General features: G+C 44.8%; 1 long non-coding RNA gene across 1 annotated transcript; it reads right to left on the bottom strand.

Moving 5' to 3' along the window:
* Positions 1 to 51,323: 51,323 nt before the first annotated feature.
* On the bottom strand, positions 51,324 to 54,014 carry LOC144753735 (uncharacterized). The gene is made up of 4 exons (XR_013594503.1): positions 53,920 to 54,014; positions 53,698 to 53,794; positions 53,498 to 53,601; positions 51,324 to 51,524 (listed from the first exon to the last, which is right to left on the bottom strand). It is a non-coding gene; the product is annotated as an uncharacterized LOC144753735 (long non-coding RNA).
* Positions 54,015 to 72,089: the final 18,075 nt, after the last annotated feature.

Raw genomic sequence — 72,089 nt, 5'->3', positions numbered from 1 at the left:
GGGAGGCAGTCAGATTCTCTGTGTGCATCCTCTAAGGAAGGAGGCAATACAGTTGAGGGCACCTTGCTGTATTCCTATGTTGGAGAGTTTGTTGATGAGATTGTTGTGGGAGACAGTGTTGAACGCCAAGGAGAGGTCAAGGAGGATCAGGGTCACTGTTTCTCCATGGTCGAAGAGTGTTCTGATGTTATCTGTGGCCAATCTGCACAGACTCATGCTGTGGTTCGCATAAAATCTTTATTGTGTGGTGTCCAGTAGGTGGTTTTGTTCCAGGAATTTGGTGAGCTGCTGGTTGATGGCTTTCTCAAGTACTTTTACTGGGTAGAGGAGCAGGGAGAAGGACGAGAATATTTGAGATTTTGAGATCGCTGATGTCTGTTGAGTCTTTCTTTAGGACGGTTCGGACATCTGAGTGTTTCCATCTGTACAGGAAGGTTCCGGTGGAGATGGAGGTGCTGAGAATGCTGGTGAGTTGTGTGCTGATTGGCTTTGTTCTGAGGTAGTAGATGTGGTGGGGGCTGGGGTTGGTGGGTACCCTGGAGTGGAAAGAAGACATGATGGCTGAGGTGGTCAGGGCGGTTAGCAGAGATTAGCTGGTAATGGTTTGGCTGATGCTAGCTGGCTGATTGAGGTAATTGGGTTGAGGGCAGCAAGTTGGAAGCTGAAATTGCTGTAGAAGTTGGTGCTTGTGCTGTGGAAGTAGTCTTAGAGGGTGTCACAAAGTCCTTGGGAGGGGTGGATGGTGTTTTCTATGGCTGTCGGGTTGGAGAATTCTTTGACTATTTTGAAGAGTTCCTGTGTGGTCAGCAGCAGAGTCGATGCAGGAGGTGAAGGCTTCTTTCTTGGCTTCTTTTATATGTCGATGATAGTTGCTGAGGCCTGTTTTGTGAGCTGCTCTGTCAGTGTGGTTCTTGGTGATGTGCCTTCGTTTCTCCATTTGGTGGTAGTTGTGCTTGGTGGACCTGAGTTCAGGGGTGCACCAGCTGGCATGGTTGGAGGTCTTTTGGGATTTTGTGGGTTTAAGTTGGGTGACTCTTTTGGCACTGTTGGTGCTCCAGGAGGCAGAAATCTGGATGACCTGGTTGAGGTCTTTTGAGGCCTCGGGTTGGGAGATAGTGAGGGCCTGAGACCACTGATTTTCTGTGACCTTGCTCCAGCTGCGGTGGGAGGAGATCTGATGCCTGGTGATGGTGTGCTGGGCATTGGTGATGGTGAAGTGTACAATGGTCAGTCCCAGTGAGTTCTGCGGAGTGGCTGTGTTTGATTCTGTAGTTGGGGGTGAAAATGGTTTTGAGTGTGTGTCTGGCTTTGTGCATGGTTTTGGAGGGTTCAGTTTGTATGTTGTTGTCTCCTAATACCCATTCTGCTTGTTGACATCATATGCTTAATCCGCTAACTCCATACACACCTGATTTAATGTTACTATTTTACCTGCCCTTCCACTTGGGAGTATTACCTCACTTACACTCTCACACTTGATCCAATATCTCTCTTTTCACTACTTCTCCCGACTCTATGAGAATGTACATTATGTAGGGATTATTCAATATCAGCCTAGAATGAGTCTTCCTGCACTTGCTGTTGAGAGACTTAGTATGTCACACTTGCTATTTGAATAGTGTTAGAACTGGGAATCTCTTGTTGGCAGAGGTAGGTACCACTGTCCAAATAGGGACCCTTGCTTCTAGTCAGGGCAAGGAGATAACCCTCTGAGATAACCCCTGCTCACCCTCTAGGTAGCTTGGCACGAGCAGTCTAGGCTAACCAGAGGCAATGCGTAAAGTATTTGAACCAACACTCACAGTAACACAGTGAAAACACCACAAACTGACTCCACAACTGTTTAGAAAAATAAAGATATTTAATCTAAACTACACAAGACCAAAACGACAAAAATCCAACATACACAGTACAAGAATATGGTTTCGAAAAGAGTTCTTAAGGTTGCGTTAAAATTCTTTAGGTTGCGACAGAATTCTCTATGTTGCGATAGAATTCTCTACAGATGCGTGAAAAGTTCACAGTTGCGTCACTTTTACTCACAGTACCTTTTAGTTGCAACAAAGTTCCAAAAGCAGAAGCTGATGCGGTGGAAAACAAGCGATGCATTGCTCCTGAGACCCTGGGGAGGCGTTTGCGACAGCCCCGCTGCAGCAGCTGGCGTGTTGCGACGAATCCGGTCTGTATGGGGAGGAAGGCCACTTGTATGGATTCCGGTGCGTAGGTTCCTTGGGAAGTCTGTTCTCACAAAGGCACGATGCGACGATCTCGTAGGGGCTGCGACGATCTCCGGGGCGACGATGCGCGGTCCAGTGGTGATCCTCTCTCTCTCGCAGCTCCTCGATGCGATGATTCTGAGACGATGCTCGCAGCGACGTGATGCGGTCCACAAGCAAGCGGTGCGGCGATCTCACCCAGCGACGACAGGCTCTGCAACGACACTCGCAGCGATGTTCGGCTTTCCCGCACCGGTCTGGTACGTCCCACAAATGAAGGCTGCGATGGCTCTGGCAGCTGCGTCAGGCGCTGCGACGATCTCGACCTTCGTAGCGGCGGGAAACTTCTCGCACTGTCGGGGATGCGCTCCGCAAGCGAGCGATGCAACACTTTTCAGTTTCAAAAATCTCTCAAGCTTAGTTTCAAGCTTCCCAGCACAGGTACAACCTCCAGAGGCCCCACAACTGGATCAAGCACTCTAGGAGGGACATAACTCTCTCAGCAGAGTTCAGGGAAGCTGGGGGTGAAGTCCTTTTGTTCCTGGGACTTCAAAACAGGGAGCCAGCTCTTCTCAGGCCCTTGGAGATTCCTTTCAAGACAGGGGACACAGCACACAGCAAAGTCCTTCCCCTCTCCTTGGCAGCAAAGCAACAGCAGGTCAGTCCAGCAGAGCAACAGCAGGACAATCTTCCTTCTTCAGTTTCAGCTTTCTCCTTGGCAGAGGTTCCTTCTTGATTCCAGGATGATATAATTTTCTGTTGTCAGGGGTCCTGTACTTATACCCCTAAAGTCTTTGTTCTCTCTGTGCATGTGGGCCCTGAGCCCAGTCTGAACCAGTTCTGGGTGTTTCCTGAGTACTTTGTTTTTCTGGCTGCTTCTTTCCTTTCAGAGTGAGGGGCAGGGTCCTCAGCCGCCCAGCAGGGGGGTGGAGCCAGCATTGTGGAAGGCAGTCACAGCCCTATTCAGCCCAGGTGCTAACTCCTCCCACCACTCCAGTTGCAAATGCAGTCATTCAGCCTAGGGCTGACTCAGCCAGCCTCCTGGGGATTTCCCCAGCCCCTGTCACTCTCAAACCAGACAGTCAATACACAAACAGGCCCAGGCACACAGAAGGGTCAGACAAGAGAACAGCAACTTTCTAAAAGTGCTGTTCTCAAACACAGGATTTAAAAACAACCTTTCCTAAAAGATGTGGTATTAAATTCTGAGTTCAGGGATACTAGATACTTATGTCCCATCTTGTTCCTATGGGAAGAAATGCTGTTAACCACTGTAGCCAGCATCCCCCATGTTAATCTATGGAGCAAGATAGCCTTACAATAGTGAAAAACGAAAATGGCTGTAATTCACTACCAGAACATGTTACCTGCACCAGTAAATGTTCTACCTTTCACATACACTGCACCCTGCACAGGGGGGTACCTTGGGCCTTCCATAGGGGTGACTGATGTGCACAAAAAGGGAAGGGTTAGGCCTGGTCAGTGGGGACACTGACCAGGAGGACATGGCAGTTCTAAACTGCACACAGGCACTGCAGTGGCAGGCCTGAGACACCATTTTAGGGCTACTCATGTGGGTGGCACAATCAGTGCTGCAGGCCCACTAGTAGCATTTGTCATCACCAGCCCTGGCACACCCAGTGCACTTTACTAGGGACTTCATGGTGATACAAATATGCCAAACATGTATATCCAATCAGAATAACAATTTACATAGGGAGCACTTACACTCTGGCACTGATCAGCAGTGGCAGAGTGTCCAAAGCATCTAAACCAGAAAAAACGAAATCCAGCACAGCATCAAAAATACAAGAGGTAGAGGCAAAAAGATAGGGGAAAACCACGCCAAAGATGCCAGGTCTAACACGTGTCCCCTCCAGCTGAAAGTGGGGAGAACTGCCCACCCTCTTGGGAGTTCTCTTCACTAAGGCGGAAAAATCTGGACAGACCATCAGCGTTGGCGTGTTCTGTACCAGGGCGGTATTCCACCGTAAAGTCCATTCCCTGTAGGGAGATGGACCACCTCAACAGCTTTGGGTTCTCACCCCTCATTTGCATTAACTATCTGAAGGGCCTGTGGTCGGTCTGAACTCGGAAGTGAGTCCCAAACAGGTAGGGCCTCAACTTTTTCAGAGCCCAGACCACAGCAAATGCTTCTCTCTCAATCGCACTCCACCTCTGTTCCCTGGGGAGTAGCCTCCTACTAATGAAAGCTACTGGCTGGTCTCCATTCTCATCAGTGACTTGTGAGAGTACTTCTCCCACACCATGCTCTGAAGCGTCTGTCTTTACTATGAACTCACTGGAAAAGTCAGGTGCTTTGAGCACCGGTGCTGTGCACATTGCAGTTTTCAGGGCATCAAAAGCAGTTTGGCAGGCGTCAGTCCAGTCAACTCTTTTGGGCAACTTCTTGGAAGTGAGTTCTGTCAAGGAGGCGACAATGGTGCCATATCCCTTGACAAACGTCTGTAATACCCAGTGAGTCTAAAAAGGCTCTCACCTCTGTCTGGGTCTTGGGGGGCTCCCAAGCCAGAATGGTATCAATCTTGGCCTGTAGGGGTGCCACCGGGCCGCTCCCCACCTGGTGTCCCAAATACACCACAGATCCCTGCCCTATCTGTCACTTGCTGGCCTTGATAGTGAGGCCTGCCCTTTGCAGAGCCTTCAACACTTCGCAGAGGTGTTGCAGGTGTTCCTCCCACGTGGAGCTGAACACAGCAATGTCATCCAGGTATGCGGTGCTGAATTCCTCCAGCCCGGTCAGTACCTGGTTAACCAGTCTCTGGAATTTGGCTGGGGCATTCTTCAACCCAAAGGGCATGACACGGAACTGGAAGTGCCCCTCTGGCATTGAAAATGCTGACCTCTCTTTGGCCCCATCAGTTTAGGCAATCTTCCAGTACCCCGAAGTCAAATCAAATGTACTGAGGTACTGGGCAGCTCCCATCCGATCTACGAGCCCATCAGCTCTGGGGATGGGGTGTGCGTCAGTCTTCGTGACCGCATTGAGCCCACGGTAGTCCACGCAAAACCAGAGTTCTGGAGGGCCACCGGGGGTAGCAGCTTTCTTGGGCACCAAGACCACTGGGCTAGCCCAGGGGCTGCTGGAGGGCTCAATCCCCCTAGCGCCAACATCTTGGAAACTTCTTCCTTGATGCTGGCCCTGACCTTGTCAGCTACCCTGTAAAACTTTTGTTTCACAGGCAGACTGTCTCCAGTGTCCACATCATGGACGCACCAGTTGGTGACTCCTGGGGTCAGGGAGAACAGGGAGGAGAACTGACCCAACACTTGTCAACAGTCACTCTGCTGTTCTGGGGTCAGGGTGGGCGAGAGGACCACACCATCCACTGACCCATCTTGCTCCTTAACTGCGAGGAGGTCGGGGAGAGGATCACTATCCTCTTCCATTCCTGCATCTGTAGCCATGAGCATGGTTACTTCAGACCTCTCAAAGTGTGGTTTGAGGGGGTTCACATGCAAGACTCTCGGGGCTGCCTGGGAGTCTTCAGGTTAACCAGGTAGGTTACCTCACTCTCCTTTCCACCACCTCATATGGCATAGTCCACTTGTCTTGGAGCGCACAAGGCTCCACTGGCGCCATCACCCACACTTTCTGCCCAGGTTGAAATTCGACCAGAGTGGTATTCTGGTCGTACCATCTTTTCATTTCTTCCTGGCTTGCTTCCAGGTTCGCCTCAGCGAGCTTCCTGAAGCGTTGTATCTGGTTGCGGATGGCCAGCACATAGCTGTACACTTCCTGGGGGGTTTTCCCACTGGACTTTTCCCAAACCTCCTTCACCAGTGAGAGAGGTCCTCTAACAGGGTGGCCCTACAGGAGCTCAAAGGGACTGAACCCTAAGGACTTCTGAGGCACCTCCCTGTAGGCAATCAACAGGCATGGTAACAAGACCTCCCACTTCCGTCTCATGGGCTCCGCTAGGCCCATAATCATACCTTTTAGGGTCCCGTTGAACCTTTCAACCAGCCCATTTCCTTGAGGGTGGTAAGGAGTGGTGAACTTATAAGTTACCCCACACTCCTCCCACTGAGACTTCATGTACCTAGATATGAAGTTGGTACCCCGGTTGGAGACCACCTCTCTGGGGAACCCCACACGGGAAAAGATCCCCATCAATGCACGGCCCACCACGGGTGCTGTGATTGTCCTGAGAGGTACTGCTTCCGGGTACCGGGTGGCATGGTCCACCAAGACCAGGATAAACCTGTTGCCTAAGGCTGTCTTCGGGTCCAGGGGCCATACGATATCTATGCCCACCCGCTCGAAAGGGGTGCTCACCACTGGGAAGGGCTGAACGGGTGCCTTCAACTTCATTCCAGTCTTGCCACTGGCTTGACAGGTTTGGCAAGATCTGCAAAAGGAACCAACGTGCTTTCTCATCTGGGGCCAGTGAAAGTGGGTGACAAGCCAGTTTAGGGTCTTGTCTTGCCCCAGATGTCCTGCAAGAGGCACGTCATGAGCCAGACCCATTAGGAAGTTTCTGAAGCGCTCGGGTACCACCAGCACACGGGCCGCACCGGGCTCAGCAAACTTAGGCTCGCTATAAAGTAGGTCATCTTCCCAGTAGATAAAGTGATCTCTGTCTGCTCCACCTGCTGCCTGTTGCCGCAGACCATCGAGGGAAGGGCATTCCTTCTGCGCCTGGCAGAACTCCTCCCTGGAGGGACCACCTTCCTGCTGCCAATGGGTCAGCTCAGGTAGGTCTCCCAGTTCGGCCACCTGTTCCCCTGTAGGTTCCAGGGCATCCCCCTCAGGTTCTGCTTCCTCCTGGACCGTGGGAAAGGCTGGGGCTGGTTTCCCGCGCCCTCTGCCTCTTCCTCTCCTGGCAGGTCTCTGGGCCACTGTTTCAGGCTCCAGTTCTGCTGAATCACCCTTACTGGCTGCCATAGCACGCGTGGTCACGCAGATCCACGCAGGCAGACCCAACATTTCCAAATGAGTCCTGTGCTCCACATCCTTCCATGGAGAACTCTCCAGGTCATTGCCTAACAGACAGTCTACAGGCAAGGCATCACTGAAAACTACTTCCAAAAGACAAGAGACTCCCCCCCATTCAAAGGGAACCCGTGCCAGCTTGCAGAAGCGCACTGACCTGTCAGCTGCCACTACAGGGCGGAGTACACCAGGGATGATTTGCTCTTCAGACACCCACTGACACCTCACGGATGTCACGCTGGCTCCTGTGTCTCTCAGAGCCTCAATCTCCCTCCCATTGATGGTCACCTTCTGCCCATATTTCTTAGTGTTAGAGGGCAGTAAGGTTTCCTGGACCATCTCTTGGTCTCCTAGAGAGACAAGGGTCATGACTGCTAGCTCCCCCCAGTCACTAGAAACCAAATCCCCTCCCAAAGCTACACTAGCTAACGCTGGGGCGGGAGCACCAGTGGCTGCGGGTTTCTTCTTGGGACATTTTGGAGCTATGTGGCCCACCTCGTTGCAGTGAAAGCAGGTAGGTGGACCCCTCTTGTCTTTATTGTCCCGCCTGCCCTTAGAGGGCCATGGCTGTTTAGGTTTGAGGGGTTGGGATTCCTTTCCCTGGGAACTATTTTGGGGCCCTTCTGAGAACTCCTTTTGGTTACCCTTGTCCCCCCACTCTTCTGCTGGGGACCCTGCCCAACTTTGGCTGTGGTACCCACAATTCCTCTGTGGACCCTGGTACTGGCCCAGCGGTCCGCCTCCTTAGCAAGCTCAATGGGGTCTGTCAGCTTGCTGTCTAAAAGATGCTGGCGCAGCTCTGGAACACAAAGACTACTCAAGTGCTCCCAACTGATTAAATGCAACAACCCCTTAAAATCAATTACTTTACTGCCCTTCATCCAACCTTCCAGTGCACGCGAGTACAAATTCACACACTCCATCCAAGTCTCAGACTCTCTCTTCTTGGAGTTTCTAAACTGCAGTCTATACTGCTCTGGAGTAAGGCCATACCTGAGACATAAGGCCTCCTTCATATCGGTGTAGGTCATGGCACCTGCCAACTCTAAGGGCTCTAGAGCACTCCTCCCAGAAGCCTCAAAATGTTTCCACAGGCCCGCCCCCCAATGCTGTTCAGGCACACCATTCATCCTCAATGCAATCTCATACGAAGTGAACCAGGCATAAATATCCTCCCTCCTATGGTAATTCTGCACCAGGTCCTTGGGAATGTATACTTTACCCTCCTGCACTGGCTGCGCGCTGCCACCATTAGAACTGGCATCCACCTCCTTGGCTTTCAGATCCAGTTCTCTCATGCTCAACTCATGAGCCAGAAGCAATTTCTTCTCCTCCAAGGCGCGGGCACTTTTGCTCTCCTCCGCCACCTTTTCTCTTTCTTTATCCATTTCCAATTGCTTCATTTTCATTTTCATGACTTCGAACTCACATTCTCTCACTCTTTGATTTTCTTGTAACTCTTCTGGGGAGAGGCCCCTGCTGGAATGATTGCTGCCAGCTCCTGCACCTACTCTGCCCACTGGCAGATCTGTGGCTTGAAAACTGTTTTCTACATTCACCTCATCATTTCCCTCTTGTGCCTCCCAATGGGCCTTCAAGATTCTCTGCAGCTCCTCCTTTCTGTAGGCGCTTTTTATGGGGCACTCAAATTCAAGGCAGAATTTCCTAAGATGCTCAACTTTGTATGAATACAAATCTCCAATGACAAACTCCATCTCTACGTCTGCCCCTTCACTGAGTGCCTTTCCTTTCGCAGACATGATGCTTTGAAGAGTTACTCAAAAATAGAAAAAAATCAAAAACCAGTAGTATGCGGTGGCGTAGTGGTCTGCACTCACTAGTGATGTACACCAATTACTGTGGGTCAAGTACAAATACAAGTTCAAATCCCACCGCCTGACCACCAATGTTAGAACTGGGGGTCTCTAGTTGGCAGAGGTAGGTACCACTGTCCAAATAGGGACCCTTGCTTCTAGCCAGGGTAAGGAGATAACCCTCTGAGATAACCCCTGTTCACCCTCTAGGTAGCTTGGCACGAGCAGTCTAGGCTAACCAGAGGCAATGCGTAAAGTATTTGTACCAACACTCACAGTAACACAGTGAAAACACCACAAACTGACTCCACAATTGTCTAGAAAAATTAAGGTGTTTAATCTAAACTACACAAAACCAAAACGACAAAAATCCAACATACACATTTCAAGAATATGGTTTCAAAAAGAGTTCTTAAGGTTGCGTTAAAATTCTTTAGGATGCGACAGAATTCTCTACGTTGCGATAGAATTCTCTACGGATGCGTGAAAAGTTCACAGTTGCGTCACTTTTACTCACAGTACCTTTTAGTTGCAACAAAGTTCCAAAAGCAGAAGCTGATGCGGTGGAAAACAAGCGATGCGTTGCTCCTGAGACCCTGGGGAGGCGTTTGCGACAGCCCCGCTGCAGCAGCCGGCGTGTTGCGACGAATCCGGTCTGTATGGGGAGGAAGGCCAATTGTATGGATTCCGGTGCGTAGGTTCCTTGGGAAGTCTGTTCTCACAAAGGCACGATGCGACGATCTCGTAGGGGCTGCGACGATCTCCGGGGCGACGATGCGCGGTCCAGCGGTGATCCTCTCTCTCGCAGCTCCTCGATGCGATGATTCTGCGACGCTGCTCGCAGCGACGTGATGCGATCCACAAGCAAGCGGTGCGGCGTCTCACCCAGCGACGACAGACTCTGCAACGACACTCGCAGCGATGTTCGGCTTTCCCGCACCGGTCTGGTACGTCCCACAAACGAAGGCTGCGATGGCTCTGGCAGCGGCGTCAGGCGCTGCGACGATCTCGACCTTCGTAGCGGCGGGAAACTTCTCGCACTGTCGGGGATGCGCTCCGCAAGCGAGCGATGCAACACTTTTCAGTTTCAAAAATCTCTCAAGCTTAGTTTCAAGCTTCCCAGCACAGGTACAACCTCCAGAGGCCCCACAACTGGATCAAGCACTCTAGGAGGGACAGAACTCTCCCAGCATAGTTCAGGGAAGCTGGGGGTGAAGTCCTTTTGTTCCTGGGACTTCAAAACAGGGCGCCAGCTCTTCTCATGCCCTTGGAGATTCCTTTCAAGACAGGGGACACAGCACACAGCAAAGTCCTTCCCCTCTCCTTGGCAGCAAAGCAACAGCAGGTCAGTCCAGCAGAGCAACAGCAGGACAATCTTCCTTCTTCAGTTTCAGCTTTCTCCTTGGCAGAGGTTCCTTCTTGATTCCAGGATGATCTAATTTTCTGTTGTCAGGGGTCCTGTACTTATACCCCTAAAGTCTTTGTTCTCTCTGTGCATGTGGGCCCTGAGCCCGGTCTGAACGAGTTCTGGGTGTTTCCTGAGTACTTTGTTTTGCTGGCTGCTTCTTTCCTTTCAGAGTGAGGGACAGGGTCCTCAGCCGCCCAGCAGGGGGGTGGAGCCAGCATTGTGAAAGGCCGGAACAGCCCTTTTCAGCCCAGGTGCTAACTCCTCCCACCACTCCAGTTGCAAATGCCTAGGGCTGACTCAGCCAGCCTCCTGGGGATTTCCCCAGCCCCTGTCACTCTCAAACCAGACAGTCAATACACAAACAGGCCCAGGCACACAGAAGGGTCAGACAAGAGAACAGCAACTTTCTAAAAGTGCTGTTCTCAAACACAGGATTTAAAAACAACCTTTCCTAAAAGATGTTTTATTAAATTCTGAGTTCAGGGATAATAGATACGTATGTCCTATCTTGTTCCTATGGGAAGAAATGCTGTTAACCACTGTAGCCAGCATCCCCCATGTTAATCTATGGAGCAAGATAGCCTTACAATAGTGAAAAACGAAAATGGCTGTAATTCACTACCAGAACATGTTACCTGCACCAGTACATGTTCTACCTTTCACATACACTGCACCCTGCCCAGGGGGGTAACTTTGGCCTTCCATAGGGGTGACTGATGTGCACAAAAAGGGAAGGGTTAGGCCTGGTCAGTGGGGACACTGACCAGGAGGACATGGCAGTTCTAAACTGCACTCAGGCACTGCAGTGGCAGGCCTGAGACACCATTTTAGGGCTACTCATGTGGGTGGCACAATTAGTGCTGCAGGCCCACTAGTAGCATTTGTCATCACCAGCCCTGGCACACCCAGTGCACTTTACTAGGGACTTCATGGTGATACAAATATGCCAAACATGTATATCCAATCAGAATAACAATTTACATAGGGAGCACTTACACTCTGGCACTGATCAGCAGTGGCAGAGTGTCCAAAGCATCTAAACCAGCAAAAACGAAATCCAGCACAGCATCAAAAATACAAGAGGTAGAGGCAAAAAGATAGGGGGAAACCACACCAAAGATGCCAGGTCTAACAAATAGAGTGCAGTTACTGAACCACATTTACTTGAGCATGCTTTTTGGAATGTTTTCAAATGTTCTGTCCCATCATCTACAGTCTTAACTCGATGACATTTCATGAACACATCATTCTGTCATACACAAGCACTATGTGTATTTCCTTCTTATAATTGTTGCTTCAAAGGTGTGGGGATCCTGTGGTGTGCCACACTGGGGTGAATAGAGGACTCCTTTCACTAGACCTTTTCCTCCCTCCTCTTATCCTTCCCATCAAACTGTTCTTGATTACATTCTCTGTCTCCCTGTATTGGCATACAGCACTGCAATTTGGGGGTACCGTAACTGCAGGGTGATACAGCAGGAAGACAATCGATTTTGTAGAAAACTACTGGACCTGGGTATAAAAAGTGCATCGTTTTTATTTATGAAGAACTGGGATTGGATTATGTGGAGAATCAGTTTAATTTGTCCCCATTGTTACTTTGGATTTTGGTATGGTGAACCGAATTTTAACAAGCATTTTCTTAAAAAAGGGAATTAGAGGCTCCTTAGGGAACGATTCTTAAACCAACTGAAGGGTGAGAGGACAGCCAGCGTGCTGGAGAAATACTAACAGATCTTTTTTGCTCCTGAAAACTGTAACAGGCATTGAACCATATCTTGCAGCCGTTAGACATCCTTGGGACAGATCATTGCTTTCAAAATTTCATCTGGGTTCTATCCACACACTGATCTGTTTCCCCCGATTAGCTGGATCCACATGCATTTTTATGTTGTCACTGTGACCGTTGCTCACCTCAAACCCTGATACATCTGATTTTATTCTATAAATTATATGATTTCTTGAGCAAAAAGTATTTAGCACCACTTTTAAATTCCAGTTTATTTTTTCAATTTCGGCTTATTTTATCACATTTACAGCTATTACCTGATCATGCCGTGATCACTTCCTAATTAAAAGGAGCACTATATTGCCGCTAATTTACAATGATCTGCTTACAGAATGGGTGATCTGAGCTCAATATGGTGGCCTGTATGTTTTAATGTTTTTAATATATTTATTATTCTACCTTACCAGTGGCTAAGATTAATCTAAGCATTCTATCCATCACTTTTTTGAAAACTTTACTGTATTTCCCTAAGTGGGACGGGTATTGCCTAGATGTGGGTCCTGTGCACACTGTGTTACTGGAACCAAGCAGTACCCAGCTGATAATCCCATAACTAGGGAGAAACTGGGCCTGTGTTGCAAGTGTTCCAGTTCAGGAAGGTCCTGTCTTGGCGGTTTGGGCTGGACTGCTCTGCATGTAGCAGGATCAAGACTGATTTGGATATAGCTGGGTCCATACTAACATGACGTGGTGTATAAAATAATGATGGATTGGGATCCCTAAGTAACTACCAGTGGCTTGGATTAATTCAGCAATTCCATCCATTGTTAATTTGTATACTTTAAGTTTCTAAATGCGGCATTTCTAAAATAATAGTTTAAAAGCTGACCTCACCATAACCAAGTGCTTTAAATTACACTTTAAATGAGCGTAAGATATATTTTTTTAGTGGCTACCAATGTGAATTTAACATTTATTAAATGTAATAATGTAGTACAACGATTATATGGGGTAGCCAGCTTTGATTTTCCACTCTAAGGACATGTTTAACTTTTGTTTCTATGTTCCCTAGTTTTTAACACCTACACCCTGCCTTTAAAGGCAATGTGGTCTACATATGGGTTTCTAATTCATATTAAAGAAATTGGGTTGCTGGTGGAGGGGCTGAAATCCTACTCAATCATCAACCAATTTTTGTCCGGGTGGTGTCACAGGCAAATCACAAATTAACCTGTGCTCTACCCTTTTGTAGCTGGGGACAGAGCAGTGAGGCTTAACTTAGAGGCGAAAGGTATTAAGTACTGATGCAGCACCTCAAACAGTAATAAAGTGAAGGCACAACACATGAGAAATCCCACATTAATTTAGAAAAATGTTATGAATAATGTGACACAGAAACAACAACAGGCCAATCAGTAGAACTAGATATATGAAATTTTAGGTGAAAATAGCAGTAAAAAACACAAAGAGCCACTCGTGGCTATCTGGTCATATGGGACCGGGTGCAAGTCACAACTACAGGCCAACCTTGATGGCATGTGGGTGGGATTTAGGGACCAGGTTAGTCCTGCTGAAAGACTTACATTCAAAGTCCAGAACAACAAATTCCGTGGAAGAAGCCACAAGAAGCAAGGAGAGAATCATTGATAATTGTCTAGGGAAGCGTGAAAAGCAGGCTGGGTGTCACGGAGGGTCATCGCTGTAACACGAGCTTCCTGTTGAAGTTGTATACAGTACCGGCAGGAGCTTTGTATTGGCGGTCACCATAAGCTGTCAATGCTGTGACACAAAGTGCAGATCTCGCATTGCTGGACATCATTGACTGTCGCTGTAGCCCGAAGAGACGGGTCCATCGGCACTTCTCATTGGTGGGTGACGTGGGTGTCAAGACCTTGAAGTGAATGGGCCCTTTTGTGAAGAGCTTAAAAACTTCAGGAAAGCTCCACCGATGCCCCACCAAGGGTCCAGAACCTGGGAGGCCCCACTTGAGGGTTAAGAACTCACTCCAGCAGAAGCCAACAAGGCTCAGGCAGGTTCATTTGCAGGTCCAGGTAGCAGGTCAGCGGAGCAGTTGCAGGAAGCCTCTAGAGCTTCTTCTGTCCTTGTGGATCAACGCTTAGAGTCACTTCAGCGTGGGATGAAGGGTGCAGGTCTAATCTTTCTTCTCAGCAAGCAGGACAGCAGAATAGCAGGGCAGCAGAGTGGAAGTTCTACTGGCAGCACGGCAGCACAGCAGTACTTCTTTAGTATTCACAGATCTGGGAGTCTACTGAAGAGGTGGTGCCTGAGGTCCAATATATGTATACCTGATGCCGTGTTTGAAGTGGGACATACTTCTGGAGTAATCCCTTTGAAGTGCTCAGGTTTCCTGCCTCCCTTGCCCTGGCTCAAGACTAACTTCAGGGGGGTTGCAATCCTTTGTGTGAAGGCAGGACACGGCCTATTCTGGTGTAAGTGGGGTTGTGCCTAGCTCTGCCCTCTCATCCTGCTAGTAATGGCATTTGGATTCCCAGAGATCATTTGTTTACAAGCTGGCTTGTTTGTTGGTTCTTCTTCGACTGTTGTTTTTGAAGGGCATGAGGGAGTCTGCACAGTTCTTGATCCATTTGTTGAAGATGGCGATGTCCTTGTCTAGGTTTATAGTGGCGTAGGGTGGGTCTTTATTGAGGGCTTCATGCCAGTCAGCCTCTTATACTTAGTTACGGCTCTGGCTAGTTTGGTCGATACTGATTGGTATTTTGACTTGTGGCGTGGTGATTTGGAAATGTATGATGGAGTGGTTTATCCATATGAGTGATGAGGCAGCGTTGTACATGAACGTTTTGCAAGTGGGGGAGATTGGATCAGACTATATCCTGATATGCATGTAGCGTCTGTAACAAGCTGGGTGAGTCTGCTGTTGTTCAGGTTTTCAAGGGAGTGTTAGGAGCAGTGGTCCTTGAGGTTCTCCAGTTGGAAGGGAGCGAGGAAGTCAGTGATGAGGTTGTTCAAACTCATTCATGGTCCAAGTGATCATCATTCAAGGATTCCTTTCAGGGTAACCTGTTGTTTATAGGCCAAAGTTTCATGATGTGGGTGTCGGTGTCTGTGGATGTAGCGCATGCAATGGTGTGCCTGTGCATATTTGTGCGTCCTCCTCTTGGCATGTACAGGTGGTCCTGGCATGCAATCTTGTAGCCCATTGTGATGGAAATGATAATATCGGGGCTGACAGGGGAAGAGACAGGTTTTCATGAGGGAGACAATGTCTGGCATGCTGTTACTGAGAAGAACCCATGTTTCAGTGGCATGCTTGCTGAGCCAGCAGGTAGCAAGAAGCATGCATGTGAGTAGCTACTGAGGTGTTGATATGATGTGGTTGTGAGGCATGTGTGCATGTGAGGGTGTGATTTGTAAGGTGAAGCAGCAATGGGTGCATGTGAATGGTCCTATCATGGTGTGTGAATGACAAGACAGCAATTGGTGGCTTGTCAGCTAGGTTTCAGTGAATGAAGGATTGCTGAGGTGTAGTGGTGTGGGCTGATCAGACCAGGGTCCATGGCACTGGGTGCACTCCAGGCTTGGACAGATGCAAATTGGCCTGCCCTTGGCACACCTTCGATTAAGCTCAGGCAGTGAAGTCTGCTCTGTTCGCATAGTGTGCTGAGTTTTCCGCATTTTGCGCTTTGCAGAGCACGCAGAGTTCCAAAAAACACAAAGTGGAGTTTTTTACTCGCTCCTGCTCCCCCACATCAAGTTGGCAAAGGCAAGCGAGATAAATTCACCTCCCATTGAGATTTCTCTATGCGGGCGGTTGGACTTCTCAATGCAGGCGGTCGCATCTTTGCATTGAGAAAGTTGCTGCTCGAGTAGAAAATGTACTTGAGCTGCAAAAAAAAAAAGAAGCGCCCTTTTGCACTGCACATGGTGCCATTCGCAGTTATTTCAAGTAGAGGCCAAACACCCAGCACTGAAAATCAATGTGAACAGGTATGGCCAAGCACACTGCGCACTTGCGGAACTCTGGGTAGAGCGGCTGGAGTTTTCTGGTCACATTGCCCAGTCTTACCTTTAATGCGCCAATGGAACAGTCTCTGTAAGTAGGTCCTCGGAGGGGTAAGGAACATGGTGGGTGGGCTAATGTAAGTGAGAAGAAGATGCAGGAAGAAGACGCTGGAAGAAGGTAAGGAATGGAGGATGCAGGAAGGTGAAAAGCCCTGTTGAGGCAGGAGGGTGCTGAGGGGGACTGAGGCTGGGAAATAGCAGGCAAGGAAAGTGGCACGCACAGCAAAAAGAGGTTGAAGTGAGAAGATGCAAGCCCTGAGGCGCAAGGTCACAGCCAGATAAGTGGGTTAGAGTCTGGGTTTAGGCACCTGCCCAATGAGGTCACCCAGCAGCCACAATTCCTCCATTAAGTAGGTTCTGGGAGGGGCGCAGTGGCTAGGGCTCCCCTGAGTGGGAAAAAGAGGCAGTAAGCAGGTATGGAGTGGGGTTAGGTGGGGGAAATCATGGGATGGGGTAGGAGGATTTAGCGTGCATTATGTAGAGCTGGCAAGAGAAAGCAGAGCAAAGAATGTAAAGAGACTGAGGAGAGAAAATGCACAAAAAGAAAGGGGCCACAAGAGGGAAAAGGCACAAAGAGAGCCTGCAGAGAAATGAAGAGAGGCCAAGGGGAGAATGAATCAAAAAAAGCGAGATGGGTATTGGCAAAAAATAGTGAAAGGTTTAGTGAGAAGGGTATAAAAGAGGAAAAAAAGAACAGATAGCACAACATAGGCCAAAATAAAAATAGAAACACTAAGTGAGAAGCGTATAAAAGAGAGCAGAAAGCACAAAAGGTGCAAAAGAGGAAAAAAGTGAGATATGTCCTCAAGAGAGAAACAGACAAAAGTGAAGAGAAGCAGAAAACAGGCACAAGAGAGAGAATGAGATGAGATGAGAGAAAGAGGTCGGAGGTGACTACAGTTTGGGTGAGGTGAGTGCCCAAGGTGCAAGGCTGAGTCTGAAAGGGCCAAGACTATTCTGAGGCCCAGTCGAAGGTAAGTGGATGGGAGGTTGGGTCTAGACATTGGATCTATAACACCAAGAAGGCAGAATATATTAGATCCCTCAGGGCATTGAAGTTAGCTTGCCAAGCACGTATCCTCTGCCAAAGAGGAAACTCCAGAGGACAATCTGTCCCAGCATGGATTATTTATTGCACCTTCCAGGGCTGGATGTGAAGTGTGGTCTGCCAGCACAAGCCCCTGTGAAATGCCATATGCTAGCTAAAGCTCAGTGACAAGCAATCAGCAAGGGATCTGCAGTCCAAAGTAGCAGCAATAGCACTGGAAGAGGAGAAATATTCACAATAACAAAAAAGAATAGCCTTGGACATTAAGGTCAGCTTAAGACTCTTGAGGTCTGAAGAAGATGGTGGTGGCAATGGTGGGGGGTCTACATGGAGGTCCTATATTGATAAATGGTTTGTTCCACAAGAGAACATTGTGAATACTTGGGGTGGGTCAACAACAACACTGGGCAGCCTTACTGTAGGACTACGTACCAGCACAAGGGAGGTATGCATTACTGAGTCTAGTAGAGAGGATGGCTAACTCCTTTACGTTTGGCCTGAAGAAGTTTCATGACACGGACAAAGATACTAATAATGAGCTATATAATATGATCATGAAGGAGCACATATTGAGTAATTGTAATTCAGATTTACACAAGCACTTAGTGGATTTTAAGCAGTGTGGTAAAGCAGCTGACATGAGGGTTCACACAAGGGTGTCTAAAAAGTCCCATGAGGGGTGATACAAAGAGAGGGGTTTCAGAATACTTTAGTGTAAAGAAAAGAGCAGTAGGGATAAAAAAATAAATTCTCACAAGGGCTTCAAAAGTCTACTCAAGAGGGGGGAGTTCTGCACCTTTGTTCAAATGTAAGTGTGGAGGATACAAGGAGAAGAAAATATTTGGTGGCATGAAGGCTGGGGTGTGCCTGGACTGTCACAAGCTAGGACAAAAAATGGAGACTCAATCTGTTCCAAGAAGCTTTCCACAGATGGGCAGTCCCAAGGTATCACATGTGTAGGAATTGGGGTAGATGTTAGCCCAGGGAAAAACCAGGGATTGGACTGAAGTCACCATAGTCTCAGTCAAGACATAAATGTTGAAGCACTGTCAGCCTTATCTGCAAAGCACGTGGAAGTACAGGTGATAGTAAATAACAAACGGAATAAAGGTAGAAACTCGTAATGACACAGGAGCCAGTATGATCACAATGATAGTCTCTCTGTTTTTTTCCCGAGCAGAAATACACTCCATAGGATAATCAATGCTGACAATGACGTGAAGGTTTATACTATACATGGCAATAGTCACCTTTAAGTGGGGAGGGGTACTGGCCTAAAACAGGTAGCTGTCAGCCCTGCCATTCTAGCAGAGTATCTGTTAGGGAATGACTTTGAAACTTCTGCTTGAGCGAAGGTAGAAAGAAAGACTTGGGCAGAAATGTTGGGTCTCCCTAAAAGTGTGTGTGTGGTATCAAGATCTAGATAGCACATCAGGGAAGTTAAGGGAGCCTGGAGTCAGAAACAATAGCTTAGGTTCCCAAAATAAAGAGGTGTTGGAAACCAGCCTCAATACATCCCACTGCCCATAAGGAATCTAACTTCCAAGGGTAGGCTCTTGAGCCTAGCCTCTTAAGTGCGGGCATCAGCCCCCGTCAAACAACTGCACTCCCTTCCTAATGTGTTAATTGTCAATTGGCTAATACTGGCGAGGGGGTTAAAGGGTTTCTTTTTTAAACTTTTCAGGTCTGCTGCTGTGGAAAATCTTACCCTCTGGCCTGAGGCTCTTTTTTTTCTATTGAAATTTTGATGTGCGCCGAAAAGCTCATTCCACTTTCACTGTATCGGTGCCTGGGGGCACATCTCTGTCCATGGGGTGGTACTGTTGGAAAGTAGAGTAGTTATCATGTCCAATGGTATCTTTCCCTAGAGGATCCCTGCTTGGGGATAATTGCAGGAGGGTAATCCACAAGCAGGGATACACCCACTAGAGCAAGGGAGTATGTTTTGTATGTGGTGACCAGCTGTACTAGCAATAGCAATATTCTCCTGCCTCCTCCTGCCAAAAATATCATCCCCCACCCCCTGGGGGCAGACAGGAGGTACCCACCTAAAATTTGCCCCAGGGCAGAAATGCTCACTAGACACCAGGAATAACTCTTTTGGGGCAATAGGCTAGTGCTGCCTCTCCTCAGAGCAAGAAATACAAGTCTTTCTGCCTGCCTAGGCGGCAGCACGAGGTCTTACACTCCAATCTGCCCCTGACCCAGGGGAAGAGTCATAAATCTCACTAGACACCAGGTATTTTTTTTTATTTTAAAAAGGGGTGGGGTTGCCTCCGGACATCATACCCAGTTTACATGTATTCACGTTGTGCTCTGGGTAATTTACTGTTGCGGGCACTACGCTCACCCTCACAAGTGAAGTACATTCAGGAGACTGGCAGGAACGCTGGGTGGCAAGACATTGAAATATTTGTGAGTTTGTAGCCAGAGTGTGGGGTTTGCAAAGGTTTCTGGGTAAATAACCTGGTGAGAGACACATAAGTCATGCCACCCTGGACTCCCCTGAGTGTTTTCAAATATGTGGTAGTTTAGTATTGGTAGATTTGGGGGTCTCTAGTTGGCACAGGTAGGTACTTGTGACAAATAGGGACCCTTGCCTCTAGTCAGGATAAGGGGATTACACTCCTAAAATAACCGCTGCTCACCGTCTTGGTACCTTGGCATGAGCAGACAGGCTTATCTAAGAGGCAGTGGGTAAAGCATTTGTGACCACATAGAGTAACCCAGTGAACACACTACAGATGGACACCACACAAGCTTTTATATAAAAAATAAGTATACTTTATATAGATTCACCACAAGACCATAAACGACAAAAATACACACTTCTCTTACTTTAAGATGGTAGATTTAGCTTAGTTTAGTTCAGTTCTTAAGATGCGACACTTTGCCTCAATGTACCTTACGATGCGTTGCGCCTCTACGACAAGCAATGTCGCAGAGAGAGAAATGCAGCAAAGTTCAGGTGCAAAGAAATAAAGACGTTAAGATCTTCCAGATGCGGCACGCATCTCTGGGGATGCAAGAAGTTCTCGGTTCAATGCGTGGACTGCAGCGGCGACACCCTTGTTCAGAAGTACAACAGCAACAGTCTCAGCTGCGACACTCTTCTCCCATGTAGCGTGAAGCTTCCGCACAATGCGACAACTACAGCGGCGACATCCTTGTTCAGAAATGTGATGGCAGCAGCTCTGATGGTGGCGCGCTTCTCGGGGATGCGAGGGGCTTTCCTCGATGCGGTGCAATGTGACAGTTCCAGTGGCGACACCCTTGTTCAGAAGAGCGACGGCAGGCACAGTGACAGCGACATGCTTCTACCTCGTTGCGAGATTCTTCTCTCGATGCGCTGCAGTGCGACAACTCCAGCGGCAACACCCTAGTTCAGAAGTGTAACAGCAGCAGCGACACGCTTTGTGTTTGTTGAGCCGCGCTTCTAGCTCCTTGCAACACGCAGTCCCTCAGAATGCCCAAAAGAGCAGCAGGCACTTCCAAAAGATCTCTGGGGAGCTGGGGGGTGAAGTCTGTTGTCCCTGAGACTTCAGCAGGAGGTACTTTTCCAAGCCGTTGGAGATCCTTCACAAGTTGAAAGCAAAGTACACAAAGTTCCTTTATCCTTCCTTTGGCAGTAAGGGAACTGAAGTACTGGGTTTTTAAGAACCCAGCGGTGCCAGGGGTAGACCCTAAGACTTCGGGTCCTTCCTGTTTCAGACTACAGAAACTCAGAGTCTTCTAGGTGAAGTCAAAGATTGAATTTATTGGCTGCAACCAGGTAACAGGTATCCTAGAAGTACAACACAGTGTATATTCTCAGGAGACTGCTCAATCTTACAAAGCCAGCCTTCTCTTTTATACAAAATATTATGCTTTAGGCAAACATTCTTTGTTTAACAGTTGATCATTCACATATTTTCACTACAAAGAAAAAGCAGAGTCATGATGACAAGCCCATATTTCAGTTTGTCCAGCCCACAATCAATTATCCGGCAAGGCCCAGTATTTTCATCAGATATCGACGAACCCCCAATATAAACGGGCACCTCCTCCTCGTAAAGCAGGTCATAAAGTAGGAAACAGGGACAGGTGTGTGCAAGATTAGGTGTGGTTTGTGTGCGATGAAAAGTTTATGGCATGTTGTGCCTTGATACTATCTCGTTCGGCCTCTGGGAGAGGAACTGACCGAACAGGTTTGGCCTTGGGCAGTGGAGTCAGCTTGCCCAGGTCGTAGAGAAGTCAGGGAAGGTGTGCGTGTCCTTCAGGATCGTGTTTGGCCTTAATCATTGGCCTATGTGAGGGCAACTCACAAAATGGCTGCCGTACACAAAATGGAACCCGAGGGTTCAGGACGAAAACTACGATTTCAAGGTGAAATCGTCACACGAATATGACGAAAATGCTTGTGCATAGTGGGCTAGCCATTCTCGGTCTTCTGATACCAAAATCGCCATGGTACAACGATGTTTATAACACGGGTCCAGAATTTCAAGTACTACAGACCCTCCGTTTGCCCTTACATAGGCAATAACCTATACTCATGCTAATCTGAGTCCAGGTCTATATTCATAAAGTCATTGAGATGTTGCTGTAGCATCATCCTATTACTTAGCTCGTCCCTTGATACAGGTTTCCTTACACACGATGTGGCACAGAGGCCACATATTGCAGGAGCACACTGTATGCACAGACAGAACAGGAAAAGAATGGCTAAGACCATCCCAATGACCATCAGAATTTTCCATCCCCAGCCGGATACCAGTTCCCAGGACCATCCCATTAACGACCAATCTCCTTTGTCCACATGAATAGATTCGGAAATTTTATGCAGCTTGGAAATGGCCTGGTACACTGTTGGAGCGTTATCTGGGATGAAAACACAGCAACTCGATTGGATTACTTTACATACCCCCCCTCGGTCTGCAAGGATGACGTCTAACGCGACCCTGTTCTGAAGGGTCATAAGACGATTCAACTGGAGCTCAGCAGTCAAGTTACTAAGGGCACCGGCAGTTTCAACTACGGTGGACTCAACCACCCTTGTCAATTGCCTTATGTTTCTGCTGTTAACCATGGGTCCCCAGAACGGCAGAAAACCTTTTGCGAAGTCTCCAAATTCTTGTCCTGCAGTGTCTTCTTTACTGAAGACACCTCTAACTATCCTTGTCTTATGGTAATCCGCCGTAGCGGTGTAGGTGGGAGGCAACAGGAACGAAACAAAACATGTGCCCGAAAAGTCAGGGGGCAACCATGTATAGGCTTTATCATGGCAGATGAAATAGGTACCCTTAGCTGCTAGGAACGAAGGGGACGTCTGGGACGTAAAAACATACGTTTTAGTGCAGGTACTCTTCCCTAGCTGAGCTCTGGGATTCTTGCCAATACTTTGCAGACATAGGTGACCCTGATGGGGTACAATCCAGATCGGGGAAGACCTCTTAGCTTGCTGTTTCTCGCTCAGAGTAGCTCCATATCCGGTTACGTTCCATCCTATGTATACTAGTGTCTCATCTTTCGGGATAGTCTCATAGGAAATATCTTCCTTAATCATATCTACTATACCCTTAACTAGAGCACTATTCTTAGGATTGTCTGTCACAGAACGTGGGGGGTAGGTCTCATGTGCGTAGATGAACATTGTTCTGTATGCCCACACAGAACCATTATGGCTGAATGGCAGGACCAGATAAGGGATACCTTTATCCGTTGTGTGAGGCATAAGACACACACCCAACAGTTAGTCGTGTTTATTACTAGTTGGTGTTGGTGCAAAAGCTGAACGAAAGAGTTATTGATAAACTCTAATCTTCTAGCGGATTCATGTTCAGGAAGGGGTTGAAAAGAGTGTGAGGAAACAATAGAAGGAGGAGGTATAGACGGTGTAGTGGGTGCAAATGTCACTCGAAAAGAGAATAAAACATATCCTATTAAAAACGTCATCACACTGAGCAACATAAAAATGCATAGTATCAAAAAGCGTTTCGTGGTCATCATTTTACATATTCTGGCTTTAAAGTTCACTGTTTTGGCAGGTCTCTCCATCTCGAAAAACTCCATCCTCTCTAAAATGCTGCTCGCAATGGTAGGGTGTTCTATGCTAAGGAATGCTTCTGTCAGTCCAGGGCAACTCCCTTAGACCAACCAGAACTGTCGACCTAACGTCTTCAGCTGCACCCCAAAGACTTGGGCAACCGCGACCCTACAGCTGAACCCGGATGGTGGTTCGAAAAACAAAAATAAAAAAGTTTCTCAGATGAGAGAGCTGCACTTTCAAAATTTAGCAAAGGAAAAGAAATGTATTTGTCCATAGTTCTCGGCCTTAGATTATAACGTTTCTTTCCAGGTACAGTCTGGTCTTGAAACAGGAGTTCCGGCTCTGTAATGTCCAATCAAATTGACGGCGGCACAGCTTCTTGCAAGAGCTTGTCACTTTCTTTTTCAGAAATTGTTCCTTTTACACGTGCATCACTAAAAGGCAGAAATCGAGGCACAGTTTCAGTCTCTGAGTCAGCGATACCCTCCTGGACCCACCGGTCGTACGGTAGAGGCAAAGGCACCCTCTTGCAGTGTACACCGTGGATCCAGTGCTTCTTCCCTTCCACTCGAACGGCTGATCTCGTTGAGAGAAGAACTAGGTGAGGGCCGGTCCAACGGGGCTGGTCATTCTTTGTTCGCTGGAAGTTCTTGACCAGCACCCAGGATCCAGGATCGATCGGATGTCCTGGAGCTTCAGAGACCTGAGGCAGAGTATCTTGAACCTGTTGGTGTAAAACACGCAATTTAGCGTCAATTCATACAAATAGTCAGGCAGTACAGGGTGTTCGATCTTACTGAATTTTGTCGGCCTTGGCACTCCCCATATGTTGGCCGGACGGCCGAACACAATCTCATAGGGACTAAGTCCCACTCGCCAATGCACAGTCATTCTGGTTGAGAGGAGTGCTAAAGGCAGAGCGTCAGGCCATTTAAGACCAGAGCTCGCTTGGATCTTGGCCAACTTTAGTTTTAGCGTGCTATTGTAGCATTCTACTAGTCCAGCTGATTGGGGGTGATTTGCAGCGTGGAATTTCTGCTGGATACCTAGCCCTTCACATACTTTCTTCATCACTCGACCCACAAATTCACTCCCATTGTCACTCCAGACCATTCTCGGCATTCCAAATCTAGGGAAAAACTCTTTCACAAGGGCTTTAGCTGTTGATAAGGCAGTGTTGTCTTTCAGGGGATATCCTTCTACCCATCTTCAAAAGGCACAAACAACAACGAGTACGTATTTCAAATTGTTGCACCTTTCCATCTGGATGAAATCTAGCTGCAAAACCTCGAACGGATACGTAGGAGGCGCAAAATGACCAGCTGGAGTTGGGGTTCCCCTACCAGGATTGTATTTCAAACACACCATGCAATTCTTGACTACATTCTCTGCACACCTAAGGATTCCAGCATTTTGCCATACCGGGGCCAACAACTTACAAATCCCTTTCACACTGATATGAGCCATTCCATGGGCCATTGTGACCACTGCAAGCACATACGCATCGGGTAACAACCATCTCTGATGTTCTGACAATTCAACCCAACAACCATTCGCATCCAATTTACCCGTACTTTCTCTCCACACACTCAATTCTTTCTCTGTAGCTTCAGCTTGAATAGACTTCACACTCTCTATCGTATCTTCACACATTCCAACATCACCAATCCATCTTGCAGGGCCTGCATCATACATTCGACTCATCGCATCCCTCGCTGTTTCTTTTGCAATTTCATCAGCAAATGCATTGCCACGACCAACATCATCCGTAACATTTTTGTGTGCACTGCATTTCACTATCGCAACTTGCAACGGCAAAGTAAGTGACTCGAGAAGCTCATTCACCAACTGACCATGCTGTATCTTAGCTCCATGCAAAGTCAGAAATCCACGTTCTTTCCACAATCGTCCAAAACTGTGAGCCACACCAAATGCATACTGACTGTCGGTATAAATGGTCACTTTCATTCCTTTCGACAACACACACGCTCTCGTAAGTGCAATCAACTCTGCTGCTTGAGCTGAAATATGTGGGATACGTGCAGCTTCAACAATCGTATGCAAAGTCGTGACAGCATATGCTGCAGTCGTATCTCCATTCGGAAGCTTGAAGCATGAACCATCCACCCATAAGGTACCATTACACTTTACAAGAGGAGTGTCTTGGAGATCTATTCTCCCTTTCGTTTCTTCTTCTGTTCTGAGAAAACAATCATGCTGTTCAGAAGCATCTAACTCTGCTACAATCGGCAACAACGTAGCTGGATTAAGCGTGTTGCATCTTTTTATGTGCACATGACTCGCTAAGAGTGGCAACTCGTAACCTGACAACCGAGCACTAGTTAAGTGCTGTGTCTTGGTCCTGTTTAACAACATGTCCACTGCATGTGGAACCATCACAATCAATGTATTATTCATCACTAAACCAGCAGACTGTCGAATGGAAACAGCTGCTGCCGCTGTGGCTCTTAAGCAACTCAGCAATGCTTTAGCTACCGATCCAAAGTGGACGAAAAATACGCGCATGGACGCTGCCTGTTCCCGAACAACTGTGTCAACACTGGCAATGCACAACCTTCTTTCTCATGGACATACAATGTAAAGGGCTTACTGTAGTCGGGGGTACCCAACATAGGAGCCGAACATAATGCATTGCGCAATTCGGAAAAACTTTTCTGACACTCTTCAGACCACGGAATGGGATTCGGTGTATCTTTACAGGTTAATGCCACCAATGGCTTGGCCAATAAAGAAAAATTCGGTATCCATTGTCTGCAATATGATGTAATACCCAAGAAAGCATGCACTTCTCTCTGTGTCCTTGGCACACTCAATTTCGCTATTGCCTGAATTCTTTCTGGGGTCAGTTTCCTTCCCTCCTTCGATAAGAGATGACCTAAGTCGGTCACTTCTTGTCGACAATATTGCAATTTGGAAAGGGACACTTTGTGATGCAAATCAGACAAATGACGCAACAATGACAACGTGGCTTCTTTACAGATTTCCTCAGTATCTGCAGCAACAAGCAAATCATCAACGTACTGAATAAGGGTAGCGCCATCAGGTAAAACAATCGTATCAAGTTGTGTCTTTAAAGCCTGACTATATATCGATGGACTTTCACAGTAGCCCTGGGGTGCACGTTTGAAGCGTAAGCTCCGGCCTCCTAAACTGAAGCCAAAAATATCCCTGCTCTCCCCGGCTATCGGGATGCTGAAGAAAGCATTCTTCAAGTCAATCACCGAGAACCAAGTGGCGGAAGCTGGAATCATAGTCAATAAGGCAGTGATATCAGGAACAACTGGAAATTGTGGCACAACGATTTTATTGACTTCTCTAAGATCAATTACAAACCTGTACACAGGTGGCTGAGAAGGATCAGTACGTTTCAAAACAGGCAGAACAGGACTATTGCAAACGTTGCCTCTTGTCTCTTCAATTACATCTTTTTCAATCAAATCATAAATGATCGCTAGCAACGCTTTTTCACTTTCACTAGAGATCTTGTACTGGTGAATGCGTGGCATTTTAACTTTGGCTTTCAATGTCACAACATATGGCGGTATTTCTAAGAGACCCACATCATTAGGACCAGTAGCCCACAAAATATCGGGAAGAAATGACAATTCTGTCGGAAGTTTGTCCCTCGACAAATACATTGGAGAGATCACTTTCTTACCCAGTGTGAGTTGTACTCCTGAGGGAGAACAGTACAAAATTGCATACAATCTTTTCAACAGATCCAATCCTACCAAGTTTTCACCACAACCTGTCGTTAAAATAAGGGGTGCTTCGAATTCGCAAGGTCCAACAGAAAGGGACATAGGACTAGAAACTGGGTTTCTAACCGGGGCGCCAGAAAAACCTACTGAAACATTGGTTTCGCCAGACAAAGGTGCGCCAGGGAGTTTAGAGTGCATAATAGAACTCTTTGTAGCACCAGTATCCAACAGAAAAGGCTCTGACACACCTGATGTAATCACCCCAACATAAGGTCCACTCTGATCTACTGGAACTGAAACAACTCCCTCTCTTTGTCTATGGCTGTCCTAGCAATCATTACCTTCCATATTCTCATCTTCTGCATAGTAGTCATCAGCATAGTACTGAGCTGTCCTACCAGACGCGTTATTCTGCTGATCAAACCTATTCATTGAATTTTGAGGCGGAAGGGAACGTGCGTTCTTGGGGAAATTTCCACGTCCTCTACCTCTAGGAGCTTGTTGAACACCTCGACCTCTTGCACCAGAAACACATTGCATACGCTGTAACAAGATAGGACAACTATACTTGAAATGACCCTCTTCTTTACAATATGAAATCTGATTGAAACCTACAGGAACACGTGGATGAGAAAACTCGACTCTTTGCGAGTTTCTCTGATACCGTTGAGGCTGCTGATAGTTATTCTGGCCACCACGTGGCGGATACGCTTGTTGTAAAAGAACCTTCGTTTTTAACTCTTTAGTTTTCTTGTCTGCCCTATCCTTCTCATCTTTATCTCGATTTTCATAATACTGTGCAGTAGCCAATATCTGTGCTGAAGAGGAAACGGCCCAAGAACTTTCTGAATCCTTTAATTTCTTACATAACTCGGGAAGAAAATTATGCACGAACTTGTCAACGAACAACCGTTGACCACCTTCTGTACTCATATCCTGACCACTGTGGTCGATAAACGTTTCTTCAAACCTGGTGAAGAAATCAGACACTGTTTCATCTTTCTTCTGCTTACACGCAGACAATTTATCCCAATTCACACGCATCGCAGGCATTAAAGTTTTCATGTAATTAATGATCCTACCAGGGAGGTCTGCTAATAAAGGCTCGGGTTTAGCACCACCAACTTGTCGGCCATCTGCAGCACTAATATTAGCCCATGAGTCACCTAACTCTTGATCATTATCCGCATGACGAATCTTTCCACATAAAGGCCGTGGAACAACATTTCCAAACAACATGTCTATATCGGCTAAATTCATAATGCAAGAGCCTGCAGTTTGTGAGAATTCCTTGTAATACCCTGCAGGATTTTTACGGAGATCAGGCAATGTCTGCTTAAGGGCCAAAACTTCAGCTCGCTTCCATGGAACATGTACCCAAACACGCTGAAAGTGTGCTGGTACAGCATCAATATGAAGAGCGGCATCGGCCTGCACTGCTTCCTTCCATACCGGAGGAACTTCTCTCATTGGGTACTGTCTCACCTTCTTTTTAACAGAGGAATCAGACTCAAACAACGGTCGAGAAACACCCTGACTCCTGAATGATCACAATGTCGCAACTGCTTTCTCAACATCGGAACCCACAATTGTTCCCTTTGCAAACTCGAACCGTACACGGCACAACTCAGGCGGATTAGGCTCCAAATCATTTTCCTCTAAATCCTCACAAAGAAAAGTACACATTTTCTCAAAAACTTATCTCTGTTTCGGTGCCTCCCACTGATGGAAGACATCCATAACAGACTCTCGCTCATATCTCATCGGGTCGGTAACCCATTTATGTGCCAAATAATTCAATGTTTCCTTCTCCCTAGAATCAGGCAGTTGGCTACGTAACTGTTTACGCTCTGAGACAGGGGTTACACTTGTTGCTCCGAAGAGAGGATACAGAAGGCTGGCAACAGTGCTAGTCATTCTCTGGCGAACAGAGGGAGAAGTCGATGAAAGGACAGGCGGAAAAGCAGAGTGAGGCAAGGCAGACGCAGAGGCAGTGTCAGGAGGAATACCAGGGGTGGTAGTCGATATAGTGGTCAGAGTTGTAGGAAGTAAAGGCAGAGCAGATGTCAAAGTCGGTGGCCCTTGAGGAGGCTGCACCGGAAGAGTAGGAGCCAACTGAAGAGCAGCTGGTGGCTGTGGAAGAACCTGAGGCGCAACAATCGGGGGTTGCGCGACTAGAGGTTGCGGAGGTGCCGTAGCATTCTGCGCATAAGGGGGTGGCGAACTCAACAAATGCGACATTATGTAGTCTTTTACAAGTTCTTTTGCTGCATCTTGCTGAAGAGGCGGCAAAACTGGATAACATTTATCGGTTATCACTTTACGTTGCCTGTGCAACTGCTCACTCATCTGTTCCTCTTCGTTATCTTTAAACTGCATAGCAGCTTGCATTATTGAGATACCCCTTTCTCTCTTATTTTTCTTCGCTAACTTAATTTCCTTCTGTTTGGCTTCCTTACGCCATAGGCGGAAAGAGTCAAACATCGCCGGGCGGGCTTTCTTCTTAAAAAGTTTAACCTCGAGATTATCTAAAACCTCCGTGTCAAAGCTACCATATTGGGGCCATTTTAAAACACCATCTTTTCTGGTGTATCTGATCCACACTTCATTATATGTGAAGGGGCCTACTCCATGTTTCACATATAATTCATAGGTTCCAAGTCTGCTAAGACCAGGCATCTTCGCTCTCTAGTCTAGCTTCAAACGTCAAAGGATTATCGAATACGATAGTCTCGTGAATACATGAGTCCTTCGGCTTTGTTACTTGCAAGTTCCAAATCAAAGATCCCAAAGGGATACTCAAACTAAGAACCAAACTAAGGACTGGGAGACGCTCCACTTATACTTAACTGAGGTATAGATGACGTCACCAGAAGACTCGTCTATCGTTTCGCTCTACCAAACATCAATGGTCCAAAACAGGGCGATAGTCAGGGCAGCAGTCCTTCGTAGCCGTCGGGAAGCGGGGAACCTCGCAGCAAAGACTTTCGGACGACATCGACATGCAGGGGTCGATGAAGTGGCGGCCTTCCTCCAGAATTTTCACACGAAGCTCCTCACGAACCTCTGGCTTGGACCAGTACCGCTGATATCGCCCCACATTGGGCGCCAGATGAAGTACTGGGTTTTTAAGAACCCAGCAGTGCCAAGGTGGACCCTAAGACTTCGGGTCCTTCCTGTTTCAGACTACAGAAACTCAGAGTCTTCTAGGTGAAGTCAAAGATCGAATTTATTGGCTGCAACCAAGTAACAGGTATCCTAGAAGTACAACATGGTGTATATTCTCAGGAGACTGCTCAATCTTACAAAGCCAGCCTTCTCTTTTTATACAAAATATTACGCTTTAGGCAAACATTCTTTGTTTTACAGTTGATCATTCACATATTTTCACTACAAAGAAAAAGCAGAGTCATGATGACAAGCCCATATTTCAGTTTGTCCAGCCCACAATCAATTATCCGGCAAGGCCCAGTATTTTCATCAGATATCGACGAACCCCCAATATAAACGGGCACCTCCTCCTCGTAAAGCAGGTCATAAAGTAGGAAACAGGGACAGGTGTGTGCAAGATTAGGTGTGGTTTGTGTGCGATGAAAGGTTTATGGCATGTTGTGCCTTGATACTATCTCGTTCGGCCACTGGGAGAGGAACTGACCGAACAGGTTTGGCCTTGGGCAGTGGAGTCAGCTTGCCCAGGTCGGAGAGAAGTCAGGGAAGGTGTGCGTGTCCTTCAGGATCGTGTTTGGCCTTAATCATTGGCCTATGTGAGGGCAACGCACAAAATGGCTGCCGTACACAAAATGGAACCCGAGGGTTCAGGACGAAAACTACGATTTCAAGGTGAAATCGTCACACGAATATGACGAAAATGCTTGTGCATAGTGGGCTAGCCATTCTCGGTCTTCTGATACCAACATCCTCATGGTACGACGATGTTTATAACACAGGTCCAGAATTTCAAGTACTACAGATCCACTGCAGGCCAATCCCCCAAGCAGCACTTCAGCTTGGGAATAGTCTCTCCTCAGTTTCTTCAGGTTCCTCTCAGTAAAATTTTCTTCTTGTAGTCCAAAAGTGATCTAATTTCATGGGATTAGAGTCCCAATACTTATACCCCAAAATCCTTTGTTCTCTGAGGGGAGAGGGACTTTTGCCCAGTCCAAACCAGTTCTGAAGCACTCTGTTACCAGACTTCTCCTTTCCTTTCACAGTGCAGGGCAGAAACATACGACGCCCCACAGGAGGTGGAGCTAGCATTGTGGAAGGTACGTACAGTCCTGGAGCACTTTGTTGACAGGACTCCTTCTCTTCTTTCAGTGTGCAGGACAGAGACATAAGCCAATCCCCAGGAGGTGGAGCCAGCATTGTGAAATGCAGGCACAGCCCTATGCAAGGTTCAGGTGCAACTCCTCCCTCCCATCTAGATGCAGATCTCTCTATTCACCTCTGGGCTGACTCATCCTGTCTCTTGGAATTCCCCAGCCCTGTCACTCACAAAACCAAACAAAGGAATACACAACCTACCAGAGGCAGGCTTGAAAGGTTAGACAAGCAAATACCTACTTTCTAAAAGTGGTATTTGCAAACACAGAATGTTAAAATCAACTTCCCTGAAATATGCATTTTATCATTCTGAGTCCAGGCATACTAAACTCAAATTTCTACCATGTTCTCTGAGTCAGTTAGGATTATAAAATGTAATAATTCTAACAGCCCATTCTGGCCAATGTGGAACAGGTAGCCTTGCAAAAGTGAAAAATGAAAATGGCTGTAATTCACCATTAGGACATGCCACACACATCAGGACTTGTCCTACCTTATGCTTACAATGCACCCTGCCCTTGGGCCTACCATAGGGGTGACTGATATGAAGAAAAGGGAAGTTTTAGGGACTGGCAAGTGGGTGCACTTGCCCAGTCAGCATGACAGTACCAGACTGCACGCAGGCTCTGCAATGGCAGACCTTAGACACATTTTACAAGGCTGCTTCTGAGGATGGCACAATCAGTGCTGCAAGCCCACCAGTAACATTTGGATTTACACGACCTAGGGACACTCAGTGCACTAGACCAGGGTCTGACAAGTAAACCGAATAGCTAAACATGGAACAACTGATTAATACATCAATTTACAATAGGGAGCACTTGCACTGTGGCACTGGACAGTGCCCAAAGCATCTAACACCAGCAAAATTCATGAGGCAACAGCAAAAATATGGAAGGTAGACTCACGCCAATGGTGCCAGGTCTAACACGTATGTTCTGTAGAAGCTGGCTGAGCTAAGGCTTAAAGTACACAGCTAAGCTAACTGTGAAAAAAGGGCCTGTTTTTAGTACAAAATGCTGATGTATCAATGCTTTATTTTGGGCCCTTCCTGTCATGGGCACTAGGCCCACTCACACAAGTGAGGTGCCACTTTTATTAGGAGACTTAGAGAAATTCTGTGTTGAACAAAATTTCAGGCTCCCCACAGATTCCAGATCTTGTCCTCACAGAAATGGTAAGAATATTAAGGGTGGGCGTAGTTCGCGAAGTAGCGCTACGCGAAACTACGCAAAGTGCACTTCGCACTACGCGAACTTCACGTAGCACTACGCGAGCTGCGTAGTAGCATGTTCACACTGTGCACGATGCAATTTCAATGATTGCACAGTGCGAACAAGCATCCGGCACTGTGCAATCATTGAAAACGGCATCTTGCACAGTGCGAGCTGTAGTTTTCTGCCGCTCGAGTAGATTTTTACTCGAGCGGCAGCTTTCTCAACGCGAACTGGTAGTTTCTCTCACGAGCATGCACGACCACTCGCAATGAGAAACCTGACCTCCCCGCGTTGAGTCTCGCCGGGATGTCATTTTGCTTGCTCGCGGTTGCGAGCATGACGTTGAGGGCTACGAACAAGCAAAAAATGACCGCTGCACTACGCTACGCTGCGCTACGCGTGTTCGCACGGTGCTACGTGCAGCTCGCGTAGTGCGAAGTTGCGCAAACTTCACAAACTACGCAAGCGTAGCGTACTGCTTCGCCCAGGGTTAAAGAATATGTGTGTTTATAAGCACAGTTTGAGGTTTGCATGGGATTTTGGCTGAAAAGTCACTTTATAACCACACAAATTCTACCACTCTGGACACCCATGGGTGTTTGGTTTATAGAAACATCTCGATATAGTAGGTTTTCATTGGTGGCAGTTTAGTAAGGGCCCAAAATCGACAGCTACTTGCATTGTGTAAAAAGCACAGATTTTTCTGAGTAAATCATGAGGGGCCTGATTCACAAAGGCAATGTGAAACAAAAGTCTAACTTTATGACTTTTAGTATTCACAAAGGGCATTTAAGGGCATTTACTACTCGTAAATGCCCTTTGTGGATACCAAAAGTCAAACTTTACGATTTTCTGTGGAAAAAGCCTCAGTAGTTAAGGTGACTTAAGGGGAAGAATCTATGCTGAGACACCTGCCAGACCTCTTTTAGTTGAATGGGACCAGATGCCCATCAAGGTGGAATTCTGTAAAGCACAGAGAATATGCCCAACTGTTGAAGCTCTTTGGCACCGGGCTGAAGTGCATGAGCTGGGGATACATGTGGAGCTCATACACAGTGATGCTAGGGACCCAAATCATTAGACAACCACAACATTGGTGGTCCCCCAACAGTACTTAATAAAATTAGGCCATGCTTTCCCCTTGTCTGGCTATTTCGGGCAGACCAAGAACTGGGAGAGGTTGGCCAACCACTTTTACTGGTCTTGGATGTCTGAGAAGGTGTTGAATTATGACCTGTCTAGCCAGTGGCAAGATAGGAGGGCAACAAAAGGCCCCCTTAATTCCACTACTTTTGGTCAGAACCTCCTTTGAGAGGGTGAGGATTGACATTATCAGTCTGGTAGACCCTTACAGGGTAGAGGGAACAGGTTAATCATGCTGGTTCCCTGAAGCCATACCTCTGAGCAGGGTTCCTGTGGCCATGGTCGTTAGTGTCATGCTTGGTATCTTTTCCAGAGTAGAGTACCCAAAGAGGTAATTTCAGATATGGGGGCAAACGTCAGGTCTGCATCCTTAATGTCTATAGGGCAGAAGTGTGAACAGACTTAAAATTTCACCATTTTTATCAGCCCAAACCAATGGGCTTGTGGACAGATTCAACAAGACACTAAAATGTATGATTATGCATTTATCTACGAAGTACTGTAGAAAGTGAGATTTCCTACTCCCATGCCTTTTATTTCCCTACGTGGAGATATCACAAAAGGGAGTGAGCTTAAGCACAGTTCAGCTTTTGTAAGGGCACTGTGTTCCAGTTCCCTTATGTCTTGTCTGAGAAGAGTTTGGAAAACGTCTCAGGGAGCCACTATGAGTAATTCTCGACTATGTTAGGAGCCTGCATTTCAGCATGGATGAGTACGTGAAGAAGACTAACAAGACCTTGGAGGCCAACAATGAGCATCTAAAGCATTGGTATAACCAAAAAGGGACATTTGTAGAATAATAGCCAGGTTAAAAAGTGTGGATTGTCGAGCCTGTGGCACCCAGGGCCTTCAAGGACAAATGGGCTTGGTCCTACAAAGTATTGGAAATGGTGGATGAGGTTCCTGACCTGGTAAATATTGGTACCCTTGACACCCCTACAGGGTGTTCCATTTCAACCATCTCAAGCCCCACTTTGACAGAGTGGACATGACTATGCACATGGTCAATGAAGGATGGGAGGAAGTAGAGAGTGAGCTTCTCCTTTACGTCCTATCCCACAGTACCAGGGATGGTTCATTGGATGGAGCTCTCCCCTACACTGATGGAGCAGCCGCAGAGCGATTGCATTCATTTGTTTTGGCAGTTTACAAGACGGTTCTCACTTACACTTGGACTGACTTGGACTGACCCAGTGGTCTATTCATGACTGTGACACTAGTAACAGTTTACCTGTCATAATAAAATATACAAGTTTTCAAAAACAGTACAGGGCAGGATCAAGGTAAATGTTTCCAAAAACATTGTCCTTGAGGGTGATTGAGCCTTCTAGTAATCCCTGAGCCTGCCCAGTGGTGCTGGTGCCCTAGGCCAAACTGAAAGGTGGGACCCCATAACTCAGTTTATGTGTGGACTACTGAGGAGTGAATCTTGTCACACAAACTGACAAACACCCCATTCCCAGAGCTCATGAACTTATTGCCTGGATGGGGGCTGCCAAATATCTCAGTACTTTTGATATGACTTCTGGGTACTTGCATATTTTCTGGACTAAGGGAGCAAAGGGGAAATCAGCATTTCCTACTCCTTGGGGCCACTTCCAATTTAAAGTAATCCTGTTTGGGTGACAGACTGTCCCCCCCACCTTTTAGAGACTGACAAGTATGGTCCTGTGTGTGCTGGAGACCATTAGTGCAGCATATCTAGATGATATTGTTGTTGTTTAGTTCCACCTAGCAGAATCACCTGCCCGACTTCAGAGAAGTGCTTCAGGCTCTGCAGCAGGCACGAGCTGGCTATCACGGCTAGCAAGTTCCAGATAGCCACCAGTCTGTTGTGAAGCTTGGTCACCAAACTGGCAGAGGACATGTGCAACCTCTCAAGTCTAAGGTTCCAGACAATTATGGCTTGGGAGCAGCCCAAGCTCCAAACTAAGGTCAGAGCTTTCCTGGGTCTGACAAGTAACTATGGAAGACTTGTCAAGGGGTAGGGCACCACTGTAGCCAGTGACAAAACTAACTTCCAGGAAACAGAAAAATAAACCTTTAAACTGAACAGAAGAGTGATAGAAAGGCCGTTGACACCCTGAAAGAGGCACAGTGCACAGCACCTGTACTCATGGCACCTGATTTCAGCAAAGTGTTTGTGGTCCAAATATATGCTTCAGAACATGGGATTGGGGCAGTGTTATCACAACTAAAGGATGGGAGTCACGATTAGACAGTTGCCTTTATCAGCAGGTAACTCCTCTTCAATGAGAAGTGTTGGACTCCCACGGAGAGGAAATTTTTATGTTGGGTTGGTCACAGAAGAAGCTGCAACCCTACCTATTTGGAACTCACTTCAGGTTTCAGACCGACCACATACCTCTCAGATGGCTCATGTAGAGGAGAAAAGCCTAAACTGTTGAAGTAGTCCATGTCCCTACAGGGAATGGCCTTTACTGTGGAACACAGACCTGTGCATGACCATGCTGCCCTTGCAGATGGCCTTTCCAGGTTGTTCTGCTTAGATGATCAAGAGTTCCAAGGGAATGGTTCAGTTGCTCCTCACCTTTCACCTGTAGGGAAGCCATGTAGGAAAATGCATGTGTGCGCAAGATCACTCCCATTTTATGAATTGATGTTACTGTTTTTTTCACTACATGTACTTGGACTCTGCTAACCAGATCCTAGTGCATGTGCTCTGACCACGCATTGCTGCCCGCAATTCCTCCCACACCTATGAATCCATCCATCTACCATAGATCCTGACCCAAGCCCATTTCCATCCATTCACACCGAAGTAATCATCCGTAATTCACAACTCGGAATTTATTAAATAAACTACAGATGTATCCACTCAAACTTGCATCCAGGCCCACTCTTCTTTCGATTTGCATATCTTCAATAATGTTAAAAACGTCAGCAGTTCCTACATTCTGCTTAAATGATGTATGTTTACTTTAAGTCTAATCTTTCTGTATTACAAAATTGGTGTATATACTCTTCTTTTACAAATGTTGTGTTACTTCCCAGGGGCAGCTACTTACTTTAATTGGTTCCTTTGGGGTTTTGAGGTGAATGATTTATATTCAGGGAACATCTATTAAGTTGATACATTTCCTAACATCTTCTGGTGATTGGCTGTAAGCTTTTCGTACACAGGCTCTTCTTCTTTTCAGTAAGTTTGAACGTGTATTTGGCTGAGCTTTGATGAAAATTGCGTCGCTACACACTTTTTGCTAGACCCCTTTGCTTGCATTTAGTTTTTGTGCATCTCCTGTACCCCGTTTGAAAATATACAATATAATACAAGTGATTCTAACTCGTGTACATTCTTTTGATTTGACATGTTTATTTAATTGACCTACGTTTGCTTCAAATGCCTGGTTACGTCTAGTCCAATGTAAAAAGACAATCTCACAACTATATACCAGAGGAAACCAATTGTAATTGTCAAATAAAATTATCACTAAAAAGAGAGCTGTGAACATGTGTGTGGTAAAACGTGCAGGTGTGCCTGTAACGGAAAATCCATTTGCCTTAGTCATAGCAAAGGAAGGACTTTCCAAAGGGCTTGAAAATATGGAATTGCAGATCCGAACCTCCCTCCGTTTGTGAAGGTGCGCAGACAGTGGATTTTATGATAGATGTGTTGAGAATTTAAAGGGACAGGAGAGCGAGCAGTAAAGGTCTCGTTTATGTATCCTCATTCGCCATACAAGCCCAGTGCCTGCTATTTGAGTGCTAGGCAGCCAACGGACTATTTCATTAGGCGTCTTAATAGCGACATACAGTGGTAAATTCTGAATCTTACGTGTGATAAAAGATGAGAGAAGTGGAATAAGAATGAGTAAGTGATATTGCACGTGGTCATATCTAGGAACATGAAATTCATGCGAAAAGGAAAAGAGCTCAACAGAATAATTTTAGAGGCGAATTCAGAGTTGTGGAGGGATGAGCTAAGGACACCAGAAAAAAGTAACACAAGAAAAGAAAGCTGTACAGTGATTGAATAGTGAGGAAGTGAGCAGGCCTGTGTCAGAGGAACTGGCATTTCAAGGATCCTGCCATGTTTACATCATATCAGGTCTAGAAATATTAGAAGCACTTTCAACTGTACGATCTTTTCCACATTGCAGGTACCTCGGAAAAAGAAGTGTGTGACAAACAGTAGTCCAGCTAGAGTACCGTAGTACAGTTGCAGTGTGCTGACTAGAACTCTTTTAAGAGAGTCTAATTCTTACCTTTATCACCATTTCCCTGTGTCTGTCAACACTGATGTCTTCATATTGTATTTCTGCAGCGCCCATATGCCCATATTGAGCAACTTTGTCCTGCCCTTCTTACTTTTGACCCATAATCTCTAAATATCAGAATGTTTCTTGGCTTCTCCTTTTCTCCTTTAGGGTCTACTACCACCAGCCTACTCCCTTGCAGCCCTTGCCGCACTTTGTGCAGTTGGGTTTGGCTCCAGATTAAGAGGATTAATACTAATATTCGTGCTAAAATAAAAGTATTAAACTAATATGTAATAATGTGTGTATAAGTGCCTATTTATACAAATTAGCAGGAACGTTGCAAAGAAAAAGAACATAAAAAAATGTGTTAACCTATCACATTAAATGTAACTGTCAACAAAGATTTCACATCTAATATATCCCCTTAAATTACAAACTCTAATCAGTGTGGGGCGTGTGTACTTTACATGCTTGTCGTGCATTCAAAGTCGGGAAGCACCAGGGATAACTAGTATCAAATACACTTAATGAACATGAAATGAAGTATGTGAACAAAGCTGTCCTGAAAAATCACTTTTACAAAAGCCCTTAACCCTTCTTATAATTCTATTCTCACCATCCGTCCACTATGGGAACAGTCTATCGCCTTCTATCTCTTTTTCTCTTTTCCTCTGTCTGTCTTCTTTTATCTCCTTCAGCCTGCCTTCTAGTATATCCTGACCTACCAATTTTCTTCAATACTCTTTCAGAATAATGCGTTCCCACCCCATATCTCTAGTTTAATTTCTAGGTAACAGCCACTCCTTCTTTCCCAGAAGAATATCTGTTATTATTTTTCCTTTGATGCTTTTTTCACTGACAACTTTGCTTTCTCATGTAATGCGTATTGATTGGATATAGTTAGAAGTCTGACCTAACTGCCTGGCTTCCTGTTATACGTGACGCAGGAACATGAGAGGGTGCCCGTCTGAAAGCAGTGACTGTCATTTGATAATAGACAAAATTCAAGGTGTTGGAGTTCGTGTGGTGCATTTTTACCCAAATCTGAACCCTGACGTCTTATTACTGGTGAAGGTTTTGCATTACTATGCGGCTTTTAACCAGTGAAAGTTTGGCGGGATCAGTTGGGGGTCACCATTGAACCTGCTTATTGAAAATTTTCTGTGTAGTGACAATATACGTGTCCTGTACCGGGCAATGTTTTACTTTGTTTCTCAATGAGTAGTCTGGACTGAGGGGCGGCTACACCGTTTGAGCAAAGGAGCATCGTCCCACTTAATTGCCCCAGAGGTGAAAAATAAAATGGTAACGAAGTTAATTCATTACCATTTAATTTTCTGTTAACCTGTCATGAACCATGTGTCTGGACGGGGCAGGGCTTGTTGAGCGGCAGCAGTAGTGGCCTGCCTGACTGTGCGCTAGTTTATAGTGTGCATGTCCCTTTGTCTAGCCATCTTGCGATGACCAGGATGACATGCGCACTATAAACGTCTCAACCCAACTGTCTTAGATAACCAGGATGAGAGCCGAAACAAGCCTCTAGAATCCACCGGAGTGGCTAGAGAGGCTACTTCCTCCAATCCTGGCAGGGCTCTCATGCAGGACCAGGATTGATGGTACGTCAGTAGAAGAAGACAACCGGAGCAAGGAGGATGTGTATCCAGAAAACATGGTAAGTATCTTTTTATTTCTTTGTATTTAATTGTTTTCATGTACTTTTTAAAAAGGTATTAAACCTTTTTCCTGCCCTCTATTTGGTGAACTTTCCAGCCGCCACTGAGTCTGATATGTGTTCCTACATCATGAGTTCTGGCAAGATTACACATTCTGGATTTGGAGCAAGATCAAAGAAGATGCAAAAGAAATGCTTTGTGTTTACAGTTTATTGTTAGCCTTCTTTCTATTGGCACTGCCACACTATGCATGGTTGTACAAAAGGCACTGGCTAGTCATTACAGAATGAGCAATGTGGGTGAAGTGATGAAGCCAGATACCAACTTGTTTTCACTAAAAAGCTTTGAACATAGAAGTCTAGGATGCATTAAAGCTCATTCTACAAGATTCCCAAAATATGGGCTTGATTTAGATGTTGGCGAAAGAGAATACTCAGTCACAAACGTGACGGATATCCCGTATGCTGTATTACCATCCCATTATATCATAGGGAGCTCATAATAGGATGGACGGGATATACCTCAGGTTTGTGAGGGAGTATTCCATTTGCCAAGATCTAAATAAGGCTCTATGTCTAAATCGAACAATTAAGTATGGACTCTGTGCATTTGCGAGTGGAATCCAATATAAACAATTGCTATCACGATAATAGAGGTTCTCTGAATGTTTATATACAATTGTTTCTAACTTCTAGAAATATACAATGTTAGGGTTGAATGTTTTCCCTTTCTTCTTTAAAGGTGAAAGGTAAATATAACTAGTAGGCTGTGTAAGTTGAATCTTTAGCCAGTAATAATTCTCTTGACTTTATTTTAGTTTTTATTGAAAATAAAGTGATATATTGGTTCCACATAAACATTCTTGTTTGTTTTTAAATTCATTGTGTTGGCTTGTTATGGTAATTCCTAATGTTAGTATGTAGTGAGCAATAACATGCCATGTCTACTGGAATCAAGACCCAACCCCCTCTATTTCTTTATCTTCTGCTAGCAGGTGGTGCTGAGATGAAGAATGGGAAGGCTCATTAATCAGTTGTGTTCCATTTATTTTTCCTTTCCACAAAGAGATGGTATTGTTGCATACTCTAGACATAGCAGGGATAATAGCCCATATAGGCCAATATATGCGTTTGAAGTGAAGAAGAAAGCTTTTCAGAAAACTTGAAAACTGTTTTGCCTGTGCATTACTGTAGTATTGAAATAACTCACATAATTTACAACGGTGCATGCCATACTAAGGTGTTGATACAAATGTCCACTCATGGAGTGAACCATTAATGCCAAATACTTGCATCCAATGTTCAGAGCATTGCATTTGAAGACAGGATACTATATAAATTCATTATGTATTCTTTAGCTGAGTTTTTCTCTAAGTCTTGTCCTGCCTTTGTTTCTTTTCTTTGTTCTATTACTACTCCAATCTTTCTCTAGCCCTTTAGATTTAGAGTTGGAAACCATTTCTGTTCCACCTCTATGTATGATGAAACAAATCTGCTAAGTCACCTGCTCAGCAAGATGATCTGGTGGATATTCCCATCCAGAACAAAACTTCTTCTGATGCTTTGTACCTGTTAAAATATCTCCAGTCATTTTTATTTTATTTCTCTTTTCTTCTTTATCTTCTTGTTCCGAAGAGATACTTTAACATTAGCAATGATCATAAATTATTGTCTTTTTCAATTCAAATGTTATCTTCCTTTTTTATTGCCTGCAATTCGCCTCTATTTTTACTTACTTTGTTTAGAATAGCTTCTAGTTCGACGTTTGTTAGTTGAATGGACAATAACGTTTCCTGAAGTCTGTCCTAAAAAGAATCAGTAGTCACACCAAAAGGAAAATTCAAATCCATTGAAGATAAAATACCTTCCACAGACCAAGAATGTTTTGAGCAGAAACCTGTGTTCATTATAAATGTCCATGTATTCATTCATGCATTCATAAAAAATTGATTTTCAACAAGGTACTGCATTTCTGCTTCAGTACTATGCAACACATTCAATCAAAAAAGATATCTGGTCCATCTTCCAAACCTGTGGTTTCTCCATTCCAAAAGGCGAAGAAGGGCCTACTGTGTTTCTCCCCATTTAGCTGTCTGCACTGGTCGAAATCCTGGTCCTAATGACACATATAGAGGGCGATGTAGGGTCAATGTGATGTTTTACATGTCCGGTGTATTAGAGCAACCATCACAGGGTTTCAGTGTGTGAGCTTCATTATGAGGCATTTGGGAAACAAACCCTGCTTCAGGAATAACAAAAATGTAAATGTAAGGACACAGTCTTGGTACAGCAGACGTATAGATAGTCTACACATGTTGGCGTGAATACTGTGTATTATTGCAAAAACCCTTTCATGTTGGCATGAAAATGTGTAGTATTGAACAACCAATAAGTGAATTACTCAATTCCATCTAATCCATATTATATCTAGCATATTCTTCTGCTTAACATAGCCTAGCATGCCATTGTGCAATAGAATGTACCTTGTCTTTTTTCCAGGTGGTTGCTAGGGCCATCCTGGCAGACCCCAAGCAAAGCCATAGAATGGCACGATCACTTGCGGTTTGGTGTTTTAAGGAGTTGTTAGGAAGTGGCCACCGTTTCAGGAAACCACAGTGGGTCCAACTTTGCAAAACACCAAACAGACTCTCAGCCATATCTCTGAGTTCTCCAGGCATTCCTCAGCATCGACAAAAGCAGGAGCAAGCCATTAAAGAGCTGGCGAAGCAAGGCCAATGCCAATGCAAGGTCCACTGCGGGTGCTTCGCATCATTAGTACAGATATGTTTTATTATTCTTGTAATCTTTAGTCAGTGGTTCCACATGAATAACTTGTCAAATTCAGACCACAGACCCTACTGCTAGACCTTCATGGCAACAGCGCTGCCCCGGCCACAGCAACCCCCATCGGAGCTCCTCTAGTAACGGAGCCGCCGGAGGAACAATGGGGCACCTCCATATTTACCGCAGATCCAGCCAATCGGGCGCCTCCCACCACCCAGTTTCTACCACCAATAGGAGGCGAGTCACCGTCCTTAAGAACTCCTGAGCTGAGAGGCCTTCCCCAGATCTCCTCACACCCTCTAGCAGGCTCGTACAGAGATCAGAGCTGCCCAGGAACCAGTACCACAACAGCACCTCTCATTCAGAAGGCGTCAGCTCTCTCGAAGGGCCAAAGGGCCACTCCCATAGTTTGCGAATGCGGCAATATGCCATAGGTTCCTTTGTAGAAGAGAGTGCTGGATCTGCGCCTTCGCAACATGCCTCCCCTCGGATGTATGACATTACAACGCATGCTTTTACATCGCATTCCTTTACAACGCTGTTTTTACAACGCATGCCTTTACAACGCATAGTGCTTTGGGGCGCTGGATAGTGAATAGTTTAATTTACTATTCCAACTCCAGTCCCCGTGAATAGTAGGGAAGGTGTTGGATAGTAAATTAAACCTATTCCCTATCCTAGAGCGCCCCCCAGAGCAATGCGTTGTAATGGTTTTGCATTGTAAAAGTTGCGTCGTAAAGGCACTGTGTGGTAAAAGTTGCGTTGTAAAGGATGTTTCCCCTCCGCCTTTGCTGCACCTTCAGATGGGCCTACAATAGTGTGCTGTGGGGCTCTCAGTTGGGGTCTCCTAGCCCTACCCCATCACAGTACCATCTATCTCAATATACAAAGGTGTTAGGGGGTGATAGAACCCCCTCAGAAGTCTGTTACCTTGGTTTTTTAAAAATTGAAAGATGTAGAGCTCGAACGGATCACGTTCTTGCAGCTATGATGGTTGGCCACACCCCTGCTATGATGTTTTGTCTTATTACTGTTTAGGTTTCTACTACTCTCGTAATTTTTTTCAAGATATAAGGTAAAATCGATAAACCGATATTATAAACCCAAAGGCATCAAACCATAGGTGGTAGAGAAACTTCACGTGGCTGAAGAACAAGGTGGGTACTACATCATCATCTACCTTAACCAAAAAAAGCTCCAGCAAGATTACTTCAAGACTCCAGTGAAGCACTTATCCTTCAAAATCTGGTGGCTGGAATGTTTTTCTTGAACAGACACAACAGCTGGGTTTTTAATTTGTAACGGCACATTGAATCAGCCCTTGCACCAAAGGGTTAGAAATCCAATCCCTGTGACATCGAGAAACACACCAATGGACTATGAAATGTTCAATCCGAATACTTAGTTTTTGTTTTGCTTTTCATATGTTGTTTTTCATTCCTTGCCTTTGCTACTTTCACCAACATGTATTTTATAATATGAGGGCCAGTAAACCTAGAACTTTATCCAGGCAGTAACAATTAAGTGTAAGTGTATAGTTTAAGGGAGGTGAAGCCGTGATCCTTCATCAGTACAGATATGTTTTATTATTCTTGTGGTCTTCAGTCAGTGGTACCACATGCATCACTTGTTAAATACAGACCCTACTGCTATACCTTTTTTGGACAGGGAGTATTAGGCTGTGGAATGAATCAAAAATGTGTTTCTTTGTTGCAGAAGTATCTGCATTGAACAGTGCTTGAATAAAAAAGGAATACAAAGAAATTTACAGAATATAATTTGTTTTTATAGCCTCCACATTCTTGTTCCACAGATAATCGGGATGAACTATTCAAAATGTCAAGATAACATAAGTAATGTGAAAGAATTTTACATCCTGGGATTCCAAAATCCTCCAGCTCTGACTTCATTTGTCTTTTTACTATTTTGTGTCATTTACTTTGTGACTGTGACTGGAAACATTCTTATAATTTGTACTGTGTCAATCAACAATTGCCTTCACTCACCCATGTATTTTTTCCTTTGCAATTTATCCTTCCTGGAAATTTGGTATGTGACAACCACCATCCCTGCAATGCTGAGTGGCCTGGTAACTGGGGGCAATACCTTTTCATTTACTAGCTGCATCTCTCAGTGGTATCTATTTGCTTCCTTGGCAGTTATTGAGTGTTTCTTGCTAACAGCCATGGCCTATGACAGATACATAGCCATATGTTATCCCTTACATTACAGCATCCTGATGGGGAAAATGATGTGCCTGCAGTTAATAGCCAGCAGCTGGATCCTTGGGTTAATTCCTTCTACTATAACCTTAATATTTCTTTGCCACATAAACTTCTATGATCATAATGAAATTGACCATTTTTTCTGTGATATCATGTTGATTCTGAAATCTGTCTGCTCTGATGCATCTTCAGCTGAAAGTGAAGTTTTTGTGTTGTCTTTTTTGTAACCACAATCCCTTTCTTTCTGATCGTTGTATCTTATGCTCACATCATCACAGCCATCATAAAGATCCCCTCAGCCATTGGGAGACGCAAGGCGTTCTCCACCTGCAGTTCTCATCTCGCTGTGGTGATGATGTATTTTGGGACAATGATCACCCTGTATGTGGCACCAACCGCAGATCAATCTCTGGGTTTAAACAAAGCCTTGGCTCTGCTCTATACTGTGGCTACTCCGATGCTTAATCCCATCATATATACTCTGAGGAATAAAGAGATCCTGGAAGCTATGGGAAAATCTATCCGTAAGTGGATATGACATCCAGTGACAGTAATTATGTTACATTTCTATTAAAAGAGCGTCACATCTGCAGGGGATGTCCTGAGTATGAATGTAGTTGTAATACTTGATCAAGGAGCTGAGATTAGCACTGTTTACCTACAGATGTATTTTCTCCAAATTCGAAAATAATCTATTCACACAGGAATCTGGGCAAATGTACCATCTCAGAACTGCTGTAACACAGAAAGGTCCTGTGGATAAAGACTGTTCTCTGCATCTCTTCAACTCTAAACCTGGACAAGCACCAGTAGAAATAATCTTTATCCTTTTAGTCAAATGTATTTTTGGCAATCTTTTCGACTTCTATTTGCAATACCAAGTGAGCAATTTGTTTAAGCATCAATGTGCAACTTTTTACTCCATATGCGGAGTTTGCATGGTTTGAAGAGCAGTTATAAATTCAGTAAAAACAACATGTCAACATGATGCTCTCATATTCATTTCTAATTATAGAGCCCAGTCAGAAGGATTCTTCCTTGGAAATTGAAGTCCATTCACAATCCATGAGTTCAAAACTTTTGTTATGACAACTATTAGAAATGTGATGATTTTCCAATTTCGAAGCGCCTCTACCATAATTTTCCGTACCCAATATGCACAGATATAGGCCCCTTTGATTGACTTGTATAATAGTAACAGAATGCTAACAATAATTTGAAATTCTGCCCTTTCAGCAAGAGGGGAAAGGGAAATTATGTTTGTGGTTTGAGGCTTATAGGATTTTATCCACCATATTGAAATTATTAGATTTCTTCAGGCAACGATTACTGATTCATGATTGCGGTATTGATCCTCCAAATGAAGCCATTTTGGCGGCAGCAACATTGGAATAGGAAAAGATTGATCCTTTTCTCAAAACTAAAGGATCAAGCACTAATTCCCTCACAACTGTCACTGCTCACCCATCGACCATAGTTTCAGGCAACTACAAAATTCCTGGAAAAGACTGATGATTTCAATGCACTCAGGCCATCCTGGTATCATCAAACTGCCTGAGGAAGACTCACAGTGGCAGCAGAAGCCACACCTACGCCCAGCTAGAGTGTGGCCACATAACAGGAAATAGCTAAGCCTTTGTTGGCATAAACCATCCGCACAAAGAAAACAGTGTTGAGCATTTAACCTCAGCATCCTTAGCAGTAAAGTATTTAGAAGGTCAGCCGATGGTCAATTTCGTGAAACCTCTAAACCAATCAGTAGCTGTTTTTGATGTGCCCCTTTCACTGTAATATGATTTTATCAAAACCTGAGACAAATTATGTCATCTCAGACCAGTGAACTGTCAATGGATATTTTTTTTTAGGCCCGTTTTTTTTAGGCCCTCTTTGTCTCTGTTTGAGAGCACTGCCCCAGTTAGTATTTCCACCTCAAGTGCATTAAAAGCGTACTCCAAACTCCACAAGAGGCATTATAAAATCACAACACAACATGTATCCTGAAACCCATAGGGCCATGCTAGCATAATGGCCCACATCTCTTTTCTGTGTTAGTTAGCATTTCGGGGGTCCCTTCACTTAATCGCTCTTCAATACTTGGAAGCATTCTGTGGGCCGGAAGGTCCATTACTAAAGCAGGAAGACAGACATTTTCTGCTTAGGTTTTCTTCTCAGATATGTTTGACATTTTAAAATTCCCACAGTCACTACATTAATTAGGTACCTGTTTGGATTCTTAGAACTACTCTTGCTAGAGAGATCATTTTCTGGTTTCACATATACGTATTTAGTGCCACTGACTATTGAGCTTCCAGAAATGTAGTTTTCAGTTTATGCCTAACAAAGGTTAACAAGTATTGTAAAATGTTATTAAGACAAACTTTTGAATGTACCCCCCTCCCCGACACACATTCCCACTGGAAAATTGAAGCAAGGTACATAATGGAGAAAAACAAATTACATACCACAACCCTCATAACACAAGCACATATATGGTTACACAAGGAGCACCGTGGACATGAGTACATTTACAATTAATTGATCATTAGAATGCCCCAGCTCTCAATGACAGCCAAACTGCCTGACAAGTATTAGATCATAGCAGTATAAAGAGAGTCTGAAGGGTTGTACGGGATTACAACGCGGGCTTTTACCCCGCATGCCGTTACAACGCAGTTTTTACAACGCAAGTCGTTACAACAACTTACGTTGGGGGGCGCTGGATAGTGAAATAGTTTAATTTTCTATTCCAACTCCAGCCCATGTTGACAGTAGGAAAGGTGTTGGATAGAAAATTAAACTATTCCCTATCCTACAGCGCAAGTTGTTGTAACGACTTGCATTGTAATAGCAGCGTTGTAATAGCAGTGCGGGGTAATGCCCGCGTTGTTATGGATGTTTCCCGTCTGAAGACTATGGGCCAGATGTATGACCCTTTTTTGCGGCCGCAAACGGGAGATCCTCCCATTTGCGACCACAAAAAAGGGTAATGGCATATTCAAATGCGAGTCACGAGTCAGTAACTCGCAAAATAGCATTTATGACTCCTGCTATTAGGAAGGAGGGGCATGCCTTCCTAATAGGGAGACACAATGCCATGTACAATTGGTTTGTAACTAGCATTTGCGGACACAAAACACTCGCAGTTCGCCACCTACTTCAAGTAGGTGGTAAACCACTTGCAAACGGAAGGGGTCCCCTAGGGACCCCTTCCCCTTTATGAGTATGTAAGAAAATACTTTGAAGAGCAGGCAGTGGTCCCAGGGTCCACTGCCTACCCTTAAAAAAATGAAACTGAAACATTTCTTCTTTTTTTTTTTAAATGCAGCTTGTTTTCCTTTAAGGAAAATGGGATGCTTTATTTAAAAGCAGTCCCAGGCATGGTGGTCTGCTGACCCCAGAAGGCCACCATCCCTGGGAGTGCTGGCCATTCCTAATTGGGTCGCAAATTGTGACAGCCTCATTAATATTCATGAGGCAATCAATCTGTGACCCGATTAGGAATTGCTAAAAGTGTCTGAAACACTGTTATACATCCCGATTTGCGAGTTACAAATTGAAAGTCGCAAATGTGATGCAATTTGCGAGTCACAAATTGGTGGGTGATACATCTGTCCCTAAGTGTTGGTCCATTTTAAATCAAACATAAAGGCTTTGGGACCTGTTCAGTTAACATTCAGGTGGGAAGATAGAGGAAGATGGAAAACTTGGCTACCGTCAAGATGAGGGAGGATGGTATATGAGGACTGTATAACTTTATTCAGAGCGACATTATTCAAGCAGCTAAGTGTGATAGTAAAGGGAACGTGATGTTGGTGGGATAGGCAATAAAGGGTGAAAATAAAGTTCTAAAAACAAAATTGAGTAGGATTGGGGTGCTCGGAGGTCACTTCTTCACTTTTTTGGGGCAAACACTTTGACTTTTGCTGCTTTCCCTGTCCCGCTGCCGGTCTCCTTGGTCTCCCTCCGTCTGCCGCAGCTCTCCACCAACGCAGCACGGCCCCAGAATGAGGGGGGACTACAATCCCCGGGAGCCTTTGCGGCGGAAGCCGCCACCACCCATACCGCGCCTGGAGGCGCTTAAATTTGAGGAGTGCCCTGGTGGAGCGGGTGCTCGGAGGTCACTTCTTCACTTTTTTGGGCAAACACTTTGACTGTTGCTGCTTTGCCTGTCCTGCTGCCGGCCTCCTTGGTCTCCCTCCCGCTGCCGTAGCTCTCCACCAACGCAGCGCGGCCACAGAGTGAGGGGGGGGACTATAATCCCCGGGAGCCTTTGCGGCGGAAGCCGCCACCGCCCATACCACACCCGGAGGCGCTTACATTTGAGGAGTGCCCCCGTGTCGGGGGATGGGGCGCGGGTCGCACCGGGTTAAGCTAGGGACAAGGGCGGGACTGTCTGTGGCCGTCCGGGGCCGGAAGAGGCGGGGCCGGGCCACCTCTCTTGGCCCGCAAACGAGGCCCTTGAGATATCCTGGAGTGGGTATGGATCATTGATACTGACACCGACTGTATTGTGTTATTGATTCTCCCCCACTGATATTAAATTTAGGTCGAGCAATCCCACTAAAGGGTGGGTAGTGACCTAGGCATCATATTGTCTTGCTCCCAGCTGTCTCACTCATGTATATTAGAGGCTCCATCTGAGGGAGCATAGCTGGGGAGTGTTGCCCTGACAATCCCCTTTTGATAATTTTGGGATGTCTAGAAGTTTGGGTGGTTATTGCCTTACCATAGCTATTCCCTGCTAACTTACCTGCTTATGAGTAGAGGTTTGTAAAGTGTATCTACAGCGAAAAGTGGTGATCTTTAGTGATACTTTAGTGTGGTTAACTATCTAGGGAATACCTAATAACTGGATAACAAAATTAGAAAACAGAAATGTACAACGGGAACCCTAGATGGGGTTTTCCTACATGCTGAATCACTGATAAGTCATGAGATAGCACTTGTGGAAAAACTTGTGGAAAAAAAGTGGTCATTGGACCCCTCAACCTTACATTCATATAAAGCACTTAGCCCACTAGTTCACCCAAATTCTCCGCAACCAATCTTAAGCGAAAATGCTCCATCGCTCGTACATACACAAGCGAGTACATTAGTAGATCTTCCCCTAGCTACTGACGGAATTCAGCTGGACCGAGAAGTATTGTCATCACCACCAATGGTGACTAGACAGAAGGGGAAACGGAAAGGGATCCAGGAAAAAAGTAAAGCAAAACCTATGTTGCAAAGGAAAAGGACATACAATAAAAAGGGAGGTGTGGGGGTGAATCAGCATCCAGTGAATAGTCAGAATGAACCAAGTGATAATAGTAGCCTCAAAAGTAGATCCTTTGGCACACAAACTGAGATGCCCTATTCTCTGCCGTCCATCGGTACCGATTGTATGGTGGAGTCATTGGAAATTGTTTTTTCCGATATCTTCAAATCCACCGTGCAATCCGTACAGGTGCAAATAAACAACCTATGGTCTCCAGGTTGAAGGATTTAGATGACAAAATCCAAAGCATAAATCAGGCATTAATGGGACTGGATGTTATGATTACAAAGGGGAAAGATATTTTCGAAGAAGGTTCTAAAGTACTTGTGGAAAAAACATTAAGTGAAGTCAGAGTTACAGAAGGGATCCCAAGTAGGAATACCATGGCACAGACAGTGTCAGCTCCCTTTGTTGAATCAGTTGTCCCAAATGAAAGCATTCGATTATCAAATGTGACTGAACCCCAAATTAATATCCCCGGCTCAGGGGGTAGAAGGCTTGATCAAGTATCAGGGAAATTGGGTCATTGTAGGAATAGTAAACTGCTTTTACCCATATCCAAGCCTAATGATCCCGATATAACCCCTAATAGTGACAATCTAAGATTACCTCTAGCAGCATGCCCATATTTTGTTGTTTTAACTGGAGTACCTGCACTGAGGAGAGACCAAACAGAAACCTGGTTCACTCTTAGGAATAAGGTTGTGGATTTGCTACAAAAATATAAAGGATTCAGCCCACAAAAAATGAATGAGATCATCATGGTTCGAAGGGTAGGTTGGGTGGGAGAGCAAAAGAAAGACAAAGATGGGGACTGTATAGTCGTAAATTTTAATCGCCCTAATACAGTACGTCACCTATTGAGAGTATGTGATGAGTCCCAGAAGCCTCGCACCAATATTCATGCTCTCCCATTAGGGTACTTTTATAGATATTCGATCAAGGGAGCTGGCAGGAACCCGGTTACTCCCTTTCCTCTTCGCATCTCCAATAGATTTTGGGAATTACCAACTTTGGAGATGGTTGATTGACTAATCCCAACAACGATTGCAAGTGTTGAATCAGAGGGGAAAAGAGCCTAATGTTTCCTCACAAGAAACTGCTGTTCAAGCGTTGAATATGGAGGCAATCGGAATTGACGTTCAGGTGAGACAGGATCCGCTTTTATCAACGGGTGTCGCAGGAGTCATAAATAGGGCTATTATTGGCACCAATGTAGGTATCCAAGATGTAATTTTAGATGACCAAATGATAGATAGGATGGGTTGCACACCACTAAACTTAAAATGAATATCGTGGAATATAGCGGGCCTTATGAAAAACGTATGTGAGCCTGAATGGAGCAATAATTGTAAACAACAGGGACCCCCTGCGAGACGGATACATTTCCTGGGTAAGGGCAAAAAGTATAGTGACAAATAACACACCCAGGCAAACAACCAAAGTTTAACAATACAATGAAGACCAGCAGGCTGAAAATAACACTGAACTAAAAGGAATTTGTGTATAAAACCAATCAAATGTTTTAATAATTTTCATATGCACATTAATAAAAAATACATAAAAAACTATTTATATATTTCGATAACACATTACATTATACTCAAAATACATACAGTACAGTATAAAAAGATTGCAAAGTTGAGGTAGTGACGGTTTCTTCAACGCGTTTCGACACAAAGTGTCTTCGACAGGAAAGTACCATCAAATTTTTAATCTACAATAAAATAAACAATTTTTAAAAAAACAATAATTCCAAGAAATCTTTTTTGAAATATAACATTTAGACATTATTAATGGCTGGTACAAACATTGTCATTGTTTTAATCGATATAGCTTAGCCGTTTTTGTGTACAAAAAGGAGGACCCTATAATGGGCCTGAAAGGAAAAGATAAAAACACAGAATGAAAGGAATGAAACACAATGAATAGAGGGACCAGCTGGTCAATGAGAGAAAACTATTTCAATATATGAATGTCTTATGTATGTTTAACATATGAACTGATATAAAAAGGTCGAATGGTCCATGGAAGGCAGACATATCAACTAGAGATAAATGTTCTTTGTCAGCTGGATACTGAAGGCACACAGTGTCTCCCTGAGAAAGTAATTAGAGAATTAGATGTAACCACAAGGTACTCTCATAATTAATGGTGCTCAAGTGGATGCGTTATGTTATGCTAAATTGTCAATGTTGTTGATTTCCAGACCGAAAACAGAACAAAATAACATAACCCCCGCACTCTGCCCCACCCCCTCCTGTATGTCATATATACCCCCTGTACTGTTTTCCTTCTTATAACAAGTAAAGCCAACGTACACGTTTATCTTGTGGTGGTCATTTGTTGGCCGCAGTTTATTTGGAATACAAGGAAACATGTATATACTTTGCATCATGCTATTACAACTTCCTTGGTATTGTCTCTTGGCCCTTCTGGGTCGTTTCCTTTGGTAGGTTGGATTTATGCGCCCTGTTTGCGCGGGAAGGGAGTAGCTTCTGTCCTGGAGTTAGGCCATCTCGCTACCTTGTCCGACTTTGTTGTGCCCTGCCGTCCGGCAAGGGCTGGGCTGCGAGCGCAGTCTCCGTTGGCTACCCCACCCTATTCGGTAGGCCAAGTTACCCAGCCGTGAGGCATCCCAGAGTGTGTGGTCATACCACCTGTCCTTAGGCCAACTCCCCCAGCCGTGAGGCATCTGAAGGTGAGTGGACCTATTCTGGCACACCTCCCTCCGGTGTGCCTCCGTACCAACCGATATCAGCGTAGTTCTCCGCCACGCCTTGCTTCTTCCTCAGCCCTGCGACATTGCTGATCCTTAGGTGTGGGTGGGTGGGACAAGATTGGGCTCCGCCGTCGTTGCTGCTCCCCCCACTCCGTGAAGATAGGAGCATGCCTGGAGGAGCAGACCTTATATGCCCCCTAACTCGCCTTCCCTCCCGCTAGGCCCCCCTTTCCATTGGGGGAGGTTTGTCACCCGCCATGACCCCCATTGGCTGGGGTGTCTGTACCAGTCCGGTGGCTGCTGCGGGGGGAAGAGAGAGGGGGAGGCTTTTTGGGCTCTTTGTCTTTTTCGCGCCAAACGCCGCCCCACCACTAGTTTATCCGGGGGGGAGGGGGGGCGGCACGGCGCAGGTTATGGCGCCGGCTCTTGAGCCCCCTTCGGGAGCAGCCTCTGCAAAATACATTGTCTAAGCCTATTTGGAATTTTCATAAAATATCACCCTAACTGAATGATGTGCGGGCGGAAAATCAAACAAGATGAAAGGAACACTATCAGCTCCTTTGTAGATTTTTAAAACAAGCCTCACCTGAATAAAGTAAAAATACAGCACCACAGTAAACAATTTTGATGTCTTTAAATGAGCGAGCAAATAGATCGCAACTGGAGCGCTGGGGTGAAAGAAACAAATAAATATGGAAGGTGTCTTTTAGTTTCATGGTGGCATAAGGCATATACGTCCAACTATAAAAAAAAATGCACTGAGTAAAATGTATTAAGAACGTTTACCTAATTGAGCGTCTGCAACTTGTGCGTTAACTTGATAAAGCACCTCTGAACCGGAGGGTGAAATGACGGGCGCGCTAACTGGATGCTTCATGTTCAGTTCAAGTCACAACCATTTCCAACTTGGGCTGAGTTTTACAAGTGGCACACTAATCTAAACTGCCAAATAACTAAATGGCACGTACCAAAATGAACAGTTGTATTAGGATATTTGTTGTTAATAGTGCTGGGAAAACTTCAGTTACTTCAATTAGGTAGCGCTCAAGCTTAAAAGTCGGAGGACACGATTCTGTGGGAGAGATGCGAAAAACGGCATAACAATTACTGGGGCTTGAAGGGCAGTATCAAATAAATGCAAAGTAACTGAATAGATGCGGGGACGTACCTCAATTGTCTTAGACCCTGGTAAAAATTGTCACAAAAAGCCAACTGATGGTCTGTAGATTACGTCACACCACGGATATGGCAGGTTCAGCGTAAATCTAAAAAATATGTAAGCGCAAGGCGTGTAAGTGAGTGATCAAAGTCTTCCATATAGGAAGCCTAACTGCTAGTAAAGCTTTTTTTTTTAAATAAAAATGTTTTAATATATATAGCGCTAGCATACCTAAGAGGATCAACGATGGCCTCCTAGTAACTTCCGAGTGCGAGTAGATGCTGGTCTGTAACTTTTTGTTACAAAGTATCTGCTCGATGTTTATAAGCCCGTTTGTGATTTGGCGAAGCAAAATGTGCACGCCCATTATTAAAAACACCTGACACGCACGTTTTTACCTCTTTTTTATCACGTGAACTAGGTGCGGAACCAAAGGTAAAAGGCCACACAGAATCGCAAGTATAATTCGTCAAGCCGGTGGCGCACACAACAAGGGAGCTAACAGTATGGAACTGCATCAGGCTGACAAGCGTTCGATACCTCGTAGTGACAGCCCACGATTATACATACGAACGTGAACATTTTTTTATTTGTTCATAATTATAGGTACACATGAATAAACGTGTTTTGGAAGCGACTAAGCCTGCGAGTTTGCACATTCAAACATAGGAGATTGTGCAATCTCATCTAGTTTAGACAAAAGGCATTTACCGTGTAAGCCCGTAATTAATTGTATCTAATATGAAAATTTCAAGGAAATGGGAATATGATGCTAGCACAATGGCTAATTTCCAGCAGTTGTTAGAAAGAGGGGAATATAAAACCAAAAACTTAAAAATTAAGTTGGTGGCGCACATCTTAAGGCGGGCGGTAATGTGGTTCTGTGCTGGGATGGCTCAAAATCGGTTCCTTATAGCTGCAGACCTGTATTGACAAAAATACAGTTTAAGCTTTTTTATGTTCGTTAAGAACTAATGGAAGAGATAAATACCTGTATTTTGAACACCAATAAGCCTAGGGGTTTATATGATCTGGAACTGTATAGAGGCCATATAAATATTCGCATTTTCCCATGGAAGATCGTTATTTAGTCCATGATGGAAAGTATCCAGAGAAAAGATCCAGAATGCTTCTCTCTTTTTACGGATCTTTTCACCACCTCTCTCATTAGAGATGGTTATTTTCTCCAACACTCCTCATCTGATATCAGTTGGGGAGTGTTGGAAATCAACAAAATGCTTTACCAAAGGGGCCGTCATTTTAGATGTATTTATAGCCGATTTGTGCTCAGTGAGGCGGGTTTTGATGGCTCTCGAAGTTTCGCCAACATAACCTAGGTTACACGGGCATAAGATCAGATGAGCATCTAACTGTGCCTTATATTGGATTCTTGCCGTCAATGGACTTCTGGATGAACGGACGGTTGGTATTGATGGCCCTATGTCTAGAGTGAACAATTAAGTCTTTAATGTTTTTATTGCGGCGGTGAGCAAAAAGGGGTTTGGCCATATATTCCTGATTTGGGTCAATATTAAGAAGATGCCAGTTGGAATTGACAATTTGTTTGATTTTCAAGTCAAGCGTAGAATGTTTTGTAATACGTACTAATTTAGATTCTTTATTATCATTGATGTTGTTTAGGAGATGGTCCCTATCGAAGTAGCTGCTTTTTGGGGTTACAGGACTCCCTCACCAGCCGGTGAGGGTAGCCTCTATCTAGGAACTTCTTCTTCATTTCGTTAGCTTAAACATCAAAATCTTTGAGATTAGTACAATTCCTTCTGACCCTAAGGAATTGAGAAAAGGGTATACTGTTTTTTTGGCATCTGGGATGGTAACTCTGGAAATGGAGAAGCGTATTTCTAGCAGTCAGCTTGATATACAAATCCACTTCCAGGCTGCCATGGTTTTGTTTAATGAGGATGTCTAAGAATCCAACTTGATTGGTGTTTGTATGTGATGTGCATTTTAGATTAATATCTGTAAGGTTAAGCCATGAAAACAAATTCTTTTAGAGTCTGTTCCCCTTCGGTCCAGATGAAAAAAATATCCTCTATATACCGGTACCAATGGGAAACAGACTCATAAAAGGGGGTCACTTCATCATAAATAAATTTAGCTTCAAATTGAGACATATAGATATTGGCTATCGATGGAGCTACCGAAGCCCCTATACTAACTCCTTTGGTTTGGAGGTACAGGGAATCACCAAACTCAAAGACATTTTCTTTTAAAACTAAATTTAAACATTCACAGACAAACGGTTTAGAGCATGGTATTTTATAGGTTTCTATGAACCACATGACTGCATCTAATGCTTCTAATTGTGGTACATTACTATATAATGACTCGATGTCCAATGTTACTAGGATATGTCTAACCGGATCAAATGGCAGATTTTCAATTTTTGAGATAATGTCTCCTGTGTCTCTAATATATGAAGTGGTAAGTGGGATGAAGGGGCGAAGAATATTATCTATGTATTTTGAAATGGCTTCAGTGGGTGTGCCTATGATGGAAACTATTGGATGGTATGGGGGGTCCTGTTGGTTTTTATGGATTTTAGGGATCCCATATATGCAGGCTGTTTTTTTGTCCGATTAATTAAGATAATTTTGTTCTTTGATGGTAAGAATCCCTAGATCTAAAGCTGTAGTAGTCATTTTTTGTATTGACTTGATAGTTCTTTCAATGGGATTGCTATGAATTTTCTTATAGAAAGTTTGGTCATCTAGCATTTTTCGCATATTTATTTCATAATCTTTGGAATCTATCAAAAGGATACCACCGCCCTTGTCACAACTTTTTATGACAAGGGTATTGTCATTTTTAAAAGTTTGTAGAGAAATAAACTCTTCTTTGGTGATATTGTAACAAGGTTTTGGAATAAATTGCAAAGTCTGTTCTAGACGTTTGAGGACCACTTTTTCAAAAATAGCAACTTTAGGGCCTACTTGTTATTATTTTATTTATTTATTTATTTATTTATTTCGATTTATATAGCGGATAATCACCCCGGGGTCTCTAAGCGTTTTGTCGGGTATATACCAAAATTCTACAGCCAATCATCAGATTACTACACACCCCAAGCTTGCTGGAAAAGCACTGTTTTTAGTTTTTTACGAAAAAGCAACAAGTTGGATTCTTTGCGCAGTTCGATTGGTAGGCTATTCCAGATAGCTGGAAAGATGTTGGAGAATGCACGACCACCCAAGGTGGATAATCTAAAGCGCGGTTGGGTGAGGAGGGTGGCTTCCGAGGAACGCAACACCCTGCCAGGCCTGTATGGGGCCAGGCGGGCTTTCAAATAGCTTGGCGCCTTTCCATGCAGGACTTTATGCGTAAATCAAAGCCGTTTGAACAGTACCCTCTGTTTAACAGGCAACCAATGGAGTTCACGCAGAAGAGGGGAGGCATGCGTTCTGCTCGGCTTTTTGAAAATCAGTCTTGCAGCGTCATTTATGACGATTTGCAATCTGTTCAGATATTTTTGAGGAAGTCCTGCATATAGCGAATTGCCATAGTCCATCCTGGCTAGGATCATGGCAGATACCGCGCGCCTCAAGGTGGCAAAGGACAGAAGCGGGGAGATTTTCCTTAGTTGTCGAAGAAGGCCCACGCAAGTGCCCACCACCCCCGAGACTTGCTTCTGCATCGTCAAATTCCCATCCACGGATATGCCCAGGCTTTTTACTGCTACTGCAGGTTCAGGGGGTGCCCCTAGTTCTGTTGGCCAGAATAGATCATTCCAGGGATTGCCCATGATGGTGATTGGCAACACCTCGGTCTTGTCTGGATTAATTTTTAGGGAATTCGCCGACATCCAATTAGCTGTATATCTAAGGATATTCTGCATTCTTGCATATGCGCCCGGACAATCTTCCATTTGGATGATGATCTGGGTGTCGTCGGCGTAGTTGTAGATTTGACAGTCCATCTGGTTGAGGGCCGAGATCAGGGGTTGTAAATAAACATTAAATAAAAGAGGGGAGAGGGCAGAGCCCTGTGGCACACCACAAGTAATTGGCGCTGTGGTTGAAACTAAGTCTGCCAGCTGCACTCTCTGAGTTCTCCCTTGGAGAAAAGAGGAGAGCCAGACATGTGCTGTGCCCTGGATGCCTAGATCCCTCAACCGCGACAACAATTGACTGTGACAAACTGTGTCAAACGCCGCGGAGAGGTCTAATAACACCAGGGCACCAGGAATTTTCTTGTCTGCTCTACGCCTTAACTCATCCAGGATGAAAAGCATCACTAGCTCCGTGCTGTGATGCGCACGAAACCCTGCCTGGTTTTGTTCGAGTAAGGCATTGTTCTCCAGATAATCGGAGAGATAGGTAAGGACGTGCTGCTCCAGAAGTTTGGCCAAGAATGGTAATTGAGAAATAGGCCTAAAGTTCTTTAGAGTCTTTGCGTCCGCCCCAGTTTTTTTCAGCAGGGGGATCAGCCGTGCCTCCTTGAAGGAAGATGGAACTTGCCCTGTTTGTAGTGATTCCACCTACCTGCATTTAAAAGTAACAAGCACCGCGTTGGGGCGGCTCCTCTTGTCACTCGAGAAGCTAGTGGCTAGTGGCTTTGCTTGACCGAATTCACGGCCATAACGGCGGACATCTTGAGTGGGGGGTGAGGCTCTGCACGGTCTAGTCGTCATAAGGACGCTAGACCGGTACTTAACCCGAGCAATCTAGACGGCCAGTTACTTGGAAACTAATTTTGGTAACTAGAGGTCAGAGACAGCACAGAACGCCGCGCGCTCATTAGGAGCCAGCATAGCCTGCATTTTAGACTCCCATTTTGTCTCCTATGTTGTTTGTTCGATTTGCACTTTTACCTTGTTTTTAATATGCCACCTACCTGCATTTAAAAGTAACAAGCACCGCGTTGGGGCGGCTCCTCTTGTCACTCGAGAAGCTAGTGGCTAGTGGCTTTGCTTGACCGAATTCACGGCCATAACGGCGGACATCTTGGGTGGGGGGTGAGGCTCTGCACGGTCTAGTCGTCATAAGGACGCTAGACCGGTACTTAAGTCGAGCAATCTAGGCGGCCAGTTACTTGGAAACTAATTTTGGTAACTAGAGGTCAGAGACAGCACAGAACGCCGCGCGCTCATTAGGAGCCAGCATAGCCTGCATTTTAAACTCCCGTTTTGTCTCTTATGCTGTTTGTTCGATTTGCACTTTTACCCTGTTTTTAATATGCCACCTACCTGCATTTAAAAGTAACAAGCACCGCGTTGGGGCGGCTCCTCTTGTCACTCGAGAAGCTAGTGGCTAGTGGCTTTGCTTGACCGAATTCACGGCCATAACGGCGGACATCTTGGGTGGGGGGTGAGGCTCTGCACGGTCTAGTCGTCATAAGGACGCTAGACCGGTACTTAAGTCGAGCAATCTAGGCGGCCAGTTACTTGGAAACTAATTTTGGTAACTAGAGGTCAGAGACAGCACAGAACGCCGCGCACTCATTAGGAGCCAGCATAGCCTGCATTTTAGACTCCCGTTTTGTCTCCTATGTTGTTTGTTCGATTTGCACTTTTACCCTGTTTTTAATATGCCACCTACCTGCATTTAAAAGTAACAAGCACCGCGTTGGGGCGGCTCCTCTTGTCACTCGAGAAGCTTGTGGCTAGTGGCTTTGCTTGACCGAATTCACGGCCGTAACGGCGGACATCTTGGGTGGGGGGTGAGGCTCTGCACGGTCTAGTCGTCATAAGGACGCTTACCGGTACTTAAGTCGAGCAATCTAGGCGGCCAGTTACTTGGAAACTAATTTTGGTAACTAGAGGTCAGAGACAGCACAGAACGCCGCGCGCTCATTAGGAGACAGCATAGCCTGCATTTTAGACTCCCGTTTTGTCTCCTATGTTGTTTGTTCGATTTGCACTTTTACCCTGTTTTTAATATGCCACCTACCTGCATTTAAAAGTAACAAGCACCGCGTTGGGGCGGCTCCTCTTGTCACTCGAGAAGCTAGTGGCTAGTGGCTTTGCTTGACGAATTCACGGCCATAACGGCGGACATCTTGGGTGGGGGGTGAGGCTCTGCACGGTCTAGTCGTCATAAGGACGCTAGACCTGTACTTAAGCCGGCCATGCCTACGCGCAGCGGTCAAGCGCTGCGGGCTCGCCAGATCATCGCCGGAGTCACGCCAGAGTCCAGCCCGTCTGCGCCCGTCCGCGCTCGGCCGGGCTCAGGGGCTGGGACTCTTGACCGTCGGCATACTTATACGTCGGAGGAGCTACGTCACTTTGATAATGGTGAGTCGTTAATGGACTCTGGAGTTATTGCTAAGCCTAAAAAGTACGCCATACAGCGACCCCACAATGGATCTCATAGAGCCCATTACCCTGTATTAAAGATAGCCAGTTTAAATACCAGGTCACTTCACAGCCATCACGTGGAGATTTACACGTTGCTTCAGGATACGGACCTTGATGTCCTAACCCTTACAGAGACCTGGACGGGCGAAAACTCCATGCCGGACATTATTGCTGCTCTTCCAAATGGCTATGATGCAATATGGCAGAACCGCCAGGAGCTGCGCGGGGGGGTGGAGTAGCGATCCTATTTAAAAAGATTTTGTCCGTAGAAAGATTATTATCAGAAACGGTGGATCTAGCTGATTTGGTAGGAGTAAAAATTACTCTGAACAACTCCTGCTGGGTGGTTCTGACGATTTACCGTCCGCCCAACTCAACCCCACTCTTTAATGATCTTTTTGCTCCTATTGTGTCTGACCTTCGTACAAGATATAAGAAAATCCTGATAATGGGAGATTTTAATTTGCATTGGGACAGCCCCCATAGAGATCTGGCTACACGCCAATTGGACATATTAATGTCCTCCTTGAGCTTTAGCCAACTTGTGGAAGTACCCACACACATCAAGGGTCATACTCTTGACTTAGTGTGGACCACAGATCCAAATGTCATTCTTAGGGACGTGGTTCCCTGTGTGTGGACCGACCACTACTTGGTGACCTGTGAGGTAAACATCAATGATCATTTAAAATATCTACCCCGGGGTACTAGAAGAACCCGTAAATGGGCGGAGGTTGATTTAAAAACCTTGACCTCGGTGTTCCTGAAACCGGGTTGTCTGTGGAATACAGATAAGAGCCTGGACCTAGAATATGCAGATTTAACTCGGAGTCTGGGTGAAGCTATCGATCAGATAGCGCCGGCAAGAACACAGCTAATAAAAGGACCTGGTAAAATGGCTCCCTGGTTCACCCCACTTTTGAGGGAACAAAAAAGGAAACTCCGAGCCCTGGAGAGATCCTGGAGGAAAACTAAGCAGGATACAGCGAGGAACCATTATAAAGACTCTCCTCATCTGTACAAAAAATGTATTTTACAAGCCAAGGTGGAGTACTATGAGTCTCGCTTAAAGAAGGCCGGGAATACCCAGAAGAAGACCTTCAAAATATTGTCAGAGCTGAGTAAGAAACAGGAGAACTTCGAGTCCCCTATAAACTGTAACATCTTCCAGGGATACTTTTTAGAAAAATTAAAGACCATCATCCTGGAAATAAAGAGTAGTGGGGTGAATAGTGCTACTACACACTCTAATGGGTGCAATCCTGCTCATTGCCCCATAGTACAGTTTCCTGAGTTGGACGAGTTGAGCCTAGAGCGGCTGATGGGTAGAACCAAATCCGGCTCCCCAGCGGACCCGTGTCCCCCGAGTGTTTTCCGTGTGGCACGTCCCCTATTGGAAGATTGGATTATCTCTCTGCTTAATAGGTCCCTAGAAACAGGTTACCTACCGGATGAACTCAAGGAGGCTCGAGTTAGGCCCCTGTTAAAGAAACCGGGCGCGGACCCGGCGGTTCTGAAGAACTACAGGCCGATTTCCCAGCTGCCTTTCCTATCAAAGATCTTAGAACAGCATGTGCTAAAGTTTTTGTCCCTGTACCTGGAATCCCATGGCTTACTACATGAGCGGCAGGCAGGGTTCAGAGCGCATCACAGCACCGAGTTAGTGATGCTCTCGGTGCTGGATGAATTAAGAGGCATGGCTGACAGTAAGAAACCGAGTGCCCTGATTTTATTAGATCTGTCAGCGGCGTTCGATACTGTCAGCCATGACCTGCTCTTAGAAAGACTGGAGGCCTTTGGGATCAGAGGCCTAGCCCTTAAATGGCTGCAATCCTTCCTTTCGGGAAGGACACAGAGGGTACAACTGGGGGATCTGATTTCAGAGGTGGGGACCTTAGAGTGCGGGGTACCACAGGGCTCCGCACTGTCCCCACTTCTGTTCAATCTTTACCTTCAACCTCTCATTTCATCCCTGGCCAATATGGGCTGCAGAGTCTTTAATTACGCTGACAACACTCAGCTGGTGCTGAGTGTCGATAATACAGGGGCAGCTCAAATTCAAGCACAGAACATCTTGAGGCATACCGTAAGATGGATGACGGACAACCTGTTAAAGATTAACCCGGACAAGACAGAGGTGCTAGTAATTCCATCCACCACCTCACCATGGAGTGATCTGTACTGGCCTTTAGAGTTAGGACCAGCCCCAAAGCCAAGCATGAAAGTAAAGAGCTTGGGGATTAAACTAGACTGCGAACTCTCAATGTGCAGCCAAATATCCGCTGTTGTGGGAACCTGCACGAACATTATCAGGCAGTTGAGGAAGTTAGCCCCCTTTCTCTCTCAATCCATGATGCGCTCAATTGTAGCTGCAACTGTCATCTCAAGGATTGATTATGGGAATGCCCTCTATCTTGGCCTCCCAAAAACATTGACAAACAGAGTACAGGTCGTGATGAACGACGCCGCACGACTGATCTCTGGAGTACCCAGAAGAACGAAGGCCTCCCCTTTACTTCAGAACCTCCACTGGCTCCCTGTTAAAGAGAGGGTCGAATTTAAGAGCCGATGTATAGTCCATAAGGCGATTTATGGCCATGCCCCTGCCTACATTAAAGACCGCCTGGAGGTGTATAGTCCAAAGAGAACACTTAGATCATCGGACTCCCAGCTGCTGGTCTGTCCCCGGTACAAACTAGTAACTAAGGGAGGGAGAGCTTTCTCCGTACTGGCCCCTCAGCTATGGAACAAGCTGCCTGAGGGGCTACGCAGGGAAGTGAATCTTCTGCGGTTCAGAAAACTGTTGAAAACACTGCTGTTTGGTAGAATTTCTGAGCGCAATGTAAACTGATGCTGTGTCTTTCTGATGTGTGGAGCCAAGTTATTGTGTTAACACCGATTTCCGAGCGCTTAGAGACCTTTAGGTGATTGAGCGCGTTACAAATCCAAATTAACAATAACAATAACAATTTGTTGAGGAGGGTCAGGACATCTTCTTCAATACCTGGCTAGCTAACTTAAAAACCCCCGGGGGACAAGGGTCCGCCTGGGAACCCGATTTAACCCGCCCCACGAGATTAGTCAACCTGTCCTTCGTAATCAAGGGCAGAGTGACCAAGGGGCTGTTCACCGGCAGGGTAGCAGGGGTGATCTGTAGAGGACAGTCAATAATGGGGGTAAGGGCAATTTCAGATAGGAGATCTTTAATCTTATTGGAAAAAAAGTCCTAGAATTTTTGGCAGTCTTCTTGCTTAAACTCAGGACTCTGCTCCTTATTTTTCCTGAGTTCTGTAAGGACTTTAAAAATGTCTTTTCTTGGGTTCCTAGCTCTAGAAATCCTATCCTCGTAGAACTCAGCTTTCCTTAACAGAATGGCCTGTTTATAGAAAGCGAGCTCCTGTATGTAAAGGCTCCGTGTGTTGAGATTATAATGCTTCCGCCATGCTCTCTCAGATTTACGTAGGGCCCTCTTTTTTTCCCTAAGGGATTCGTTGTACCAAGGGGCTCCAGGTCCTCTGTCTACAATATTCATCCTTCGTGCTGGTGCTACAAGGTCCACTGCCTTTTTCAATTTATCTGTTAGATCATTACAGATAACTTCTGGATTGTGTTCTATCTTATTAGTTGGGAGATGGGTTAGGAGATGGGCTACCATTTTATCTCCATTTATATTTTTCCATTTCCTCACTATCTTCTACCCTGCTCCGGGCTTCCCCTTCGGTTCGTCAACCGAGATCGTACCCTTCACTAGGTAGTGATCTGACCATGCACAAGGCTGTGCAACTACCGGTCCGTGCTCTAGGCCATGTTCTGGGGCTGTTGTCCAAACAAGGTCCAGGATGTGGCCCTTATCATGTGTAGGGCCTGTTATCCTCTGAACAAACCCAAAAGACCTAAGAGCCTCATTTATCTGAGTAGCTTGGCCTTCTTTCGGGGACTTTTCCCAGTGAAAATTAAGGTCACCCATAATTATCACTTTGTTGTACCGTGAGCGAAGGTCCTGAGCCAACTCCAGGAATAAGTCCGGGAAGTCCGGTGACGCCCAGGGGGGACGATAGACTAAGAGGATGGTCAAACAGTCCATCCCCACCCCGAGCTTGACGCCCAGTACCTCAGCGCCTCCAAGACTTTCAGCATAAATTCTTTCGCCCCTCAGGCGGGTACTATATAGAAGGGCAACCCCACCCCCTCTCTTGTTACCTGCTCTGTTAAGGCAGAGTGCCGTAAAGTTGGCCGGTAAAGAGGCTAGCAAGTCCGGCAGTGAGGAGTCCTCTAGCCACGTTTCTGTGACTCCCAGGATATCCAACTCTCCGTCCTGTAGTAGGGAGAGCACTTCTAAGTTGTGCTTCTGTAGGGAGCGTGTGTTTAAGAGGCCATAATGCAGACCTCTTACCGATTGTACGATGTTGCATCTCAGTTCGATACCAAGGCATTTCAGCAGCCCTTCCTGTCTAAGTTTGGCCTCACACCGCTGACTAAGATGTAGATTCCCTACATTAACCTCCAGCAGCTCTTCTCTGGGGTAAATGTAGCGAGGACCAGGGTTCCTGGCCCCTGGTCTCGTTTGGTCGCGGATGGGCGCAGATGGGCTCGCCTCTGGCGAGCCTCCGGAGCGCCTATGGTGCGCCCACTGCGCGCATACGCTGCGCGTTTGCATTTAGCAGCTTTAAATAGCAGCAGAGCGGCGGAGCGCGTCACGCAGCAACTATAATGCTGACCAAAATGGCGGCCGCACACGTCCCTTCCTCCCCCAAGATGTCTCCCACCCAGAGTCAGCACCCAACGGCCCGCCCAACAGCGGTGAAATAACAATTACAGTGCAGGTGAGTGGTCCTCCCAGGAGTAGTACCCCTAAATGGCGCAAATTAAAATATAACGAAAAACAAAACAGTTTAAAACAAGTGCCACGCGCTAAAGCACATGGAGTGCCAGTTAAAAATAGATCGGCTTCGAGATAATGGAGATTTACCTTACAAGACAGACTCCCCTTTAGAACTGTCTTAAATAGCGGCAGAGCGGCGGAGCGCGTCACGCAGCAACTATAATGCTGACCGAAATGGCGGCCGCACACGTCCCTTCCTCCCCCAAGATGTCTCCCACCCAGAGTCAGGACCCAACGGCCCGCCCAACAGCGGTGAAATAACAATTATAGTGCAGGTGAGTGGTCCTCCCAGGAGTAGTACCCCTAAATGGCGCAAATTATAATATAACGAAAACGAAACAGTTTGAAACAAGTGCCACGCGCTAAAGCACATGGAGTGCCAGTTAAAAATAGATCGGCCTCGAGATAATGGAGATTTACCTTACAAAATATAGTTGTGAAAGTTGATGGTAGAGAGACTACATTTTCAATTCTATTATCGGAGTTTACAGGGACCTCATTAGAAAAAAACTTTTTTAACCTAATTTTTCTAAAGAAGGAATGGATATCCTTGTGTAATTCAAAAATATTTGCATTGGTATGCGGGACAAAATATAATCCTTTTGACAATAAAGACATACCTGCCTGGTCTAATTTGTGGGAAGATAAATTAAAAATGGGGATTACGTTTCAGTCTCCAGATACTGTTGAGGGTCCAGTGAGTACTGATGGTTCTGATATTTGCCTCTGGGTTGCGGTTGGAATCTCACCTGTTGGCGACTCCGTTTCATACCGCACTTCCCTAACAAAGGCTGGCGGGTGTTTTTATGGTTATTAGGTGGATTATAGGGGCCTTCCTGTTCATGATAATTGGAGCTGCTTTCTCAATCTGATTCAGATGTATCTTAAAAAAGTATTTATTTTCTGGAATTTTGAGTTATGGTCATTTTGATAATGATCTAGTTTATAGAAATGTTCACTGAGATAAGGGTAAGTTCTTTCAAGAGTATGAAATCTTTTATCTTTTGCTACTTTGTCAGATTTTCTTTTGGCTAGGTATTCTATGAAAGAGGTTATATCTTTTTTAACTGCTTCAAGATGTTTATTGGCCTCTTCTACGCTAGTAGATGTTTTTATTTTTTCTTCTAAGTCTTCTATTTCTTTTTTCATAGTGGAGGCAAGATCTTTGGAAGTTTCTATTATTAAAATCATAAGGTCTCGGGAGCATCTGCTCGCGATAATACTCAATTTTGTTAAAAAATTTTCTGATCAAAGAACAGACCAGGTATATTGCGTACCCGAAGACCTTGGGGAATAACCCCAGCTTTAAGATAACTTAGCATGAACTCACCATGAGCATCTATTCTAGCTAACTTCTTCTGTAGATTAAGAAGTTTATGTATATCATAATTACTTTGAGGGTGAGAATTAGACCTGTTCCCAAAGGAACTACTAGTTCCTACTAGAGAAGCGAAATCTTCATCTGAAAACCCAAAGGTTTGCAATAGGGCCATATCGAAGAAGGAACTAACCGATATTACATCAGATGAGGAATAAAGTCATATATACAAAAAACCGGGGGAAGAACCCTCAATGTTAGGAAGAAAAAATGAAAAAGATCACGAAGAGTGATAAGAAAATATAAGATAGCAAATTTAGGAAAAATAGCAAACAGGTAGGAAAATTGCTCCCTGTATAAAAATACACAATGTACACAAGCAGATATTTGTAACGGCTGAAATGAATATGGACAGTCCCGCACAGATCAACCGTGGGTAAAACAATTTTGTTTATATATTTTGATAACACATTACATTATACTCAAAATACATAAAGTACAGCATAAAAAGATTGCAAAGTTGAGGTAGTGACGGTTTCTTCAACGCGTTTCGACACAAAGTGTCTTCGTCAGGCAAGTACCATCACATTTTTAATCTACAATAAAATAAACTATTTTTAAAAACCTTTTTTGAAATATAACATTTAGACATTATTAATGGCTGGTACAAACAGTGTCATTGGTTTAATCGATATAGCTTAGCCGTTTTTGTGTACAAAAAGGAGGACCCTATAATGGGCCTGAAAAGAAAAGATAAAAACACAGAATGAAAGGAATAAAACACAATAAATAGAGGGACCAGCTGGTCAACGAGAGAAACCTATTTCAATATATGAATGTCTTATTTATGTTTAACATATGAACTGATATCAAAAGGTCGAATGGTCCATGGAAGGCAGACATATCAAATAGAGATAAATGTTCTTTTTCAGCTGGATACTGAAGGCACACAGTGTTCAAGCGTTGAATATGGAGGCAATAGGAAATGAGGTTCAGGTGAGACAGGATCCGTTTTTATCAACGGGTGTCGCAGGAGTCATAAATAGGGTTAATATTGGCACCAATGTAGGTATCCAAGATGTAATTTTAGATGACCAAAGGATAGATAGGATGGGTTGCACACCACTAACCCTACAATTAATATCTTGGAATATAGCGGGCCTTATGAAAAACTTATGTGATCCTGAATGGAGCAATTACATAGATTCTAGTGATATTTGCTTCATACAGGAAACATGGCCCCTGGAAATACCGCATAGAGTTGGATATATGACCTACAATATTGAGGCAGTACCCTCAGTCAGAGGTAGGCCATCTGGGGGTCTCACTATATGGGTAAAGGTATCCCTGGAGATCCGCATAACTTTATTAGTTATCGATTCAGTGGACATACTTGGCCTGAAGTTTAATACGAAAGAAGGCAGGAGTCTCTTCCTATTTAATGTTTATAATAGACCATGCAGCCTATCTAGGGAGTCTCTGACACTGGAAAAATTAGTTAGCTTTACAAATGGCTTGGAAGAGATACCGAGTATGATACTAGGTGGAGACCTGAACTGTAACTATGAGCCAATCATGGGTCTCGGTGACGTTTTTGCTGAAGAGGATAGGGCCAATAGTAGTCCACCCTTATTTAACATTGAGGCGGTGCGTTGTACTCCCCTAGCAGTCCAAGTAATGAGGTTGACAACTGCATATGTGCTGAGGGCCTGCAACGGCCTTCTCCCCTCTGACTCCCTTAAGGCTGCAACCTTTGTAAAGAATAACTCCCAAAGTAAAATCGACTACATTCTTGCAACCTTTGATATCTGGCCATACTTGATTGACCTAGAAATTATGCCCAGGTTTGAAAGTGATCATCGTCCACTTCAATTGATGATCGCCCCATGCTTATTTCCCGGTGATAGTGAAGTGATTGGAAGCCCCGCACTGACTAACCCCAACAATGATGCTCCATTAGTAAACAATAACAGGCGATTGCTCAAATGGGCTCAAATACTGGATCATGGAGAAGCGTTAGCGTGTATTTACTCGCTTTTAGCAGACACAATTCCATTAGCTGGGGACACTACTTTTATCGATCTTCATAATGGGTTTTTTAAAGCATTAATATCATATATTACAAAAATGCCTAAAAAAAACTGTCAAAAGAAAAATAGTTTAGTTGGCAGTCAACTGTGGAATGATAAGGACTGCCGTATTGGCAAGACTACTCTTCTAGAGGCGATAAAAAGTAAAGCACCAGAAGTGATCAAGGTCGCTAGAAAAGAATATAAAATGACCCATGCAAAAGCTAGATCAAATCGGGATGAGGAGAGTTGGGCGAAAATGTTATCGGCAGCAAAGAATAAGGACAATGTGGGGTTTTGGAGATTATTGGCAAATGGTAACCATGCAGGAAGAGTGGCTCAGGATGTGTTCCTTGAAGAACAGACCTGGGTTGACCACTTCTCTCATTTGTATAAAGCCCCAGAACACACGGGGTCAAGGGAAAATGAACAGCCCTGGCTTTTTTCATGCACTTGCACTTTAGAGTTTGTTATAGGTGAAACTGAGCTAGCAATTAACATGGTTTAAAATGGTAAGGCACCAGGCCTGGAGAAAGTCCCAGGAGACTTATATAAACACGAGATAAACATCTGGGCACCCTATTTCAACTATCTCTTTAATATCCTAGTAGCGGGTGCAGATTATCCTGACAGTTATCCTGATTAGTTTAATGGATATTTTACAATAGATTTACAAAAGATATTTGCCAGGCATATTTTAATACGTATGAACTCTTGGATGAACGAGAATGCTATGCTTACCAAGTTCCAATCAGGTTTTAGGAGTTGTATAAGTACTATTGATCAAGTTTTTAGATTTTGTTGCCTTTGTTGGAAATATGTTCATTTAAGGAAAGGGCACATATATTTTGCATTTGTAGACCTTAGGGCTGCATTTGATTTAGTTTCGCAAGATCTTTTATGGGATTGCCTGTATTCGCAGGCGTTGCCGGTCTGCTTACTCCAACAGATTATAAGGCTACACGAAAATAATTATGCAAGAGTGCGCTGGGGACCAAATGGAGAATTGACAAAAGCTATCGCGATAATGCGTGGTGTCCGCCAAGGGTGTGTGCTGGCTCCCACGCTTTTCTCCTTGTTTGTTAATGATTTTCCAGTACACTGGGAGGACTGTCATATCAATTCCCCCAAGCTGAATGGAGAAAGGGTCCCCGCCCTCTTATTCGCAGACGATACAATTTTAATCTCGCAAACACCTAAAGGTCTGCAATCCCTTTTAAACTCCTTCCAACTTTATTGTAATAAAAAGGCTTGGAGATCAATAAGAAAAAAACAAAATGTATGGCCATAAACCCTCACAAAACCTTTAAGGGGAATTTATTTTTAAATGATCAAAAATTGGAACTAGTGTCGGATTTTTCTTACCTGGGTGTTTCTTTAGATTCAAAGCATTCGTGTAAAACCCAAGCAGAGAAGAGTAAAAGGATTTTATCTCAGAACACTTTTCCCATTTTAAAGAAACCTGGGGCCAGTCAGAGTAAGGCAGTATCCCCAGCATTAGAAGTGTTTAGGTTCAAGGCCCAGTCCGCAGCTCTATACTGCGCAGAAATAAGGGGGCTAATAGCTCGGAATCTTTTTATGAGAAGCCTTCTAAGATTACCTAAACGAACCCCACTCTTACCCTTAATGCTAGACCTAAACATGAAGCACACAGACCATTATGCAATCCTACGGCCATTATCCTTTTGGGTGAGACTCTGGAGCACTCCAGAACTCCAAGATTATAGAGATGGTCTTCTTGAAATAATGAGATTGGATTTGCATAATTCTAATGCATGGTTGAAACATGTGCGAACATGGTTGTGTAGAATTGGGCTGTCCCATTTTTGGGAAGAGCCCTCAAGTCTGACGCAAAGCTCCAAGAAATTGGTGAAATCGAATTTCTGGGCTTACATAATATGCAATCTTTCAAACTGCCATGCTGGTGGACCAATGACAAGCAGTTTTCTGGCTTATAAGGATACTCCATACTTTTGGCCAAAAGCCTATATTTAAAATTCAGGTATGGAATGCTGAAAACTAATGCAACTCTAGCAAGGTGGTCTAAGTCCATGGGACCGAAAACAAGTGATATATGCATGTGGTGTCAGAACTGTACTAAAGAAGATGACAACCATATCCTCTTTTTCTGTGCAGCATATGTGACGGCCAGGAAAAGATGGATTAAGGCACTGTGCAATGTTATAGGTGTACGCTCATATAACGAAGCATATAGGATAATGAAAACGGACACCAGAAAAGTGATTGTCTTTGGTGTCAGTAGATACCTTTTGGCAGTAAGCTTTGAACGAAGGAAAATGGGTTTGGACTTATAAGCGATCAGGAATGTGTTTGAGTACTCTGAATTCGATGTGGTGTTCCGATTTAAGAAATGGCTGTACAATTATGAATTCACTAGATGAAATTAATTTTGGAACTGTTAAAATTGATTTTATAATGTACATGGTTTTATAATATTGCCTTTTTAACTAAAATATGGATTTTACTGTATTTATTTCCTAACCCCATCCAACTGTATGTAAATCTACCAATTCTCTACTTATAATGTGCTATGTTTTGTTGTTTTTATGCATCTTTCATAGCTCTAATGGGCCGAAATAAAGATTTAAGAAAAAGAGATAAAGAGTAGGATTAAAGAAAAATTAGAGGTCGCATGATGAATACCTGCATATTGGTGGAGTTAAAACACAACGAGGAGCAAGATATGTAGACTTAGAGATGTACAGGAGGAAATCTAAACCTTTTCTCTGTGTCAAAGATGACAGGGATCAAAGAACTATGGAGAAAGTGTTTAAAATGTATCTAACAAACTTTTTGAAGGATGAGTTGCTTACAGATGGAATGCTAGACAGATCTCATAAATGATATAATATGTAGGTCTTTTTGAGCCTTTGGCAGCCACACTGCTCTACTCCATCATTCAGACCTTCACCAGCTTGGACATGAATAAATAAATAATTGAATTTTCAAATGAATGAAAATTGATCACCCACACATTCCCACGGAAAACTTTATGTTGGATATTATATCAGTCCTATGTAATCCATTCATTGGTCGCTTTGCGAAAAAGGTTAGGCAAATGGCAAAAGACCATTTCTAAAGGATTTCAGCAGCCACAATCTAAAAAAGTCAGAAGCATAAATATGTGCCAGCGAATGAATAAATGCATCTGATGAGGAGAGTCAGGTTGAGTCTAACAGTGGAGAACGGAGAGTATGGTTTACCAGGACACCTAACATATGCTCTGTTTCGAGTATAACAACTACAAATCATGAACGTATTTCCAGTTATTGTTAGCTATGCACCAATGTCACCGATGGCTGATCACAAAATTCATCAGTGACACTAATAGTGGCTTATGCTTTTCTATAGTCATAGAAACACAGTTGTATTTGAACTGTTTAGAAATGTATATCATCAATATCAGTCTTTTGCTATTTAAGTGATGTCATTGATGATTTCATTTGTAAAGTAATGCCGAATGTCATTAGTGATGATATCAATGTCAATTTTGATGTTTGATGTTAGCTTCTCTATATTAGACTAGAGCCATTATGATTGGATAGCTGGTCTTAATTGTATGAATGTTATTCATGTAGTGGATTAGATCACAATGATCCTCCACTGAGGAATGAAAATAGTATACTGGCTGAACTCTCCAGACATTAGGTAAAAAAAACAAAATCTGCCAGTCTTTGACTGAGATTGTACTGGCAGCTAAATGTTTGAAAGATTTTGCAGTCACAATCCCTGATATGTGTACAATTATAGAATTTGCGAATGCAAAACATTATTTTAAACAACTTCTGAGGTACA

Source organism: Lissotriton helveticus, chromosome 5_1 (genome assembly GCF_964261635.1).
Source record: "Lissotriton helveticus chromosome 5_1, aLisHel1.1, whole genome shotgun sequence".
Lineage (NCBI taxonomy): Eukaryota > Metazoa > Chordata > Amphibia > Caudata > Salamandridae > Lissotriton > Lissotriton helveticus.
Note: the sequence above shows the minus strand (reverse complement) of the source record. Positions and strands in the feature narration are given on the sequence as shown.